General features: G+C 46.1%; 3 protein-coding genes and 1 pseudogene across 4 annotated transcripts in view; all 4 read right to left on the reverse strand.

Annotated features, from left to right (window-relative positions):
- Positions 1-20979: 20979 nt before the first annotated feature.
- LOC308563586 (spermatogenesis-associated protein 31A1-like) lies at positions 20980-22014 on the reverse strand (the record flags this gene model as incomplete). Its single annotated transcript, XM_081150793.1, has 1 exon — positions 20980-22014. The coding sequence occupies one exon, from the start codon at positions 22012-22014 to the stop codon at positions 20980-20982; it is 1035 nt and encodes a 344-aa protein (XP_081006919.1).
- Positions 22015-22414: 400 nt separating this feature from the next.
- Positions 22415-26752, reverse strand: LOC308563587 (spermatogenesis-associated protein 31A1-like; the record flags this gene model as incomplete). The annotated part of the gene is made up of 4 exons (XM_081150794.1): positions 22415-22426; positions 22534-24803; positions 25040-25100; positions 26570-26752. The coding sequence occupies 4 exons, from the start codon at positions 26750-26752 to the stop codon at positions 22415-22417; spliced, it is 2526 nt and encodes an 841-aa protein (XP_081006920.1).
- Positions 26753-51943: 25191 nt separating this feature from the next.
- LOC308563772 (multiple coagulation factor deficiency protein 2 pseudogene) lies at positions 51944-52381 on the reverse strand (annotated as a pseudogene). Its single transcript has one exon. The product of its transcript is annotated as a multiple coagulation factor deficiency protein 2 pseudogene (transcript).
- A 5106-nt stretch (positions 52382-57487) lies between these two features.
- The window catches only part of LOC308563588 (NUT family member 2G-like), a gene marked incomplete at both ends in the record, with an annotated part of 15321 nt that continues 1209 nt past the window's right edge, over positions 57488-71599 (reverse strand). The window contains 6 exons of the mRNA XM_081150795.1: positions 57488-58384; positions 58930-59046; positions 59439-59701; positions 60165-60304; positions 60799-60927; positions 61288-62005. Of these exons, the coding sequence (XP_081006921.1) occupies positions 57488-58384; positions 58930-59046; positions 59439-59701; positions 60165-60304; positions 60799-60927; positions 61288-62005 (2264 nt within the window). The remainder of the gene's footprint in view (positions 58385-58929; positions 59047-59438; positions 59702-60164; positions 60305-60798; positions 60928-61287; positions 62006-71599) is intronic.

The raw sequence follows: 71599 nt of genomic DNA on the forward strand, positions 1-71599 counted from the left end.
TTCCAGAGCAGAGGATGTAAACAGGGAGAAGGCCATCTACAAGCCCGAGAAAGGCCTCAGAAGAAACCAGCATTGTCAACACCTGATCTTTAACTTCTAGCCTCCGGAATTGTGAGAAAATCCATTTCTGCTATTTAAGCCATCCGGTCTGTGGTGCTTTGTCACCGCAGTTCTAGCAAACTAATACAGCTGAAGCAGTTCTTAAAGGGAAAGTTGTATCTTTAAATGAATGCACCAGAAAAGGAGAACATTTTTAATTAAAAAAAATCAGCTCCCACCCAAGTTAGGAAATGAAGATAACAAAAGTTAAATAATAAGATAATAAGTAATAAGCAGGAAAAATCAATGAAATATAAATAAAACTATAAAGATAATTAAGATTGATAATTTGCAAATATTAGAATTGCTAAGCCCCAGGCCTAAAACTATAAAAAGGAAACAGGGAAAACGCTTCATGACAATGTAATTGTCAATAACACCGAAGGCACCAGCAACAAAAGCAAAAGTAGAGAAATGAGACTAAACTTAAAAACTGCGCAGCAAAGGAAACAACACAGTGTAAAGGCAACGTACAGAATGGGACAAAATAGATGCAAACCATATACCAGATAAGGGGTTAACACCCAGAATATTAAAAGAACTACAACTCCTCACCTAAAAATAAATAACCTGACTGAAAAGTGGGCAAAGGACTTGAATTAACATTTCTCCAAAAAAAGAGATACAAATTGTCAATAACACATGAAAAGATGCTAAACATCACAAATGAGCGGGAAAACACAAATCAAAATCACAATGAGATACTATCTTTACCTGTTAGAATGGCCATTATTTAAAAAACGAAACAAAACACAGAAAATAAGTTTTGGAAAGGGTGTGGAGAAAGACCCAATCCACCGCTGCTAAGATTATAAAGTGGTGCAGCCACTATTGAAAATAGTAGGAAAGTTGCTAAAAAAATTAACAATAAAAGTATGATCTATCAACCCCACTTCTGGATATATACCCCAAAAAACTGAAAACAGGATCTTGAAAAGATACTGTATTTACACAGCCATGTTAGCCAAGGTGTGGAAGCAACGTAAATGTCCATCCATAGATGAAGGGTAAAGAAAAAGTGGCAAGAACATAAAGTGGGATATTATTCATTCAGTCTTAGAAAGGAAGGAAATCCTGCCTTTTCCTATAACATGGATGAACCCTGAGGACACTATGCAAAGTGAAATATGTCAGTCACAGAGACAAATGTTGCATTATTCCACTTATGTGAGGTATCTAAACAGAATGGAGAATAGCTGGCAGTTGGTTACCAAGAGTTGGAGGGAAGCGGACACAAGCAGTTGTTCAATGGGTAAGTTTCACTCGTGCAAGATGAAAATGTTCTAGAGATCTGCTGTACAGCAGTGTGGATACAATGAACAGTACTGTACTGTACACATTTGTTAAGAGGGTAAATATATGTTATCACAATAAAAAAAAGAGTCAAATCTCTTACACAAAAAGTGCTAAACCCCTAGGAAGAGTTATTAAATAACAACAAAAGGAAAGTCAATCAATCAATACCAGGATCGAAAGAGGACACATCACAAACCATACAAGCCTTAAAAGGACAGGGAGAGATTCCTATTAAAAAATAAACTGTTGCCCTGGCTCAGTGGTTAGAGTGTCAGCCTGAAGGGTCTCAGGTTCGATCCTGTCAAGGGCACCTACTTGGGTTGCACTGCAGTTCAATTCCCGGCCCCAGCTGGGGGGGGGGGGGTGGGAGGCAACCAATCGATGTGTCTCTCACATCAATGTTTCTCTCTCTCTCTCTCTCTCCCTCCCTCCCTCCTTTCCACTCTCTATAAAAATCAATAGAATAAATATCCTCAGGTAAGGATTAAAAAATAAAGAAAATTAAAAAATAAGAATAAACTGTTGATCCAAAGTTAGATGGAATGGACAGATCCTTTGCAAACAAAACTTATCAAAATTAATATGGATATTTGGAATAGTCTTATATCTGCTCAAGATATTGAAATCATAATTTTAAACTTTATCAGAAAGAGAAGTTCAGGATCATTGATAAATCCTATCAAATATTAAGTAGGAAGAGAAGAGATTACTTCCCAATTCACTTTATGAGGCTGGCATAGCCCAGACACCGAGACCTGAACAAGACATGACAAGAAGGAAAATCACAGACGAATATCTTTCATGTAAAAGTCCTTTAAAACATTCGCAAGCCGAACCTAACAATATAAGGATGATGTATCATGAACATGTGAGATTTTAGGCAAGAAATGCAATGTTAGTTTAACAATTGAAAAAAAAAATCAATTATTTTCATTAATAGAATAAAGTATAAAAATCACCTTGATAGATGCAGAAAAAACATATGACAAGAGTCAATGGTTAAAAACTCTCAGTAAACTAGTAAATATTGAATGAATTTCCCAAAATCAGGAACAAAGAAAAGATGTCTGATCTCACCAGCTCTAAGCAACTTTTGATTAGAAGACATAAATAATGCCAACAGTGAAAAAAAAATAATTAAAAGAAATAAAGATTGGAAAAGAAGTATAAAACAGATCAACTTAATAACAAACTTTGTATCAACTAAAAGGGCTTAAAGACAATACCAGTGTTGGGAAGGGCAGGAGGCAACAGAACCCTCATACAGTGCTTGTGGAAGTGTAAAACTGCACAAGTTTTGGAAACTGTATGGCTGTTTCCTGTAATGACAAACATATACCTATGGTCCAGCCATTCCCAAAGTACCTGGGATTGATGAGAGAGCCAGAAGAAGTTATTGCCAGCAGTCCTCGCTATGAGAAGTGGTTTACTTCTTCAGGCTCATGGGAAATGATGCCAACTGGAGACCTGGATCTTCTGTGATGGTTGAAGATCACCGGAACTGGTAAGTGTGTTCATACAAAGAAAAGTCTACCTCTTTCCTCCCTCCTGATTTCTTAAAGATACACATGGCTTTTTATAGCAAAAACGTTGAAATCACATTGTGATTGATGGCATATGTAGATGCAATACCTACGACAACTACAGCGTAAAGAATGGGGGAGTGAAGGACTGCAAGCTCCCTCATTTTACATGAACTGGTACAATATTAACTCTAAGTAGACTGCAAAGTTACGGATGTATGTGGTCCTATCTAGAGCAACCACTACAAAAAGTAAAAATGCAAAGCAGTAATTGCTAAATGGCAATTAAAACAAGTGGAATTCCAAAAAAAAGAAATTGACCCAAAGAAGGCAGGAGTAATAACAGAGGAACAAAAAACAGAGGGGCAAATAGAAAACAGAGACCTAAATCTAACCATACTGATAATTACATGAAATAAACCCACCAATTAATTAAAAGGAATAGACTGTGAGACTGCATAAAAAAGCAAGGCTCTGCCCTGTCTGGTGTGGCTCAGTTGACTGGAACATTCTCCCACATACCCAAATTGCGGGTTCAATCCCCAGTCGAGGCACCATCAGGGCATGTACAGAGCACAATTGATGTTCTCTCACATTGAGGTGTCTCTCTCTCTCTCTGTTTCTTTCTTTCTCTCTCTCCCTCCCTCCTCCTTCCCCTCTCTCTAAAGTCAGTAAGCATATCCTCTGGTGAGGATTTAAAAAAACACAAGGCCCAATCATATGCTGTCCACAAGAAGCACACTTTAGCCCTGGCCAGGTGGCTCAGCTGGTTGGAGTGATGTCCTGTACACAAAGGTTTCAGGTTCGATCCTGGTCAGGGTGTATGAGGGAGGCAACCAATTGATGTTTTTCTCACATCAATGTTTCTCTCTCTTCCTTCCTCTCTCTAAAAAAGCAATGAAAAACATCTCCTCTAGTGAAGATTTAAAAAACAAAAGCAGCATACTAACTATAGACAGGTCAGCTGAAAGAACAGATGGGAAAAGACACAGCATGCATACAGTCAGCATAGGAAGACGAGTGGTGCTATATCAGACAAAGCATATTTCAAAACAAAGAGTGTTACCAGAGACACAAAGACACGTTTCATCATAATGAAAGAGTCACTTCTTCAGAAAATACACCAAAGGTAAATGTATACACATTTTATAATAGTGCTTCCAAATTCATGAAGCAAAAAAACAAAAACAAATGAACAAAAAAACAGAATTGAGAGAAAAGAAAATTCCACAATCCAATCAAATTGAAGAATTTAATACCCTGTCACAGTAAATGATAAAATGATGAAACTATTGCTCAGTAAATTGATAAAAATAATTAAACAAATCATAAGGATATAAAAGATCTGGATATAACAATCAAGCAACTTGAGCTAACACAGTATTAGAACAACACCCAACAACTGCAGAATACATTTTTTTCAAGGGCCCAGGGCACATTCACCAGGTATATACTGGGTTGGGAAATAACTCACAACTTACAAGGGCTGACATTGTACATACTTTGTCTTTGACCTGAATGGAATTAAATAAGAAACAGTAACAATAAGCTATCTAGAAAAATCCCAAAATGTCTGGAAATTAAATAGACACTGGGTGGAGAAAAACTGCATTTATCAAGCACAAACAATTCTCAGGATGACTTTCATTATAAAGGGGAGCAAAGAAATGAGGTAATAACTGAAGGAAGAAATCATGACCCTCCTCTGGTCAATACCCAGCAGTGGTTCTCACTGGGCACAGAACAAGATCCACACCTATTATCTTGCCACCCACAACCCTCCCCAATAATAGCCCAACACCATTTCCCACTTGAGTTTCCATCACTCCTCCCCCCACAAATGTTGATTTCCAGGCAGAAAGGACAACCCCTCATAGCCTCACATCTGGGTACCAAGCAGTGACTCAGGAGGAGCCAGGAGCTAGACAAGGTGCCTGTCCTTCAGAGAACCATGTCAACACCAGTGGGACAATCTCAGTCGGTATGCACCAGGCGAGCCCCGAAGTCCTCACGTAGAAGTGCTCTAGGAATAACAGCCAGAGAACACTCAAATCTCTGCACTAGAGAAGCATCTCAGCTAGTTGACAGGGTGAATGTGTGTAGCATTAAGGCATGAGGGAGTAAAACTCCCCTCAGTGGAGTAGACTCCCATGTGGCAGTAAGCCAGCTGGAATGAAGGGTGATGGTTCTGGGAAGGCTGTTGAGTGGCCAGGTCAGAATGGAGCATCACCATCACCTCAGCGCACTGTCCCTGAGCCCTCACCACTTCCAAAGATCACCTTTCCACCTCCCAACCCTGACATTGCTATTAGCCCTATTTTACCGATGGGAAAAAGGGAGTGACACCCAGTGAAGGCAAATGCGCAGGGTCACGGAGTCCGTACCAATGGAGCCTGAGTCTGACTTCAGAACCCACAATAAAGAGAGGAGGACCTTTCTGTAGCAGGAAGATGAACTGGAACATGGGGAAAGACAATATGCTGAGCTAACTGAAGGTGAGGAGAAAGGAGAAGAGCAAGAATGGACAAGACTTAACAGCTTATCAGATAGTGGGAAATCTGGAAAACTCAAGGAGGCAAGACCCCTGAGGTCATGCAGTATGTGCCCAGAGGTGGACTCCTGCCATTAACAAGATCAGCAGAGCTGGAATGGGTGAGAAGAGCGAAGGGATTCAGAAGGCAGAAATCCCAATACTGTCCTATACATGCCTCTTACCTGGGCTGTTGACAGCAGGCTTTGAACTGTATAGCAAGGAATTTTGTGACAACTGGGGGAACTGAACACAGCTTGAATATTAAATGACATTAATGAATTGGGGTTAATTTTGTAGGGCGTGTATATATATATATATATATATATATATATATATATATATATATATATGGTATAAAGGTTGTTTTCTTTAAAGTCTGAATTCAAAAGTATTACCTCCTGAAGCATTTACAGGTAAAATGTTATCTGGGGTTTGCTGCAAGTACTTCAGCAGAGAAAACTGAAAGAGCAGAATGCTAACTGCTGAAGCTGAGAGGGACACGCAGGTGCTCTTACAGTATTCTCACTAGTTTTGGCTGTATTGTCAGATTTCAATAATTTTAAATTTAATAAGCCACCTCCCTTCACACACCCCCAAAAGTAGAAAAAAAAACCTTAAGAGGGGATAAACTACAAACACTGGATGGTCTGATTCCTGCCTTCTGTTGGTGCCCTGTCATCAAGGAAAGTTAATGTCATTAGGGGCTAGGACAAAGGATCAGGAGAAAGTGAACAAATGTTTTATCTTTATCACGGATGCACAAGACAAACCTGAAAGAGCACCTCCTTTTAAATTTTCATTGAAACTTTGAAAGTTAAAGAACAGCTGGCTCCAAGGTAAAAGTTACTATACCATTTCCCTCTCTATAAAATGAGAATTCTACATAATGTACAAGGATGGCTGAGGAAATAAACTGTGCAGTGCGCAGAAAGCATGCTGCCAACATGGGACTGCTGCTCTCAAAACACTACTTCTCACCACCTTTGTTCTCCCGGGGCTCAGAGGCCGAGAGAATACAGCTGGGTCAGAGAGGGAGCTCCCTGGAGATGTTGGGAAGCACCTGAGAAACCACCTGCTGCTCAGCCCACAGAGAAATGCTACACACAAGATACCAGGGACCTGCAAAGCAATGACCCTCTACTGTGAGCAAAGGCACCACAGGAACACAAGGACGTGCTGCCCACCCGAGAAGGGGCTGCCAGGCCCCTCCTTCTCCCCACCTAACAGGCAATGCCTCTGGATGTGGGGGGCGCATGGGGTGCACCAGGGCTGACTTGGGCATGAGAGAAGCAGCTCCGGCCATAGGATCCTCTCCCAGCCCAGGGGGCAGGCTGGAAACCCCCAAGCCTGCAGCTGGGGTCCACTTCACTAAAGTAGCAGAACCTGGAAGGTTCTCCGTCCCTACAGAGTCAGGGTGTGGGTTTTAGAGCAAGCCTGCTTTGAGGTCATGCTAACACCCAGCATGACATCATCTTCCTTGAGCCTATGGAGTTCAGTAAAAACACAAAGCACTTAGCATGTGCTGGACACAAGTTTTACCTCTTTCCACACTGAGGGCAGCTTGTGAGAACCCGGATCTGAACTCCCCACCGAGGCAGGGATTGCAGGCCTGGCAGGGGCCCCCGGGTGGAGACAATGCCCACAGAGATGCACACTTGCAGATCTGGGGGAAAGGCCAGGTTCTCGTTAAGTGGTGAATCTGAGGGATGGATCCATGGAGCCTCACGGCTACATCTTGCAATGTTTTCATGATGAAAAGTTGAAAATACAAACTTAAGTGTAGATGTCTTACCCTCCACCCTCCCCGGTAATTCAGAGGGGCAGCAGCAGCCCTGCTGGGCTGGGGAAGTTCCCTGCCCGTGGGCGCCACTCCACTTACTCTACCCCAGGCCCTTGGAAGGGCCCCCACACTGGCGGGAGCCATATGGACACGTGGAAGCCCCACGCAACCCTTCACCCTGACCCCGCCTGGACTCCCAGCTTCCCCGAGGCTCTGAGGCCGCGGACCCCAGTCGCAGGGCCTCAGCCGCCCCACCACCCATCTAAGTCTGCAAGCCAATGCTCCCCCAAACCCGGGTCCTCGGGCACTGCCTGGCCCGGCACCCTCCTGAATACCCAGGACGGAAGCCCGAGCTGCAAGTCCACAGCTGTGAGCACGTTTGCTCTGAGCCGGGGCGCCTGTGTTCCCTAAATCACAGGAACTACTGCAGGTCCCACCAGGACAGGGCGCTGGGCCCCCGCCGCCCACCCGCCCGAAAGTCAAACCTCGAGGAACCCGTGGCCAGCGCGAGCCTGGCCTCGCCGCCATCCTTGGTTTTCGCGACCGTTCCCTCCCCCAACCTACAACCACTGGGCTTCCCCTCCAAAAGCACAAAAGCAGTCTCGCCACACACCAAGCTCTACAGGCCCGCCCTGTGACAGCGCTCCCCACAGCGCCCCAGGGAGGGACTACGCTACCCACAGTGCCCAGGGCGGGACTACGTTCCCCACAGCGCCCCAGGGAGGGACTACGCTACCCACAGTGCCCAGGGCGGGACTACGCTACCCACAGTGCCCAGGGCGGGACTACGCTACCCACAGTGCCCCAGGGCGGGACTACGTTCCCCACAGCGCCCAGGGCGGGACTACGCTCCCCACAGTGCCCCAGGGCGGGACTACACTACCCACAGTGCCCAGGGCTGGACTACGGTCCCCACAGTGCCCCAGGGCGGGACTACGCTACCCACAGTGCCCCAGGGCGGGACCACGCTACCCACAGTGCCCCAGGGCGGGACTACGCTACCCACAGTGCCCCGGGGCGCGGGACTGCGCTACCCACAATGCTCTTAGCGCGCGGAGCTAGGATACCCAGGTTGTCTCCAGATGCCCGAGGCTGAGCACAACGCCCCAAAGGCCCTGGGATTTGTCCCCACACTTTTCAGACCTCCTTGCGCACGGGGAATTGTTCCTTTTACGACAACGCTTTGGTCCTTCCTGGAGTGAGTATATATAGTAAGTGTTCTCTAACTTTCCAGTCTCCCTGAGTCTTTGGAGACTGTAATGTATAATACACCAAGACAGTTCTGGCATTTCAACTTCATTTATTATAGGTCATCTTTTTCTTCCATCTTGCAGCTAACCAACCAAACTGTTAGAGCCCTGTATTTCCATTCAAGCTAAAACACTGAGTCTAGAATGTCTTAGTATTACCAAAAAAAGTAGGCCTGATACAACTTTATGTCCCTTCCCCCATTATCCTGCACCCTTTATGTCACTTTCCAAACATATTACCTGGATTTATGTCTTTCTAAATTAGAAAAATCAGGCAGTTCTTTGGTGTGTAATGCACCACTTCCTGGGACAGACTTTTTATCTCACTCTTCGTGGTCTTCTGAGACTGACGACTAGAAATGAGGTGGGGCTGTAAGGGTGTCTTGAGGAGAATGAACAGAGACTTGCAAGGCAACTTCCTTAGAGGAAGTTATTAGAGTTTATTGAAACAAAGCAAGGTTAAACTTAGGTGGTTTGTGGTATGCCTATTTCTACAAGCTAAAAAGTTTTAGTAAAATTTTGCCCCCAGCTTCATCAGAACCTTTACATATGTTTTTATTTCAGTGTTCAAGAATCCATTCTTCCAAATAAATAAACTCACTTTTAACAGAATTCCCTCTGCAGAATTGGAAATTTACCTCACGTTGTAATTAAAACTGAATCTCTGGGTTTTGCTTTAAAAAATGTCAGCTCTGTGACAGCAGGAGATAAAAGCTTCTTTCAGGGCTTACATAGATTACTTTTTTCAAATTACTTTTTTAAGGAGGGAGAAAGAGAGAAAGAGAACTGTTGTGAGAGAGAGACATCTATTGGTTGCCTCTGCGCACGTGCCCAACAAAGGAATGGAACTGGAAACCTAGGTATGTGCCCTGGCCAGAATCAAAACTGCAACCTTCTGGGGCAGAGATGACACTCCAACCAACTGAGCCACACTGGCCAGGGCAGACAGAGGTAGATTCTTTTCGGTCTTTTATGTATAATTCTAGCTGGGAATTTGAAGACTTAAGGTAATGATTTCATTTCTTTCACTTCATCCATTACAGTTAGGAACAACCATTCAGTCTTGTTTTTGTATTTTTTCTTTTATAGAGAGAGGGGAAGGGAGAGAGAGAAACATTGATTGGTTGCTTCCCCTTAAATGCCATGAATGGGGATCGAACCTGCAACCTAGGTATGTGCCCTGACCAGAATCAAACCCACAACCTTTTGGTGTACAGGATGACATTCTAAACAACTGATCCACCTGGCCAGGGCCAATCTTGTTTTTGTACCTTAGTTTAACAAAAGATTCTGAATTGATTCTGGGATTTCTGGAATTGGTTCTCTAGTCTGATTGGATTCAAAGGCACTAAAGACTATTTGCAGTGGTTTAAAAGGCACTCACAGTCCATGGTGTAATGTGAAGGTATATATATGTGTGTGTGTATATATATATATATACACACACACATATATATATATAATCTCACCACTGAATACTTTCCATCAAATAGATTTAAAAAACACAAAAGTCCTAGGTGACCATGTGTAATACACTTTTGTCAAAGGTTTAAATGTTAAATGTTAGAAACCTGGAACAGAAGAATATGTCCAGAAAAGCAATGCTGTTTGATGTTAATTTAAAATAAAATCATAAAAGCAGTATAGGGTTCTCATCAGGAAAGTTCCTGTCCACCTGTAACAATCATTACATCTTCCCAAATGCAAGCTAGAGTCAAACAGGAGCAACACCAACAGCAAACAGCTACAACAGCAAACCGTGGTAAGAAGAGATAGCCAGAATTTCTACTTTATATTATTCAACATAACAAGTTTTCAATAAAAAGTTATGAGGCATGGAAATAAACAAGAAAGCATGGCCTGTGTGTGGGGAAAAATAATAGATATTGTCTATGAGATAACCCAGCATTACAAAGACTTTAAATCACCCTCTTAAATATTCCCATAGAAGTAAATGAACTAAAGGAAAGAACAAAAAAACTAAAGGAAATCAGGAGAACAGTGTCTCCCAAAGTGAAGAATATTAATAATGTGATGAAGACTACAAAACAAAATCAAATATACTGGAATTGAAAAGCATAGTAACTGAAATGAAAATGTCACTAGATGGGTTCAAAATCAGACTTGAGCACAGAGAATAAAGAATTGGCAAATATGAAGAACTGATTGAGAGTATCCATTGTGGGGGCAGAAAAAGGAAAGTGTGAAGAAAAATGAGCAGAACCTAAGAGACTTATAAGACACCACCAATTAGCTGAAATAGTCTTGTGCTGCTTAATGACAGGGATACATTTTGAGAAATGCATCAGTAGGCGATTTTGAATTGTGTGAACATCATAGAGTGCACTTACACAACATCAATGGTGACATTTACTATTAGAATTGCATAGGCCATATTTCTATACAACTAGCAGTGCAATAGGTTGTATAGAACGTGTGCGTAATGTGTTGCACTAGGACGTTATGATGGTCATGACAGCTATGGCATTATGAGAGCTAGGATATCCTTAGGCTAATAGGAATTTTTCAGCTCATTTATATTGTATATGTGGTTTGTCATTGATGAAAACATTGTTATGTGGCACAAGACTATATACACATAGTAGGGATTCAAGAGGAAGAAGGGAGACAGAAAGGGGAAATATTTTAAGAAATATTGTCTGAAACTTCGCAAATATGATGAAATACATGAATCTCCATATCCAAGCAATTCAATGAACTTCAACAAGACAAACTTGGTATCTACACAAAGAGAGTATACATAGTAAAGTGTCAAAGCTAAAAACAAATAGAGAATTTTGAAAGCATCAAGAGAGAAGGCAAGTGGATTATATATTTAAATGTTGAAAAAACTCTTAACCAAGAATTCTTTATTCAGCAAAACCATCTTTCAAAATTGGAGAAGAGTGACGTGAGATGACAGAGGAGGAAGCTTCAGGCCTGTACCACAGTGAAAGCATCAAGTAAACAATGGACCGAGTAAAAGTATCATTGCTTGCTGGGAGCTCTAGAAACCAGTCAAAAAATCCACATTCAGAATGGTAGGATCTTTCATGACATTTTTGCTCATTCTCATCCTGACCCATTCCTGCCTCAGTAGGGGATAGTAGGGTGAAAACCACCCAATTACTGGTTCTGCTGTGGGAGAAGAGTGAAAAAGAGTGCAACTTGATTGCAGTATTTGGCTTGACAGGAGCTGAGAGACTGATTTCTGTCTCACATGAGTCAGAACTGAGATGGGAATGGTGGGACATTTTGTATATCAGGTAGGTGGCTGTTAAAGCAGGGATAGGTGCCATGGCACATGGAAACTTTACAGCAACTGCAGACTTGTACACACCTGGAGGTCAAAGATTACAGGCAGAGAAATAAAAAAGAACACTGAAGGCTCAAGAAGCCAGTGGTGAGAGTATTAGGAAAGTTAAGACATTTAAAAGCAGCTGTATATGTGGGAGCACTGAGGGGAGAGGGGCCCATGCACAGGCCCAGAGAAGATGCATCATCCTCAGAAAAGATCTCAGAAGACTTAAACTTTTACTCTGGGCTGATTAGTGATGGTAGTCTTCTGTACATATCCAGTCTGCAAGAATAGGTGAGCTGTTTCTCCAAGTGCGAATTTTTTAACACAAGCTCAAAAAGCATAGAAAGAAACAAGAAAACATGGCCCATTCAAAGGAACATCGTAAATCCCCTTCATGGGCCCTAAAGAAACACAGGCCACAGGCTTCCTGGATGAAAGCTATAAAACAGCTGTCTTATATATGCTCATAGAGCAAAAGGACAACACAAATAATGAAAGAAAGAAATCAGGAAGATGATGTAGGAACAAAATGAGCATATCACAAAGATAATTTATTAAGCCCGGCCAGGCGTGGCTCAGCGGTTGAGCATCAACCTAGGATCCAGGCTATCGGGGTTTGATTCCCAGTCAGGGCACATTCCCGGGTTGCGGGCTCCATCCCCAATCGTGGGCTTGCAGGAGGCGGCCGATCAGTGATTCTCTCATCATTGATGTTTCTCTCTCTCTCTCTCCCTCTCCTTTCCTCTCTCTGAAATCAATATATATATTTTTTTAAAAAGATAATTTATTAAAATGAAAACAGCCTGAAATCTGGAGCTGAACAATATAACTAAATTGAAAAATTCACAAGTGGGGTTCAAAAATGCTCAAACAGGCAGAAGAAGGCATCCGCAATCTTGAAGACAAGTCATTTAAAATTAATCGGTTCTCAGAGCAGAAAGGAATCAAAAAATGTAAACAGAGCCTAAGGGAATTATGGGAATCCACCCAACAAAACCAAAATGTATAAATGGAAAAATTCTTAACACAATTTCAGCAAATCAAATCCAACAATATCTAAAAAGACTAGTACATACACAAGTGGTGTTTGTCCTGAGGATGCCAGGTTGGTTTTATCTTCAAAAATCAGTATAATGAGCCTGGCCGGCAAGGCTCAGTGGTGGAGCATCGACCTAGGATACAGGAGATCATAGTTCGATTCCCGGTCAGGGCACATGTGCGGTTTTCAGGCTTGATCTGAAGTAGGGGGCGTGCAGGAGGCAGCCAATCAATGACTCTCTTATCATTGATGTTTCTCTCTCTCTCTCTCTCTCCCTCTCCCTTCCTCTCTCTGAAATCAATAAAGACATATTTTAAAAAATCAATGTAATTAGACAGGAATAGATTAAGAAGAAAGAATAATCTGAATAAATACACAAAAATCATGTCGAAACCCCATATCCCTAATGAAAAACTAGCAAATTATAAAACAGTGAGAACAAGGTCTATATTATTAGGGCTGATATTTAGTTGACACACAGAAGTGAGGCTGTACCAGTTGTGAAGTTGTAGAAAATTACACTTTTATATTGGTTGGTAAAGAGCTTCTTCCCTGAGCCTTGAGTGCTGCTCCCTGCTGCTCTGTTCACTCTCCTCTCACCTGGAACTATCTATAACCTTCCTACTCTCTAGGTAGCTAAATTTCTTTAGAACCTACTCCAGCCCTACATCAATGTCTTTTCTTATTTGTTATTTCTTATTACCTATGGGGGGTTACATTTTTCTTCCCTTTTAGCTTTTTTGATGTTGTTGACAGTATTACAGATGTCTCTCATTTTCTCCCTTTTTGTCTCCCTTCAGCCAACCCTCACCCCACCCCTAGCCTTGCCCACACTATTGCCTGTGTCCATGGGTTATGCATATATGCATATATGTTCTTTGGTTAATCTCTTCCTACCATTTCCCACTAAAATCTGTTATTCTGTTTCATGCATCCATACCTGTGGTCCTGTTTTGTTCATCAGTTTATATTGTTCATTAGATTCCACATTTTAGTGAAATCATATGATACTTATCTTTCTCTGCCTAGCTTATTTCGCTTAGCATAATACTTCCCAGGTCCGTCCATACTGTCTCAAAGGGTACAAGATCCTTCTTTTTTACAGCTGCATAGTATTCCATGGTTTAAATGCCCCACAGCTTTTTATCCCCTCATCTACTGATGGGCATCTGGGCTGTTTCCAGAGCTTAGCTATTGTAAACCGCTATGAACATAGGGGTGCATATATTCTTTCTGATTAGTGTTTCAGGATTCTTAGGATATATTCCCAGAAGTGGGATCACTGGGTCAAAAGGCAGTTCCATTTTTAATTTTTAGAGGAAACTCCATACTGCTTTCCATAGTGGCTGCACCAGTCTGCATTCCCACCAGCAGTGTACCAGGGCTCCCCTTTCCCCACACCCTCGCCAGCACTTGTTTGTTGATTTATTGACAACAAAAGTAACCACAAAAGAAAAAAGATTTAGGAAAGAGAAAATAGAACAAGAATAAGAAGCGTAAAAATATACAAGAAGGAATAAAAGGGGAAGAAAAAATAATATGAAAATGTAGCAGGGAAAGAAATTAAGAATAAAGAATAAGGGAAGGACAATGGTATAAAAACAGGAAGAAAAAAATTATGAAAAAGGAGAAAGAAGAAAGACAAAAAATAAGAAAAGGGAAAAAAAGAAAGCAGGAGAAAGGAAAAATAGAGTAAGAAAAGGAAAGGGGAAAGTCATAGATATGAAAGAAAAAAAGAAAGACAAAAATAACAAAGCAATAAAGATGCTGATGCAAATACAAGCCAGGTGGCCTTGGGCTCCGCGGAGCTTAGTGCTGCGGGCGCTCCCTATGGGCGGCTCCTCTGTTGCCTGAGGCTGGCCCCTTTGCCTGCCTTTGTGGGCCTCCGGGAGGTACTTTGGTGGTGGCCACTGTCAGGAGCTGTGCGTGTTTGGCTCTCAGCAACCAGTTGGAAACTTCAAGTACTCCACAGTCTGTGAATGTCTGCACAGGATTTGGCTGAGGGAGGGGCCACGCTGCTCTTTAAGCCAGTTTGTTAGCGACACAGGGCCCAGGGAAGGGTTATCCAACTTCCCCAGGTTCCCGGGCTCTGCCTCTGCCTGCCTTCGCCTGCTGGCCAGCTGTCAATCCTAATCACTGAAAAGTCAGTTTCTAAAAGGGCTTTAGGTGGAATTGGGAATATAAGACCTTTGTGTCTCCTATGAAAGGAAAGTGCCATTCAGATATCAGGGAAGGTGGTGGGTGTGGTGGTGGGCAAGTTCCCAGAGCCACTCCTCTGAGAGTGTCCCTGAATATTTTCCTGTCCTTTGGTGGGCAGAGATCCTTGTATGCATTCAAGTGGGATCTGCTGGAAACTATCAGCAATCCCATGAGAGGGAAGCACCAGTCAGGTTCCCCGGACACTGGGGTGGATGGCCCCACCTGCAAGCTAGTCACTGATGCTCCCTGAGACTGTTCAAACGTCTAGGCTCAGCCACTACGGCTGCCTTCTCTGCAGGGGTCCAAATGCAGGGTGTGGCAGGCAGGTTTCCTGAGGGTGGGGTGAGCTGTATCTCCTAGCAAGAGGTATTTTCCTTTTCCTGAGCTGTGGCTGCTGTGAGGGGCATGCACCCCTTAGGAAAAATGGCCTTCTCTTTTGGGGGGGTACGACAGGCTGCAGGTCTCCCGGCCACCGCTTTTCCACGTCTCCTCCAGTGCCTCCCACCCCAGCCCTTCCTCCACCAAAGCCTCAGGTGAGCAGCTGCAAACGAAAATTCAGTGCTCTGGGTTTAAAAAAAATACACCAAAAGCAAACAACGAAACAACTGTGGCTTTATCTCTGACTGGCTCCAGTCTCCCCAACAGTGGCCAGAAGCCCCTTTGCCTTTCACAGAGCACCGTAGGCCGCATGTCCTTGGGATCAAACTGCCCTCCCCGAAAAGGGAGAAAGCCACACTGAGACCCTGGGTCCAGTTCTGAGACTCAGGCTGGAGCAAGTCCAGGGGCCTGCAGGGGAAAGCCCAGTCTGGGCTGGCTCCAGGCCTGGCCCCGCCTGGACGTGTAGGACCCCAGCTTGAGGGCCACCGAGACCTTGTGCTTTCCAGTTGTGTAATCACTACCACAATCAAGATATAAACAATTTCTATTACTCAGAAAGTTTCCTCAGGCACCTTGTGATCAATCCCCACCTTCCTACAAAAGCAACCAGTTATTTGCTTCCCGTGACTATAATTTTCCTGTTCTCAAATTTTATATAAATAGAGTCTTACAGTGTGTACTGTGTCCATATCTTTTACCCATGATATTTTGAGATCCAACTATGTTGTTTTAACATTTCATTCCCTTCTATGTAATATGGATATACTAAAATGTATTTATTAATTCGCCTTTTGATGGACCTTTGTTTCCAGTTTGGGACAATGATGAATAAAGTTGTTGCTATGAACTTCTGTATACACATTTTGTGTGGACATGTTTTTATTTTTCTTGTGTAACTTCTTGGGAGTGAGATTTTTGGGTTATATGGTAAATCAGTGCCAAATGTTTTCCAAAGTAGTACATCATTTTACACTTTCACCACCAATGGATGAGTTCTAGTTTTTCCACACTCTTAGCATTTGGTGTGATCAATCTTTTTAATTTTAGTCATTCTAGTGGGTGTGAAGTTATTTTCATTGTGGTTTTAATTTTTTTTGATGACCAATAATGCTGAGCACTTTTTCATGTGCTTATTGACCATTCATGCATCTTCTATGGTGAAGTAACTCATTAAATTTTTGCCCAACATAATTGAACTGTTTGCCCATTAAGTTATAAGAGTTCTTTATTTACCTGTGGTGGCTGAGTAAAAGCCAGAAGGAAAAGCAAATTTGGCTGGGTTGCCTTAAGCAAGGGGGGCAATGGTGAGAAGAGCAACATGGAGAAGGGGAGGTGATCAGGCAGGACTTTGAGGCACAGGTGAGACTTTGGATTTATTACAATTAGGTGGAATGCCACTGGATGGTTTTGAACTATGAATTACTGAAGACCAGCGCATTCAACATGTAGTAATAAATGACTTGTTATGGGCATTTCCCATATTTCCAGACTTTCTGACCACCCTGATGAGCAACTTTAATTCGAACGATGAAAGAACAATCACTTATTTTAACCCCATTAAAAGTCAACTTGAAAAAGATATTTTCCCCTATGAACTGTCCTCAAATTGATCCCATTTTGTTCTGATTAATACACTTACCCAGCATATGTTGTGCTGTAAGAAAGATCCGATGGACTATTAGATGATACCATGACTATACTCGATCACTTTATGACTCAATGACTTAAGGGAGTAGAGTAGAAATATTGACAGTTCCACATTTGTTAATTATGGAGAACAGAAAAAATGATTACTTTTTGTTGAAATAAATAGGCCAAGAGAGCCCTGGTGTCAGCCCCGCTCCTCTTGGAGAAAGGGCTGTGAGGCCATCATGCCGATGGGTAATCTGACTTAACCAGCGATACCTGCTTGACAACTGTCATTAGAGATTTCACCAAGGCAAGGACAACAGGCTTCCTATGAGCAGTGAGAAATATGTAGCCTCATCAAAGTGCACCCTTTGGGAAGTGCTGGATATCCAACAGGTGAGGCCTTTTGTTATTCATTATTATAATGCAAAGGTTGAGTGTCCACTGCCTTCCATTCTGGTGTGAAAGCAGCCCCTCCTCTGTGCCTCCATTAGGCTGTCGTTCTCAGCATGGACTGATGCATTTTGTAATATTTCAAAATTAGTTTAGGCCACGTGTCCTTTTTTCAGCTCTGTAATTAACAATGGATGCTGGCTGTCTTAGAAAATACACATTTCATAGAATTTTTAAAAAATGAAACCCTAATAGCTCACATTTTAAGTATGTCAGCTGAACCTTACGGCTGTGTTACAGCCTGGAATATGTGCAATCATATCAGAAGGCATTGCTACATTTTAAGGAGTAAAATATTTAAAAAGTATAATTTTGCCAGATGATATAAGAATATTGCCAGTGAAAGCCCTCATAACTGTTAGCTTGTTAAAAATAAAACCACCACCACCAATCTGATGTGAGCTGTGGATGTGCACGGTGTTGTGATAGCAGCTGGCCCTGGGGAGGTGGCTGTGAAGTCCAGAGGCTCTTTCCTGGCCTATTTCATTCCTAGCGCCCATTTATTATACACCGCTATGTCCCAAAGTGAACAAGCAAGGCATGTCAAGTTCAGGTCTTGTCCCCAACAAAATAGAAATGTGACAGTGACAGCATTTGACTGGACAATAACAAACTGGACGAAGGATATTTTCTCTCATTGGAGACTGACAGTGTTTTAGTTGTGTTTAAAATTTGTGATTCTCCAACTAATGAAAACTTGTGGAACAATTAATTTTACAAATCTATACAGGGAATTTGTGATTTTGTGTTCAGAGGCGGTGATACTACAAAAGAACAAAAATTCCCAAGCACTTCCCCAAGCAGACGCCCCCATTCAGTGTAACACTGACAGCGTTTAGTGTCTGGAAGGTTTCAAAGGGGCACAGCTGATGCCTCTTCGGTGCTGCCAGTCACTAAGGGGTTTCATGTTCCGGGGGAAGGACTTGGCGATGGGTGATGCTCAGGATCCTGAAGAATGGATGTGAGGTCTCTGTGCCAAGTCTGTGTGGGCTGTGGGAAGTCTCTGTGTCCTGTCTCTAGATGAAGCCTCTCCGTGAGGTTCCCATGTGAGATCCCTGTGAGGCCATATGTGGTCTCTGTGTATCATCTCTGGGTGAGGTCTGTGTTGGAGGTATCTTTGAGAAGTCTCTGAAATTTGTGTGGGGTCTTAGTATGAGGTCTCCAGAAAGTGACTGTGAGACATGTCTGTTGGGAGATATCTGTGAGGTCTCTGAGTTGTGTGTCTGTGGAGTGTGGGTCATCTCAGTGGGGGACGTCTCTGTTGGGAGGTGTCTCCGTGAGGTCTCTGTGAGTTGTGTGTGTGGAGTGTGGGTCATCTCAGTGGGGGACGTCTCTGTTGGGAGGTGTCTCCGTGAGGTCTCTGAGTTGTGTGTGTGGAGTGTGGGTCATCTCAGTGGGGGACGTCTCTGTTGGGAGGTGTCTCCGTGAGGTCTCTGAGTTGTGTGTGTGGAGTGTGGGTCATCTCAGTGGGGGACGTCTCTGTTGGGAGGTGTCTCCGTGAGGTCTGTGTGTTGCCTTTGCTGGGAGTGTCTGTGAGGTCTATGTTGTGTCTGTTGGGAGTGTCTCTGAGGAGTCTCTCTGTGAAGTCTCTGTGTGTGTCTGAGAGGTCGTTGTTGGGAAGTGTCTCTGATGTCTCTGTGTGTCTCCCTGTTGGGGGGGTGTCTGTGAGAGAGGTCCCTGTGTGGGCCTCTCTGTAGTTGGCATCCTGCACCTTATGGAAGGCTGAGCAGCATCCGATGGGCAGTGAGACTTGCTCCTCCGTGTTTGTTTCGTCAGCATCCCAGTCAGTCTGTGGCACTTCTTCTGACAGGAACGTGGGATCCACATCGAGATCCCCCCACGCCAAGAACTCACTTCTCTGTGCCCGAGAACATCCAGTGACAGCCAGGCTCGAGGTCCTGAGCTCCTGAGGGCCCAAAGCACTCTCTTTCCTGGTCTTCCCCTTCCCACAGGTCCTGAGCGAGCTGTCACTGCTGCACCCACCCTCACAGTCACTAGAGAAATTGCTGTCTTCCTGCTTCCTGTGCGATTGGGGGTGGGGAGGAGGCAAGCTGCACTAGGAGTAGAGCACAAAGGGACCGCTCCTGGGCTGCACCCCCCATTCTGGGCGGATCACTTCCACCTTCCCGTGTGGCAAACCCTGTCCGATGGCCTCTCCTTCCTGGCTCTGGGGTAAGCAAGACTGGAGCCAGGTAATACTACGTGATGGCAGCTAGTCTCTCAGACTTTTGAGTCCCCACATCCCCCATGGAGCAGTCCTTGGGCCACGTGTTTCTGCAAAGGTTACCATACTGGGAGGCCCCAGCAACCTCCACTCCCCTACCTGTCTGGCTTCCGCACCTATCAGGTCATCCTTTCTAGAATTCAGGAGGTGAGCATGTTCAAGCTTATTAACTATTGTGAGGACATTAACCCTCCCTGACTTGCTTCACTTTCACAAGTTTGGCCCTAGAGGTGGCTTCTTTAGGTCTGTCGTCTTGGAGCTGGAGCAGGTGAAGACCTGGGGTGCAGCCCCCCAGGCCAGTAGATGGCAGTGGGACATCAGAGCTCCTTGGTCACTGCACATTTATGAACACTTGATGCCATTTTGCCTTAGATCCAAAGTATTCAATTCTTCACCCACTTTCCTCCCAAGGTTCAGAGCGTCTGTCAGTTACCACATTCAGTCACACTCCTTTTCATTCAGTCAGAACCGCTTCTCTAGGATTAACATAGGGGAAGGCAGGTGACCCACGGCCATGGCCATTCATTCATTTGGTGCAGAGGTGAACACAGCCCTCATCAGACTCCCTGACACCCACCTATACACACACAGAGCAAGAAGTACCATCCTCACTGGGCTCTAAGTGTGGGAAAGGCAGGAGTGGGGGGGGGGAGCTGTACATTTTATCCAGGAGAAGCTAAGAGGGTTCACAGGGCCATCTCCACCCCAGCCTTCATCAGGGAGAGAAGGGGCCTTAAGGGCAGATGCTATCTATTTCCCACCGATATATCCAGGGGCAAGAGTTCTCTTGCTTCTGAACTCAGGGCCCAGCAACCTCCACTCCCTTACCCCACAAACATTCATCCACTTTGCTCTGACACTTCCTGGAGACTGAGTGGGAATGTCCAGCCCTGTGATGTCCCTATAAACCTGTCCCCTAGAGTTGCATAAAGTTCAAAGTAGAGTGGAAGCAGGAGAAAGGTGGGTTGAACCCGGTCCTGGGGTGGGGTCTTCATGGTTTTTTCTCATTTTGTTTTAGAGTAGTTTTTGTTTTTTGTCATTACAGAATTGTGAAAACGGAAAGTGCAATGAAGGGACTTTAGATAAGGAGTGAGCTGGCAATGCCACGGTCAGTCTTCCTCGATGCCCCTCCCTTGTAGAAGCCAAAGGGCATACCGAGCACACCACAGACAAAAGCCACCACACCAACGCCTTATGAGGAAAAAAACAGAGGAAAATTAAATTTTTTGAACGTGTTAATGAGAAAGTGGGCTGATTTTTTTGTTGGAGACATGTTTACGGTTGACCAGGCAAGACACCTCCCTGAGAAAAACACTGCTTCGGGCAGTGCTGATGGTGGCCTAGGGCACCTGGCATATTTGGCCCATACTGGCAGGGACTGACTGGAGACAAAGTCTTCTTGAGGGTCCGGGATGGGAGGTGACTCAGACCCAATGGCTCATCATTGGCTCTGACACTTTTCAAGGACTCTTTCTGTCTGACTTGCCCTTCCCTGATGGAGCAACTCTGGTCCTTGGAGTTGGCCTGGTGACTGCAGCCTGTATGACTCATCATTCTCCCTTTCTGGGGGTAGAAGGGAGGCCTGTGGTGGGAAAAACACCCACACCCTGGGGTTTGGGGTTCCTGTTTTTGCTCATTTAACTTTGTGGTATGAAGTCCATGATGAATGGCCACTTTCTCCTCTAGCATCTGTCCCACAACTCTTAAGAGTGTCTGAGCCTCAGGGATCGTGTTGTCCGTAACTGATCTGCTTTGGACTGGTCCTTGGCTCTGGGCAGTGATTGATTTGGGCTTGTATTTTTGCAGAGCATCCTGACCTTTGAGTGTTTTATTGGGGAAAATCCCCTGTAAAAAGAGCTTCATTCTTTGTCTGAAGAAACTTTCTGGAGGACCCTGTTTCTTCTCTGGCCGCAGCTGGAAGTATTTCCTGTCAACAGAGTCTACTGTTCCTGTAGCCCTGGCAGAGGGCCTCATTCTACTGATTTGAGAGGTCCCCAAATTTTCAGGCACTTCCACATGCTCTCCTGGGTCAGGCCTCCTGCAGTCCTCTCTCTTGTAGGTAGGGGCAATCATTTGTCTCTGATTCTTCCAAGTGTCCTGGACATTAGAGATCTTGGGCTCCTGCTTCCCTAGGCTGCTCCTTAGGGCTGTCTTAAGGCAACATAACACATGGGAAGCTAGCCTTTCTCCAGTGGGCATCCTCTGGGTGTGGCAGTGGCGCATCTGAGAAGCCAAGTTGTCTGCAGCAAGGGTCATGTCCGTGGGACAGTCTTGAGGTTGGTTCTTTGACTGTACCTTCACTATGGACATAACTTCATTAACGACCTCTTTGTTAAGGCATGGCTCTTCTGGATCTTGGAGAACAGACACTATAGGGAATAGGGAGCTTTGACTGGTCCTTGCAGCTCCTAAACTCCTCAAATGTGCATTTATGTTTTGGGACTTTGTCAGTACATTGGTTCCCAACTCTGGTTGAAGAGCAGGGGACACATTTGCCTCCATTGTCTCCCTGGCCCTCAAAGATTGGGATCCTAAGTTCACCTCCAGCATTGTTACCCTATTGTAGGGGTCTTGTGAGTCCCCACCCCTAGTCTTCCCTCTTGGCTCATTGCAGACCATTGCTGAAGTTGGACTGAGATCGAGTCTGCCCCTCTCAGCCCACTCCACAGTCCCACTCTGCCAGGTTAGCGTGAGAGACTGAGAAGGTGGCCTACCCTTCTCTCTAGTCAGAGAGGCCTTTGAAGGCCCATGGTCGTCACCAAATGGAGTCCCCCCCAGAACACTCTGGATTTCCTCACACACAGGTGAGGCGCCAGGGCGAGGTCTCACCAGTGTGGGAACTGACTCTTCTGTTTTCACTCTCCCTCCCAGACAGGCCTCAGGAGGATTTCCCAGGAACTCAGCAAACTTGACTATCGGGTAGGCCCCAGATACAGAGGCGGATGAGGAGGGAAGGGTGAACTGCTGAGTGTGTGAGGCTTTAGCCTTTTTCAACTTAATGAGATTCGTGGGCTTGAGCACCTTGAGGGGCAGGCCCCACCTGTGCTTCACCCGAAACTTTGTGATATGTGCTTCTAGCACCTTTTGAATGTCTGTATCAAGAAAGAAAACCCTGTGGGAGGTGTTCACACAGGGTTCCCAACCCTTTAAGATTCCTAGATTTTTGGTTTCCACATGAGTGTCAGCTGTGGCAGAAGAGTGGTTGACAGCAAGCCAGGATCCATGCACACTCATAGGGATCAAAATATTGTTCATCTGCCCCAACTCACTGCTCAAATGGCCTTTTAGGGTGTTTTCTGGATTTTTGTCTAAGTTTCTCAGTAAATCACTTCTGGAGTCCCTCCTCAAAAGCATCAGGTCTCTTTCTGACTCCTCAGAGTCTACCATCTGAATCGTTACTAGGGAGCTTTCTGAGTCCTTGGAGAGATCTTTTTGGACCTTCCCTGTATTGTGGCTTAGCTGGATCCCCATCTTCTGTGCATCCTTGCTGCTTTCACCTGTGAATGAAGAGGGCTGGGAGGGCCCATGCTTGCCCCTTGCCTGACATGTCCCTGGTAATTCGCCCTGATGTTGCCTTAGTTCCAGAGGTTCTTGGATCTTGGGGGACAACTCCCAGCTGTGTTGTATATGCCAGTTTTGGAGGTGTTGCTCCAGTTGCTTCTGGAGCTCAGACCTGACTGGAAAATTCTCAGGAAGGAGTCTGTCCTTGGGGTGGTTGGAAGTGAAGACCCTGAAGACTTCCTGAGATCTTTTGACTACAGAGGATAAATGCCACCTACTTTCTAGTTGCGTCTCCAACAAGGGCCTTTCTGGGTGTTGAATCTCAATTGGAATTAAAGATTGTGGCTTATTCTGGGCTGTGGGGCAAGATACTCCACAAGCCCTAATCTGAGGTGGAGAAGGCAGCGGTAGGCTTGGTACAGAGGGTTGGAGATGGCTCCAGGTCTGGAGCTGAGCCAGAGGTGGGGGCTGGAATTGAAGCACGGTTGGAAACAAGGGTTGAGGTGGGAACTCCAAGTGAGACATGGGCTGGGAATGGGAAAGCAGTGGAGATACTGTAGGCTGCAGTTGAACTGGGCAGGCATTCGAGATGCCATTGAATAAGAAAGGTGGAGACTGTAGTGTGGAAGAGCCCTCAGAGGTCCAGGCAGTAGCCTCCAGGGATTCGCTGTGCAGAGAAGGGAGCCCCCAAAACAGCTGGTTATAGAGCTGCTTAGGACTAGCCAGTTGCTCTTGTTTGTCATTCATGCTCCAGAAGGGTTGGGGGGTTGTGGTGTCCTGCTCAGCAACTGGTGATTTCCACGTATTTCCCAAAGAATTCAGGTGGTAGTTTGGGTTCATTTGTTTCTGATATAATGCATCTTTTTCATTTTCTTTCAAAACCTTGACACTGATTTTCTTTGTGACATGTATCTCCAGGAGATTCTGCTCATCAGAGGTGAGGAAAGGGAGGCTACTGGCCTCTACCTGTCTGTCTGTGGAGTCTTCCTGGAACGAAGTCTCTGGTGGGTGGTGGGACAGGTGCCACTGGGACAGGGCCAAAATGGGACAGCTTGAGTTCCCAAGGCCTGAGATGGCTGGGGTTGGAGCAGTCGACTGAGGGGCGTGTGGAGACGAACCCTGTGGGATGGTGCCCAGTGGCCGTGCCACTGAGCCACCCTGGGGAACAGTGAGAGCGGAGTCTGGTGTTGGGGGTGCAGAGGAGGCTGTGGGAGGTGGAGGGAGGGCCTCTGAATCAGGGGCACATGAGGGGGGCTGGGAAAGTGCATGTGGCTGGGGTGAAAGGCCATCCAAGGGGAGGAAAGGCTCTGGAGGCTGAGAGGCACTCAGGGATGAGTGTGACTGAATGGAAACTGATGGGGTTGTTGGACCTGGTGACGGGGTGGAGGCCAGAGGTGGTGAGCACCCAGTCACAGGAGCTGGGGAATTGGATGTGGACATGGCAGGAGCGGCATCTTCCACAGGCTCCCCGCAGGGCCAGGCGGCTCCCTCAGGCGCTGCTTTGCACACCTCACCAGGGGGGTCTTGACATGAGAGGTGATGAAAGCCGCCCCGTTCAGGGGGCCTCCCCACGTGTCTGCAGGAGATGGAGGCACAGGCTGCAGCCAGGAGCAGGCGGGCAGGTCAGATGGGGGTGGGCACCTGGGGCCCAGGGTGCTCCGTGGCCCCAACACTGACTTCCCAGTGCTCCTGCTGTCCCTCACCCTAGGGCCGCAGCCACAACCTGTCCCCATGGCCCCCCTCCCAGGTCAGTGCACGGTGGCCTGTAGCTCTCAGGTGACATCATAGGTTTGGGAGGAAAGAAGACCCAGGAGAGTAGGGGCAGATTCTTTACCTTCCAAGAAGAGAAATGAGGCCCCGAGCCTTTTCCAGTTCTTGCAGGCACTCTCTGCAGGCTGGAAATCAGGAGGCTGGGTCACATGGTGGAGCAGGGCCTGGGGATCTTACAGGAGGCTGAGTGCCATGGGCCTTTAGGGGACACGCCTGGGAGAGTGGACTCAGGAGTCCAAGCCTCGGGGCCAAGGCCACATAAGCCCTAACAGCGATGGGAGGCTCCTGACAGTGGCGCTCTGTCATTTACAAAGTGCTTCCACATCCAGTACCCCCTTGGCCTCCCCACTGCCCTGCGGGGAGAAAGGGCAGGACCACCTCAGAGACACTTGAATGAAGGTAAACACGCCCACGGTTGGACCTGGAGGTCCCCCCTCCCCGTCAGACACTGTTGGTCCACGCAGCCCAAATGTCCCTGCTGGGACACCCCTGCTAGGGAAACACCCATTTCTAGGCCCTGGAGGCTTCGTTCCCAGCACAGAATCTGGGAAGAATCCGGGTTCTGACCTCCTCCGAGCAGCCTCCCGGAGGCTCTGCCACTGGCATCCTCAGGGACCTCACCCTGGGCCCTCAGGGACAGGACAGATGGAGGCAAAGTCTCGGAGGGCAGGGCTGGGGGCAGAAGCTCACCCTTCAAAGCTCCTCTTTTCTTCCTGCACCTACTCCTCCGCCTTGGCTCCACCGACCGCTGAGAGACAAGAAGAAACGAGGGGCCGGGACCCCAGTCTCACCCTCTCTAGATGAGCGGCAGACACTCAGGGTCGTGAACACGACTCTACACTTACCTTCTGGGGCTCCCTGGTTCTTCCATTTACTTGTTATTACTGATGTTCAGTATCAGAGTTTCTTTGATGCTAAAATAGGCTGTGGATTCTCAGCTTTATTTTTTCTTCTCCAAAGTACTCAGAAATGCATGGTACACTGAGTATTTTATGATAGAAATAAGGCCATGTTGATTTAAAAGATGGCTTTTACTTATTTTTAAAGTGGGTAAAATATTTTGTTTTCTTTTGAAAAATGCAAAAAAGAATTTTCTATGTGAGACCCACCATCGATTCCCTCCATCACTGCTCCTCTGCTCCAGACACACACACATTCTCAGACCGCCAGGCGGCCTGAGCTCCCTCAGGTAGGCCTCTGCTTCCTGACCGCAGCCCCCCCAGCCTCTGCTCAGAGGCTCTCAGGGCCTCCCTCCAATCCCTGCCCGCGGGTCAGCCCCAACAGACGAGAGGTGGCTGGTCAACCAGGGCTCTGGGCCTGTCCCCACAGCGATCCAGCTCTTAGAACCCAGGCCTTGGCCACTGGTCACTGCATTTGGGGCTGTGCCTAGAGCCCTCCACCACACCTGGACTCCTGGTCAGAGATCTCTGCGTAGAAATCCTCCTGCCTGCTCTAACCCCAGCCCCACCAGGCTTGTTCCTAGAAGGATGAAATTCTATCTTTCCCAACTCAGGAGTCTCTCTAGGTGGTTCAGAAACGTGGAAATAATAGAAAAACAATCATCTCTGTGAGGTCTGGGCCCAGGGCTCCTTACCTTCCCGGTGGTTCTGCGTTTCCTAGGTGGTGGTGAGGGAGGCTCGCTCTCTAAGAAGTGCACTAGCACCAGGAAGAGCAGCGCTCCACACAGGATGCCGAGGACGGTCTCAGTCACCAAGGAGGGACTGGAGCGCAGCCAGGCAGCAATGACGCTTTTCAGAGAAAAGAGAGGGTTCTCCATCATCTGAAGTGCTCGGCTGCCCTCAGGAACTGAGCACTGGCAGCTCCCTTGGGGCAGAAACCGGCCCGCATCACAGAGCTGTGGCCTTGTCACAAAGGTTCCTGAAGGCGGGGGAGGGACAATAAGAAGCGGAGGCTGCCCAAGCCCCACCATCCAGCCCCACCATCTAGCTCCACCTGTCCCTGTACCCTTCTGGGCTTTCTAGCTCTCTCCTTCCAGCTCCTCTCATCCTGTCAGACCTTAGCCAATTTTCTATTAATTTCATCTGGAACCCAGATGTCACCCGGTTCCCTTTGTCCCTTAGAGATCTTGACTTGAGGCCCATCAGCTTCATACCTCTTCAAAATCTGAAGTTGACCCTGAAATTTGGGCTATTTCCCGGGGATTTTCACTCTATTTCCTCTGTCCTCAACTCCAGCTTCCCCACAATGGTCTTGGGTTGTATAAATCCAGGCACAGAACTTTTACACTTACTTAGTTTTGTGAATTTGGGGTAGTGTTTGTCACATTTTCCATAAGAGCGACCTATACACAAAAAGTTAAAATAACTTATTTTTCAACATTTATAAATCTAAGTACAAAAGAATTATATGAAGTTAAGCCTTTAAATAATAATTTTATAAATTTATAGCATTTATAATTCGAATTAGGAAATCTTTAAACTGCACAAAGATTTTGAAACGTGTACACACACACACACATCCTTTCAAAAACCAATTCAATATTTTCAAATCCAAGAATCCGTAATTTTCTACTTAAAATATTTTTTCAAATGTTCTCTTGACTCAGCCTTTACTCTCCACATAAGTTTTGAAACATGTTGTCTTAGTCCATTAGGGCTGCTAGAAAAAAATTCCACAAACTGGGTAGATTAAAAACAATAGAAATTTACTTCTCCCAGTTCTAGAGGCTGGGAAGTCCAAGGTCAAGGCACGAGGTCACCTTCTGGTGAGGGCCCCCTTCCTGGTGCAGGCCTGGGGTCTCTCTGGAGCCTCTGCTATAAGACACCGATCCCATTAATAAGGGATTATAAGTACCACTCAATGGCCCCACCACTGGTCACCTTTAGGAGTTAGGATTTCAACATATAAATCTGGGGAGAGCCCACAAACCTTCAGACATGCGCACATGTGCTACACCCAGAAACCAGGAGTGGGCTAGGGTGAGCTAAGGTACGACCCTTAAGGTTTGTAGGGTGGAAGGTGAGACAAGGGGTCAAAGCCTGGGGCTGGTTCAGGTCTTAAGCAGCCTCTCCAGATATCACTAGTGTGTCCTGTACATGTTCTCTGTTCCGAGCGTGCCTTGGCCTTGCGCGCCCTCCCCTCCGGACCCTCCGGTCCAGCCAAACCGTCTGGAGAGAGCTGTGAGCACCACACAAGCCTCCCTTGTGGCGCCCTCTGCATCCCCTCAGCAGTGGTCAGGACCCACCGAGGGATTCCCATGGGAAGTGTCTTAACACCCAGGTACACCTAGAAAGAATGCGTGTCCTGCTTGCTGGTCGTAATAGTTTACACAGCTCTCCGGGAACAAGGGCATTTGCGTTTGTCTGGCTGCGCTGTCAGGAACGAGCACGTTCCTGCGTCACTGTCACTTCTGTGGGCCGCAGGCTTCTCCTCCTTCATGCCACTCTCACCTGGAGTTCAAGCTTTTATCAGGATTTGGGCTTAGGTCGTCCTGTATTCATATTTTCCCTCTGTATTTTTTCAATTATTTTCAATGTTTTGTTTATTTTTTTTACATTTAAAACTCTTATCTGACTATCTTTACCTTGATTCTTTTATTGTTCTATTATGATTTATTTTGCCATCTTAGTTTATTCTTTATTTTCCATACTTTTTTTCCCCCCTCCTCTTGCATCTTCCACTTTATAGATCAAATGTTCTTTTTGTTTACATGTAATTTGGAAATTTTTTACATTGTAATGGTTTATGCCATTAATTATGGTAATTTCCTCTTCAGTGTCTTGTGTGTGTCAATATTGGTATCATCTCAGCAAACCGAGCAAGCGCTCTTGCCTCCTCTCACCTCCTCTGATTTTGCTTTCTGCGTCATGACAGCCCTTATTGCAAGGGGATATTGTCTGGAGCTTTAATTCTGGGTTATTTGAATGTGCTACACTTTCATGTACATTTTAGGATACAATAAAGGCCATTAACATCAATCATTTTTTCCACAAAGTAATAGCATGTTCATAGATTTATTTTTCTTCCTACTGGAGTATTTCTTCTAGAAATATTTCCAAAGGGATTTATGTGAAATACAACTTTTGAAGCCTTGTTTTCTGATAACATCTTTTCCTGTGTCTTCCTGTTTAAAAGACCTTAACTGCATATAATCCAAGGCTTAAAATTTGTTTCTTTTCAATTCTTTAACATATTCCTCCCCTGTAGTCTTGTCTCCAGCATTGCTGTTGAAAAGGCTGATGTCAATGAAAGCCAATGCTTCTTTAAAGGATGGTCTTACTTTCTATCATCTCGACGGGATGTTACAAAACAAAGGGTGTAAATCACTTAACTAAAATGTTAATGCAAAATGAAAGAAATGAAAACCTTCCTGAGACACTCAAGTACACAGGAAAATTAACTATCACACACTCATTCAGGGAAAAATATGAGAAAGAAACTTGATGAAAGAAACAGTCATTAGATCCAAGAACAGCTGAATGTACTTGAAATGAACATCCAAGAAACTGATGCTGAGAGCTGGCAGCAGGCCTAGCAACCTCTCTGTCCAAAATCAATCATTTATCAAAGAGAATGATAAAAATTAGGTTATCTTGGTGATGTGCTGCAAGAGATGTTATGTTTCTTTTTAGTCATTCAAAATAAAGGTAAGTCAAACTCCTGGAAAATAAAAAATAATGTACCATAAATGTACAACAGTTGAGTAAAACTGCCATATTTTTAGGTATCTAAAATGATATCAGTTGTAGATTGAGTCTCTTTTCAGAAATGTATTTTACAGTTGATGGCATATAATTTAAAAAGTGACATTTCAACCTGGCTCTGTGCGGCTTAGTGGTTGAGTGTTGACCCAAACTGAGAGGTCACCATTTTGATTCCCAGTCAGTGCACGTGTCCCAGTTGTAGGCTCGATCCCCAGTAGGGGGGTGTGGGAGGCAGCTGTCGATGTTTCCCTTGTTGATGTTTCTATCTCTCTATCCCTCTTCCTTCCTCTCTCTCTAAAATCAATAAAAACATTTTAAAGAAATGACATTTCAAACAATTAATTAAGAAAAAAAAGCCCAGCTGGCATCGCTTAGTGGTTGAGCATTGACCTAGGATCCAGGAGATTGCTATTTGAGTCTGGGTCAGGGCACATGCCCGGGTTGAGGGCTCTGTCCCCAGTAGGGGGCATGCAGGAAGCAGCCGATCAATGACTCTCTCATTGTTGATGTTTCTATCTCTCTTTCTCCCTCTCCCTTCCTCTCTCTGAAATCAATAAAGATACATGTTTTAAAAAGGAGAAAAGAGCCTGGCCGGGCATGGCTCAGCGGTTGAGCATGGACCTAGGATTCAGGCGATCAGGGTTCGATTCCCGGTCAGGGCACATGGCTGGGTTGCGGGCTTGATCCCCAGTTGGGGTTGTGAGGGAGGCAGCCGATCAGTGACTCTCTCATCATTGATGTTTCTTTCTTTCTCTCCCTCTCCCTTCCTCTTTCTGAAATCAATAAAGATATTTAAAAAAAAGAGAGAGAGAGAGAGAGAGAGAGAGAAAAGATAGTTCATCTTCTTGATTTTTGGAGACTGGAGTTTTTTGGAGGCTTAGGTGTTCACATATGATTTCATTTCCTTCATACAAATCAATTCATGCTACCTGCACTTGTGTTTAAAAAACAACAACCCATAATCATGGTACTGTTATTTTATTTGAGATTCCATGATCAAAATCAACCTATGGACACAGTATGGAACAGTTTAATATAATTACAAAAAAGAATGTAAATTACATAAGATGTGACCATATAAACATTGACTTATATTTGCTAAAACCTGAAAGCCATGGTGGGGAATGTTGTAGGGGAGGAAAAGTTGGGCACTAATCTCTGCATCTTACTGAGCCAGCCAATGTTGGTCACAGTGGAAAGACACTATATTATTTAAGCATAATAATAAGTATAGTAAGTATATTATTTAGAGAAAGTAAACGATTTAAAAACCTTAAATTTTTAGGTTAAAGAACAAATGGAAAATGTGCTTTTAGGAGAAGAAAGTGGAAAAAATAAGCTATATTCTCTATCATTCATAAAAGTCAGTAGATTTTACTTAAAATTGATTAAACAAATTAAATTATTCTATAGCATTATTTAGAGTTCAAGGAAATAGTACATAGTGAAAAAAGAAAATGATAAAAATTGCTTATCTCTGAAGAACAGGATCTGAGCCTGTGGAAGAAACATTGTTTTCATTTTTTTTACTTGATCATCAAAGTGTTTGAATGATTTTGCATGCACGTTTTGCTTACATTTTAAAAATGTCTTGCTAGGAGATCTCTTTGGATTTCAGGATATTGAACCAACCTTGCCTCCCAGGAATAAATCCCACTTTATCATGGTGTATGATGTTTTTTACATATTGCTTAATTTGGTTTGCTCATATTTTGTTGAGGATTTTTGCATCCATGTTCATCAGGAATATGGGCCTATAATTTTCTTTCTTTGTAATGTCTTTATCTGGTTTTGAATCAGAATAATGTTGGCTTCATAAAATGAGCTCCAGAGTCCAAGACTTTTTTATTATTATTATTAGTGCTTCAGTTTCATTGGTTGTAATCAGTCGGTTTAGATTTTCTCCTTCTTCTTGTTTTAGTCTTGGAAGACTTTATGTTTCTAGGAATTTATCCATTTTTCCACATTGTCCAATGGGTTGTTATATAATTATTCATAGTATTCTTATAATCTTTTGTATTTCTTTGGTGTCAATCATTACTTCACCTCTTTTATTTTTGGTTTTATTAATTTAGGTTCTTTCTCTTTTTTCTTGATGAGTCTGGTTAAAGGTTTATCAACCTTGTTTATCTTTACAAAGAACCAGCTTTTTGGTTTACTGATCTTTTGTATTTTTTTAGACAGTTTTTTGTTTATTTCCACTCTGATCTTTATTATTTCTTTCCTCTATTCAATTTGTTTGTTTTTTTGTTGTTATTTTTCTAATTCTTTTAAGTGTAAGGTTAGATTATTTATTTGATATTTTTCTTGCTTCTTGAGGTAGGCCTGTATTGCATTGAATTACCCTCTCAGGACAGTTTCTGCTGTGTCCCACAGATTTGGATTGTTGTGAAGAGAGAAAACAAAGGATTGAAAACCTATTTGAAGGAACAATGACTGAAAATTTTCCTAACCTGATGAAAGAAAAAGAAACACAAGTCCAGGAAGTACAGAGTCCCAAACAAGATGGACCGAAAGAGGCTCACACCAAAAGCAATAAGATAAATACATTTAGTTACTGCAAGGAAGCTCCCATAAGACTGCTTTAAGAAGAAGAAGAAGAAGAAAAGAAATTGAGAGGGAAACAGAGGTATAAATAATAAAATAACAATAAATAAGTACCTATCAATAATAACTTTAAATGTAAATGGAATAAAGGCTCCAATCAAAAGACATAGGGTAGTTGTACGGATAAGAATACATGTCCCATATATGCTGTCTACAAGAGACCCACCTCCAAATAAGAGATACACACAGGCTGAAAGTGAATGGATGGAAAAATATCCCATGCAAGTATAAACAAACAAACAAAAAAGCTGTGGTAACAATACTTATATCGGACAAAATAGACTTTAAAACAATGGCCATAACAAAAGACAAAGAAGGACATTACATAATACTAAAGGGATCAATCCAACAAGAAGATATATCCCATGTAAACATACATGTACCCAAATAGGCGCCTAAATAAATAAAGAAAATCTTGGTAGACATTAAGGGAGAGGTTGACAGCAGCATAGTTATTGTTGGGGATTTTTTGTTATTGTTGTTAGTCGTCACTGAGGATTTTTTTCCCATTACTTTGCAGAGAGAGAGAGTGAAAGGGAGGGAGAGAAGGAGGGAAGGAAGAGAGAGAGAGAAACATGGATGTGAGAGAAACACATTGGTTGCCTCTCTCATGTGTGCTGACCAAGGACAGGGAGTGAACCCGCAACCCAGGTATGAGCCCTTGCCTGGGAATTGAACCCACAACCCTTTGATGAGAGGGCCAATGCTCTACTCACTGAGTAACACCAGCCAGGGCTTGTTGGGGATTTTAGCACCCCATTGGCATCAATGGATAGATCTTCCAGACAAAAAAAATCAACAAGGCAGTAGCACGTTTAAATGACACACTGGCCTGGATGTATGTAATTGATATTTACAGAACATTTCTTCCCAAAGCAGCAGAATATACATTCTTTTCAAGTGCACGTGGAACATTCTATAAAATAGACCACATGTTAGGACATAAGATAAGTTTTAATAAATTCAAGAAGGTTGAAATCATGTCAAACATCTTCTTTGACCACAATGATATGAAACTAGAAATCAATTACAATAAAAAACTAAAAACAATGGAGACTAAATAACATATTATTAAACAATGAATGGGTTAACTATGAGATGAAGGAAGAAATCAAAAGTTACCTGTAGACAAATGAACAAAAACCCAAAATTTATGAGATACAATGAAAAGGGAAATTCATAGTAATACAGGCCTACACCAAGAAGTAAGAAAAATCTTAAATAAGCAATGTAACCCTACTCTTAAAATAACAAAAAAGGGACAACAAACAAAGGCCAGAGTAGGTAGAGAGAAGGAAATAATAAAAATTAGTGAAAAGAAATGACGAAAGACTAAAAAAACTTTACAAAAATCGATGAAAATAAGAGCTGATTCTTTGAAAAGATAAAAAATATTGACAAACCTTTAACCAGATTCATCAAGAAAAAAAGATAGAGGACTCAAATAAATAAAATCAAAAATGAAAGAAGATATAACTTACACCACAGAAACACAAAGCATTACAAGAAAATATTGTGAACAACTATATGCCAACAAAAGGGACAACCTGGACTAAGTAGATAAATTCCTACAAACATACAATCTTCCAAAACTGAATTTGGAAGCACCATAAAATCTTAATAAACCATTTAAAATAATGAAATCAAGGCGCAATAAAAAATCTTCATCAAAGAAATGTTTTGGACCATATGGTTTTACAGGTGAATTTTACCAAACATTCAGAGAACTAACTCCTATATTTCTTAAACTATTCCAAAAAATTCCAGAGGAGGGAAGACTTCTAGCTCATTTCATAAGGTCAGCATTATCCTAATTCCACAACCAGATAGAGACACAAAAGAAAGAAAATTATACAGCCGGACGTGGCTCAGCAGTTGAGCGTTGACCTAGGATCCAGGCGATCAGGGTTTGATTCCCAGTCAGGGCACATGCCCGGGTTGAGGGCTTACAGCCGATCAATGACTCTCTCATCATTGATGTTTCTATCTCTCTCTCCCTCTCCTTTCCTCTCTCTGAAATCAATAAAGATATATTTTTAAAAAAAAGAAAATTATAGGCCAATATCCCCAATGAACATAGATGCTAAATCCTCAACAAAATACTAGCAAACCAGGTCTAGCAATACATTTAAAAGATCATACACCATGATCAAGTGGGATTTATTCCAGGGATGCAAGGTTGATACAATATTTGCAAATTAATAAACATGATATATCACATAAACAAGATGAAGGATAAAAATCACGTGGTCATATCAATAGATGCAGAAAAAGCATTCAACAAAATCCAGCACCTATTTATGATAAAAACTTTCAACAAAGTAAGAATTATGGGGTCATACCTCAATATAATAAAGGCCATATATGGCAAACCCACTGCTAAACATCATACTCAATGGGCAAAAACTAAAAGTGTTTCCCTTAAGATCAGGAACAAAACAAGGATGTCCACTTTCACCACTCTTATTCAACATAGCACTGGAAGTTTTAGCCACAGCATTCATATAAAAAGAAGCAATAAAAATCATCTAAATTAGAAAGAAGAAAGTAAAAACTGTCATCATTTGCAGATGACATGATACTATATAAAGAAAACCCTAAAAACTCAACCAAAAAACTAGAACTGAAAAGAATTTGTTAAAGTAGCAGGATACAAAATAATATTCAGAAGTCAGTGGCATTTTTATACCCCAATAATGAAGTATCAGAATAAGAAATTAAGAAAGCAATCTCATTTACTATTGCAACAAAAAATAATATATCTAGGAATAAATTTAACCAAAATGGTAAAAACCTGTGCTCAGAAAACTATAGGATACTGAAGAAAGAAATTGAGGAAGATACCAAGTGGAAGTATATACCATGTTCACGGATAGGAAAATTAACATCATTAAAATGTCCATACTATCTTTATTATATAGTCCATACTATCCAATGCCATTCTTATTAAAATACCAATGACATATCTCAGACATTTAGAACAAATATTCCAAAAATGTATATGGAACCACAAAAGACCCTGAATATCCTCAGCAATCTTGAATAAAAAGAACAAAGTTTGAGGCGTCACACTATCTGATATTAAACTATACAACAAGGCTACAGTAATCACCAGAGGATGGTACTGGTATAAGATCAGGCATACAGATCAAAAGAAGAGGAAAGAAACCCATTCCTTCATGGTTGATCAGTGCTTGACAGAGGAGGCCAGAGCATACTATGGGGTAAAGACAGTCACTTCAATAAATGGTGCTGGGAAAATTGGACAGACACATGCAAAAGAAAAAAAGTAGGCCACCAACTTACACCATATACAAGAATAAACTCAAAATGCAGTAAAGACTTAAATGTACATTGCGAAACCATAAGAACCCTAGGGAAAAAAATAGGCAGTAAAATCTAAGACATCTCTCGTACCAGTGCTTTTGCTGATATATCTCCTTGGGCAAGGGAAACAAAAGAAAATTAAGCAAATGAGACTACATCAAACTAAAAAGTTTTTGCACAGCAAAAGAAACCATCAAAAATATAAAAAGGCAACACAGTGAATGAAAGAACACATTCACCAATGATACATCTGATAAAGGGTTAACTTCCAAAATATATTAAAAACTTATACAACTCATCATTGTAAAAACAAACAATCTAATTTAAGGATCTGAATAGACGTTTTACCAAAGAGGACATACTGATGGCCAATAGACATGAAAAGATGCTCACTGTCACTAATCATCAGAGAGATGCAAATTAAAACCATAATGAGATATCACCTCATGCATGTCGGAATGGATATCATCAATAAATCAACAAACAACAAGTGCTGACAAGAATGTGAAGAAAAGGGAGCCCTCGTGCCTGCTGGTGAGAATGCAGACTGGTACAGCCACTGTGAAAAACAGTATGGAATTTTCTCAATTAAAAATGGAACTTCCTTTTGACCCAGCAATTCCACTTCTGGTACTTTAGCTGATGAAACCGGAAACACTAATTCCAATGAATTCATGCACCCCTATGTTCATTGCAGTGATTATTAACAATAGCCAAGATTTCCAAACAGCCCAAGTGCCCATCAGAAGATGAGTGGGTAAAAAAGCTGTGGTACCTTTACACAATGGAATACTACTCAGCTCTAAAAAAGGAAAATATTACCTTTGGTGACAGCTTGGATGGACCTGGAGAGTATTATGCTAAGTGAAATCAGTCAGAAAAAGACAAATACTATATGATCTTACTAGTATGTGGAATCTAATGAACAAAATAATTCAACCAACAAAATAGAAGCATAGATACAGAGAACAGACTGACAGTTGTCAGAGGGGAAAGATTTGGGGGCTAGGTGAAAAAATGTGAGAGGGCCTAGTCAGGCATGGCTCAGTGATTGAGCATCGACCAAGGATCCTGGAGATCATGACACATGCCTGGGTTGTGAGCTCGATCCCCAGTTGGGGCCGTGCAGGAGGCAGCCGATCAATGACTCTCTCATCATTGATGTTTCAACTCTCTTTCTCCCTCTCCCTTCCTCTCTCTGAAATCAATACAAATATATATATTTTTAAATGTGGAGGGATTTAGCCAAAAATATATACATATATGTAACACATAGACATGGAAAACAGTATGATGATAGCCAGAGGGAAAGGGGTGTGTGTGTAGGTGGTAGAGGGCACAGGGAGGAAAAATGGGGACAAAAAGAGACTTTACTTTGGGCAGTGGGCACTAGATACACTATGCAGATGATATTTTGTTGAGTTGTATGCTTGAAACCTGTATGGTTTTGTTAACCATTGTCACCCCATTAAGTTCAATAAAAAAGTGCACTAAAGTCCTCTACCCTCCTCCATTTTATCAAACTTGCTGCTGTGAGCTTCACTAATGACTAATTCCAATGGCCACTTGACATTGCTCCTCGTTATCTAGTGTAAAATGTTTATATCATAAAATATAACAATTTCAAATTATTAATCGATCTATTTTTAAAAAGTTAACCATCTAATAGTTGAAAAATTAACAGCAGAAATAAATGTGTCATCAGTGTTGTCTTTCTATGGGATTTAAAGACAAACAAACAAACAAACAATGAAAGGAACAAACAAAAAGTATCACCAGCAAAATCGTGAAATGTAGTTACTGGCAACAATGAAGCAAACCAACCTCAGTTCTGAATTGGATGAGGAATTCTTTCTAGTAGGTTTCTGCCACCTAACACTTCCACCAAAACATACTCTGGCTCCCACTTCGTGAAAGTGCTGCTCATTTTACCCTAAGTTTGCTTGAGTCATTCCTAAAACTCCTGCACATCCTACTAGCTCTCTTATGTCAACCATGATGCAGTCTGGGATCTATACTACCCAAAGCAATCTATATTCAATGCAATATCTATTAACATACCAATTGCACAGAACTATAAAAAATAATCTTAAAATTTATATGGGACCACAATAGACCTTAAGTAGCCAAAGCAATCTTGAGAAAGAAGAACAAAGTTGGAGGCATCATGTTACTTGACATCAAACTACAAGGCTATAGTAATCAAACAGCATGGTGCTGGCATAAAAACAGAAGAAAGATCTCAGAAATCAACCCATGCTTAATATGGTCAATTAATATATGACAAAGGAGGCAAGAATATACAATAAGATAAAGACAGTCTAGTCAATAAATGGTGTTTGGAATACTTGACAGATATACATAACAATAAACTCAGAATGGATTAAATGTCTTATATGTAAGACTGATAACCATAAAAGTTCTAGAAAAAAACCCAGAAAGTTCTAGTTCATAAACTCTCTGAATTACTCTTAGTAATATTATTTTGGATATATGTATTTGAGTAAGGGAAACAAAAGAAAAAATAAACAAATGAGACTACATTAAACTAAAAGGTTTTTGCACAGAAAAGAAAGCTATCAACAAAATGAAAATACAACCTCCTGAATGGGAGAAGATATTTGCCAATGATACATCTGATAAGGGGTTAATATCCAAAATATATAAGGAAGTCATTCAACTTAACACAAAGGAGACAACCCAATTAAAAAATGGCATTGACCAGAATAGGTATTTCTCCAGAGGACATTAAGATGGCCAATAGACATATAAAAAGATGCTCAAAGTCACTCACCATTACAGAAATGCAAATGAAAACCACAATGAGATTTCACTTTACACCTGTCAGAATGACTAAATTAACAAATAACCAGTGTTGGCAAGGATGTGCAGAAATGGGAGCCATCTTGCCTTGTTAGTGGGATTGCAAATTGGTGTATTCACCATGGAAAACACAATGGAAGTTCCTCAAAAAATTAAAAATAGAACCACCATATTACCCAGCAATCCCACTTCTGGTCACTTATCCAAAAAATCCAAAACAATAATTCTAAAAGATATATGTATTCCTATGTTCATTGCAGCATTATTTACAATAGTCAGCATAAGGAAACAAGCTAAGTGTCCTTCAGTATGTGATTGGATAAAGATGTGGTACATATGGACAATGAAATATTGCTTAGCCATAAAAGAATGAAATCATACCATTTGCAAAATCAAGGATGGACCTGAGTAACAATTTTCAATCTTTTTCATCTCATGGGACACAAACTAATCACTAAAATTTTGTCCCACAAATATAATATATAGGTAAAAAATTGTATATCTGACAAAAATTGGTATAATTTTGATTCATGCACACTGGATGGCTAGTGTGTGTCTTTTGTTCTGAGGTGGGACTCTTGTAGGCAGCATATATTTGGGTCTTGTTTTCTTATCCATTCAGCTGCCCTATGTCTTTTGATCGGATCCTTTAATCCACTTACATTTAAGGTTATTATTGATAGGTACTTATCTATTGCCATTTTATTTCTTTGTGGCTATGTTTCACTTTCTATATCAACTTCTTATTACAGCAGTCCCTTTAACATTTCTTGCAATTCTGGTTTGGTGGTGATAAACTCCTTTAGCACTTCTTTTGCCTGGAAAGCTCTTCATTTTACCATCTATTTTGAATGATGGCCTTGTTGGATAGAGTAGCCTTGGTTTCAGATCCTTGCTTTTCATTACCTTGAATACTTCATGCCATTCCTTTCTGGCCTGTAGAGTTTCTGATGAGAAATGAGCTGAAAGCCTTATGGGAGCTGCTTTGTAGGTAATAGATTGCTTTTCTCCTGCTGCCTTTACAATTCTCTCCTTGTCTTGAATTTTTGGCATTTTAATTATGATGTGTCTGGGTGTGAGTCTCTTTGGGATCTTCTTGCTTGGGACTTTCTGTGCCTCCTGAATGTGTGTGACTTTTTCCTTCACCAGGTTAGGGAAGTTTTTTGCCATTATGTCTCCAAACAGGTTCTCTATCCCTTGATCACTTTCTTCCTCTTAGGGCATTCCTATGATGTGAATATTGTAACGTTTTATGCTGTCCCACAGCACCCTTAAGCTGTCCTCCTGTTTTTTAATTGTTTTTCCTTTTTGGTTCTCTGATTGAGTGATTTTTTTCAACCCTGTCTTCTAATTTGCTGATCCAATCCTCAACTTCCCCTAATCTGCTATTTATTACTTCCAATGTTGTATTTTTTGTTTATACTATGTCATTCTTAATTTCCATCATGGTTTCCATATCTATCCTCATGCTGTTGAGCATCCTTGTGATCAGTATTCTGAACTCTATATCTGATAGATTTCTTATCTCCATTTCACTCAGCTCTTCTTCTGGAGAATTATTTTGTTCTTATACTTGGGACTTGTTTTTTTATCTCCCCATTTTGGTTGCCTGTTTGGATTTGTTTCTATGTATTAGGTAGATCTGCTAGGACCCCCAGTCTTATGGATGGTCTCTGGTGCAGGCCAATGTCAGATGCTGTTTGTGATTGGCCTTGAGTACCTTGTTTCAAGCTTTCCTCACTCCATAGCTTGTGGCTTCCTCTGCAGGGGCTGGGTGTGTTTGGAAAGGACAGAGATGTGCACCAAGTTCTGCTTTTCCAAGCCTGAGGTCCAGAGCATATCAAGCAAAGACTCAAAGCACCCAGAGGCTGAAAGTTATTCAGTCTCTTAATGAACCTAGGGCAGTAGGAATGCCATGGGGGTGGTGGTGAGAGGTTTTCCCATGGGGTGGGGCAGTTGCTTCCCCCGCCTCCAGGCAAAAGCTGCTTGGATGTTAAATATCTGCCTTAGAAATATGTTCTCTGCAGTATGGGGGACTGTCTCAGAACAAGAATCCAGATGGCTGCCCTCTGAGTTCTACTCCCTCGAAACCAGTAATCCCAGACTCTTCTCACACAGCTCTAGTCCACTCTGCCCTCCCACCACTGGAGCCCAAGGTGAGTGGCTGCACACAAAACTTTGTGCATTGGCCCTTTAAGAAGGTGCCTGCATTTCTTGCTGTCTCTCCCTGGTAGAAAGACACCCCCCCCCCCCGCTGCTTTTCACAACCAGATGTTATATGGGCACCTTCTTTAGTTCTGGAGCTCTGGGTTGGGAAGCCTAGCTTGAGGTTTAGGCTCACCCACAGCTGAGATCTCCCTCCAGACCTTCAGCTGCTCCCTGTGGGATCCCAACCAGGCCTCTCGTGCCTCCACACTTCCTACCAGTCTCTACATGGTCTCCACTTTTTGTCCTTGGCTTATGAAGGTTCTCTCCAGCTAGTCTTCAGTTTATTATTCAGGATGGTTTTTCTATATTTTAGTTGTAATTTCAGTTTGGTCCTGGGAGGATGTCAGTGTAGTTTCCACTCAATCCACCACCATTTTGGAATCTAAAATTATTACTCTTGATAATCACTTTGTAAATTATGTAAATGTCTAATCATTGTGCTGTACATTTGAAACTAATATAATATTGAATGTCAACTTTAATTCTAAAAATTTTTAAATGATAAAACCATAGCACTTCCTGCACCATGACAGTGCCTACTTTCTAATCCTTGTGGAACAGAAAACATTCTCCGCATCTCTTGTTGAGTTTCTTTTAACAAAATAAGAGGAACTTGTAGTTTTCTAGTTTAGTCTCTAGAATTGCATCAGCACTAAGTCAGGAAAAACATGTAAGTGATCCAACTGTGCATGTGGGAAAGACAGGGCCAAGAGAAGGTAATTATCAAATGGCCCAAGGGGAGGCAGACTTTCCATCCTCAGGCACCCTGTAGGGGCTCCATGTTCACTCTTTACCTGGATGTGAATGCTCCTGGGATATTGGTCCATGACGTCCCAATTCCTTTTCCTGCATGTTTCTTATCCGGGGAAATGATTTGTGATGAAACTGTTTAGGGTGACAGCTGGGTCTTGTTCCACAAACATGTATATTACCTGTGAACTGGGATAGTCAGCCTCCTTGCCCTTCCTGGTACAATTATCTTCAAGTCAGAAACTCCCTAGAGGCCCCAAGGTACATTGTGGCCACGCCTCCTTGCTGGGGACCTGATAGATCAGGGACTGGTTCTCATTTGACAGGATGTGTCCATATCTTTGGCCAAGGAAACCCCCTTGCTGATGAAGGTAAATTCTGAAGGAGGTGTTTCTGAAGTTCATGCTCTCAGATAATCACCAGTTTACACATTCACTCATGTTGTTACTGACATGTCTAATCTGGTAGCTGGCCTGAGCCCACAGAGCTTGTAGACCTGCTGTGGCTGTGCTGTTTTCCACAGTCATGTGCTGTGGTCATGGCATGGGGGCTGTGACTTTCCTGTTAGCAGCTTTGATACATGAAATGTGAGAGGGGCAGTGCAGGAATGTCTCTTAGTGGGATGTCATCAAACTGATGATGCAGGGGCATGGACACAGCCTTACCTGTTATAACACTGAAATGCTCCCAGCCTTGGTAGAAATGAACACTGCTCTGAGCTCGCTCTGAGGACCCACTCCATGATCAGGAGCTAACCGGTTACCACCTGGCCTTTTGAACATTACTCCCCCGGACACACCCTGTAAAAGCAAGGCCAGATGAGTGGCTTGGCAGTGTTGAGTTATCCCCTCTAACTGCAAGCTGCAAGTGTCACCGAGACACAACAGGCTGGCCTCTGCCAGGTGCAGCCAGGAGCTGAGTGTGACCCTGATTTCTGACATCCCAGGCTTTTCCTGGCATGGTGCAGCCTTCTGGGGTTGTGATTTGCTAGAGGAAAGACAGGTAAGACAATATCTCCAAAGAGAAAGAGACATGTCTGCTCTGGTCATTGTATCAAATCCAACTCAACCACAGTATAGGGTGGTGGAGGGCCTCAGAGGTCATGCAAGGTTTTCTCTTGTCCTCCCACCTGAGAAGGGTGGTGCTGGCCCCACTGTGTCTAGACAGGTTCCAACACAGCCCTGACACGCGAGGGCACTCAGTAGACAAGTGTAGATTTATACAGGGTGCAATGACCTGCCACCCCCAGGTACACCTTCCTAAGGGCAGACGGGGCCCTCCCGGGACTGGCGGGATCCTTTGTCCCATCTGAGTGGCCAGCAGTACACAGTCAGGACTGAGGCAGGACAGCCCTTGGCTCCCTACCGTCCAGGCAGGCGAATGCGCTCCTTCAGCTCAGGCCAGCCTGGACCCCGTCGACCTCCATGGCCAATAACTGAGCTGACCGTGCTTCTGGGCGATTGAACTGCTGCCTGAGCAGAGTCAGCAGCCCGTTGGGATTTTTCAATTTTCAACATCCATGTGGATGAGACAAGCACCACCTCGCTCAGAGCCTCTTAGCCTCCCAAGAGCGGTATTAGCCCCTCACACAGCCACCATCCAGCAGACTGGACCTGCAGTCCTTTGACCCTTTCCCGTTGTAACAAACCTTCGCCATTTTCACTCATTGAGAATCAAAGGTTGGGAGCAACTGCATCTCCCAACAGGCTGTTTCACGTGGAGGCTGCGTGGACTCAGAGAGCCACATGTGTCCATGGTCCAGCCCCTTGGGTCTTCAGTAAGTGGACCAGTTGTAGGTTCCTAGGTATGGAAAAATCACTGAGCCTCACACTACTTCACTGGCAAGAATTTTCTTACCACCCTCACATTTGGTCTCTGCTCTTTGTAAAGAAGAGAAAGAAACTGAAAAATGAGCCACTTTGTTCTTTGGAGATGGCTGGTTAATGTGGCCAGGGGCCAGATAGGACTCTTGGGTCCCACCTTCCAGGGACACTGATGAGGTTTGGGTGCCACCTAAGGGCACATGAGCTATTCTGGGCCAGCCTCTTTGATGCAAGGACCCAATGCCCAAGGCAGGAGACGGTTTACCACCAACAGCAACGCTGTGTTTTTAGCAAGTGGAATTGCTTCTTGCCACTGTGTGAGGACAGCAAGGGAGCTGGATGGTTGGCTGCAGCCCCTCATCTGAAGTAAAATCCTTCCTTCCTGGGCTTCAGATCTGCAGCTGTGCAGTGGGCCATTAGTGCTGTGAAATCTGCTGGTTTCCCTGTTCTGATGCTCAAGTCCTGCACCTCAGCTTTCCTTTGGGAACTACATCTCATCTGCTTCCAGACCAAACAGTTGCAGAGGGCTGGTCCCACATGTAGCCAATCCTCCTGTTTCATCTTCCGGGGGCTGGGGGTGGTGGTGTTCCAGGGTGAAGACGTGACCCAAGCCCAGCCACAGGCATTTAAAGCTGTGACTTTTGAGAGAACCCTCAGGAAGGTGAAGCCCTTCCCAGTAGAATGGATGGTGAGTGGTGTCAATCTGGAATTGCTGGAGGCCCCAAACGCAGTGAGAGAGACTGTGCCCCTGAGTGGAGCTCCCCAAAGGCACTTAGCAGGATGGGGAGTGGGAAAGGGACCAGGTCCCACTTTGAGAGTATGAGCCCCTGGATCTGCCAGGTACAAACCAGGTTTAAGCTTTCCTCTTGCAAGTATTCATTTATTTCTACCACTTAAAAATGATTAACGTATTTTACCTCAGTAAGTGTGTCCAGTCCCTTGCAATCAAAAACTCCTGGCCGCCCAGCCAGGTGTGGCTCAGCCGTTGAGCATCAACCTAGGATCCAGGAGATCAAGGTTTGATTCCTGGGCAGGGGACATGCCCGGGTTGCAGGCTTGATCCCCAGTCAGGGCCGTGCAGGAGGCAACTGATCTATGGCCGGCTCTCATCATTGATGTTTCTATCTCTCTCCCTCTCTTTTTCTCTCTCTGAAATCAATAAAGATATATTTAAAAACAAAACAACAACAAAAAACTCCCGGCCAACAAACACATCAGAATCAATATCCCTGAGAGCCCCCCTGCAGAGTGCCCGCACAGGATGGGCATGCCTGGGGGAGATGAAGACACTGGATGGGGTCAGGTACCAGGGGAGATGCCCAACAGCTCTGTCCCTGTTCTTTCCCTGCTCAGTGACAGGAAAACCCCAGAAGAGTGAGAGGAGACCCAGCAGGGAAAGAGGTCCCTGGATGGCTAATTAGTCTGTTTGAATTTTCCTTATCTTAGGATTCATTTTATTAATGTTTATTTTTAGTAGGGAATCACCCATTTCCTCTAGGTTTCCAGTTTGATGCAATAGATTTATATTAATTGACTTTTAATTTCCCCTCTCTTAGTGCTCTTCACTGAGGAAGAACAGATTTTAAAAGGCTGGGGACAGGCAGGGTGCAGAAGTGCAGGAGTTACTCTTCCAGGTCTCTGCTGCTGGCTGTACTCCTGTGAAGGGCTAGGCTCCCTCCTCCCTCCCCCACCCCCACCCCCAGCAGCCTACCTAAGTCCTACCCCCTAGAAGAGCTTGGGTGAGTGCATGGCAAGCTGAACATAAGGTAATGTGTAGATTTTATTCAAATAGAATGACCAAAATTCAACCCAAAGCTGCCAGGACTATTTGCATGACTACTTGTCCAGAATACTGCGTGTGCATGTCCTTCTGGCCCATCCCGGTCCATTTAGGCCTCAGTACAGGACTCAGAAGTGTGTTAGAATCAGTCATCAGTTTAAATACCTGTTTTACAATAATAATAATTAGAGATAACAATTGTTCCTGCCTCACTGGCTAAAGGGAACAGTAAATGAGATAAGAACATATGAAGGGCCTAAAACTGGATGTATCTCAGAGTGAGCTCAGTACTGGGTCTGGATTCTCATTAAATTTTAATTCAGTGTGGGCAGAGCTGTGAAGGCAGAGACACCCTCCTGCCTGCTGTCAACTAGCGCATCTTGGGAATAACACCTAAGTGGAGGTCACCAGGAAACACTTCTGCTATGTAGTGTGCGCTCTCCAGAAAAACTTGAGAGGTTACCAAAAATGTTTTTCTCTGCTGCCATCTAGTGAGCATCCTGGGAATAACGCCTAAATAGCACCACCAGAAAAAACTGTCACGTGGCTTCTGAACCGATAAAGAATGAGTGTGCCCCGGATGTGGTCTTCTGTGCCCTGGAAGCTGCCCACTGAAATGTGGAGTTCTCAAGGTGAATTCTGGTGCATGGTTTTGCAGGCTCTGAAACAGCTGCCTTCCCACCTGGCTCTTATTTATGCATGCTTCATGCCACCCTCCTCTTTTGCCTGCCTACCTTCCTCAGGGCAGTTTTGAAGTAACAATATGCTTAGAGAGCCTCTGTAAGTGACCACACCTGGGTGCGGTGGGGTGCAAACCAAAGATTTGTTTTGCATGTAGAAAAGGTAGCTCAGAAGACCAGACGAAAAGGAACCCAGGTCTGACAGCAAAGATCTTGGGTACGGAAAAACCACACAAAGGCCTCAGGAGTCAGATTGCAGTGGCAGGGAGAGCTTTGGAGTCAGGCTGTGGAGGGATCCTGGGCTCTGGCTTGGGGGTTGGGGCTGGAGACACCTTGGGGACTTAACTCCAGATGCTGCATTGGCAGGAGGAGCTGAACACCAGGCTTCTTGGGAAGCTTTACTGGAACCACCACACCCCTACAATCTGTAGTAGCAAGACCTGCCCTGAGGGTTAGTGTAGAGTCTCTCAGCCCTGCCCTTGGGCCATACTCAGGTTCAGGAGGCTGACCTGGTGTGGGAACTTCAGGATCTGGGGTCCTAAAGGCACCTATAGAAGAAATGGGGATCAGTGAAGATTCAGTGAAGGCTCCCCCAAGAAACCCCAAACCCTTAGGCCTTGTATGCAGTCAGCAACAGGGGCAGGTGGCAGATCAACACCCTACATCCTGTAGGCAGGAAACAGCCAGACAACAGCCACACCTGTGGTCTAGCAGAGCTCGGCAGAAACACTGGCTACATGTGTGAAAGGCAGTTAACGGCCACCTACCACCTGTAAATCCCAGCCATACACTGGCGAGGGCTTGTGGAGGTCCCACATTAGAGGCCGAGTACAGGGTTTCTTGAGAAGAGGGAAGCAAGCTGTGCTGCCAGGTGAGGGCCCCTTCAGGAAAGCCCTGGTTATTGATACCTGGGGCGGGTGTTGCACGAATCAGAAAAAGGAAGAAAAGCGTAAAAAGGCAATAATGTTAACAGTTTCCTCAGCTCCTGGGGTGCATGAAATTTGGGAAACAATGGTTTTGGGGCAAAGTCATTTCCTCAGAAGGAGCCAGGAACAGTTCTGGAAGTGGGGGAGAGGTGAATACTGAATCCTGTCTGTTGTCCTTGCCCCTTACTCATTTAGCTCCAGCTACAGTGCCTTGATGAGCGGGTATCAGCCCTGGTGACCAAAGGAGCCAGCGAAGTTGTCCATGTCCAGCAACCAGACCCTGACCCCACCAAGGCTGCTGTCAGATAGTTGGTCTATGTGAGCAGTGAGATGGGGGTAGAGGAGCCCAGGGAAGAGTGGCCAGACCAGCTCCAGAGCCCAGATTCCTCATGGAGACAGGGCCCTTTTCTCTCCAGCATCCTCTGCCCAGTGAGTGGTTGAGGCTTCCGGACATGGCCCTGGGCTGGGGGTCTCGATGGCTGAGTCCTGATCCCTTCTAGGTGTGAGTCATTGTAGAATCTCCCTGTTCTGACAGAAGCATGGCGTGGGGTGTGGGTGTGGGTGGAGACATGAGTAGTAAATGATATGGGACCTCCTTAGGTTGGAAGCCTAACACCTCGACCTTTTCTGCACTGAGCTACTGCATTTGCAAGTACCGTCTGCTGGTCCTGATGAGTTCATTTACCAAAAGGAAGACTAAGCTTTCCCAGAGATACGCACCAGTTCTGTGTCTTCATGACTCTGGCCTCCTGAGGCCTCTCTCCTTCACCAGATCCCTGGGACTTCCTTAGGGCATGGCTGTGTGTTCCCCCAGAGTGTTTCCCTGTCTCCTAACAGGGGACATGGCTCACTCCTGCACTAAGGCCGGGAGTTAGAGGGTAGGGCTGGTATGGGAACCTTGCTGGCCCCAATTTCCCTCTCCAGATCCTCTCCTCCCGCACCAGTCCTTCCTCAGGGTCCCAGATGTGTGGATCTGCCTCTTGTCCTCCAAGTCCGTTCCCCCCTTTCCTCTCCACCCTGCCGTGTCTGCCCCTGCAGGACTCTCCTCAGAGTGCCCAGTTTCTCTGCTTTAAGAGTTTCTCAAAGACCCTTTCACCATGACCCCTTCTCTCATCTCCCCAGCCAGGATCACACTCCTTCCTCAATTTCCCAGAGCACTTTGTCTGCATCTCTAGAAGAACCTACCACTGTCTGCCCTACATGGTATCTGACGTGAGATATACGGGTGCACAAGTGCAGGTCACTGCAGGAGTTAACAATCTCTTGGGGGACAGAGGCATAAAAACACTAGAGTTTAGAGCCAGCAATATTGGGAGGAGCTGACCGGCATGTCATGTAAGTTAATCAAAAGGTTTATGATTTGATCATTCAGCAAATATTGTCAGTGGACTGAGTAAAATGATATGCCTCATTGTGGCTATTTCTTTTCTTCATATGACTGTAGGATTTGTATTTATTAAATATCACTTCTTTCAAGAGTGCTCTCACTATAGAACAATTATTTGTCATTATCTTTTCTTAATCAATAGGTGTAAAGGTACAAAATTCTGTCACGTGGAGATCTGTGAAATGTTGGGATATTTCAAAGGAGATTCCTCCTTGAAGAGGTTCTAAATGCTGTTATTTGGTGTTACTGACAGACCTTGGCCCACCCAGGACCGCCCCTCCAGCAACACTGGCCTCACCTTGGCTTTGAAGCTTTCCACATCATTAACACCCACCCTCTGGTCACCCTGGGAAGCACAGGGCACATTCTGGTCCTTGATTCTGGGTTCAGCAGCCCCCTTCCAGGAGCAGATCTGTAGGAGCAGGGGGCAGAGCTGGGGAGGAGGCATGAGGCACCACAGGCATCTGTCTCTCCCTTTCAAAAGCAGAGCAGAGAATGGAAAATTCCTGTCTGAGGAAACCTGGAGAACATAGAAAGTTCTAGATTGAGTGACCTAGAACCCTGGATTCAATGAGACACCTGGGGTAAAGTATAAATCTGCAATCACAGGCATGGAATAGATTCCGGGTGGCCATAATTCGCTGTGCCTGGCTTCCTCACTCAGAAACTGTAGGAGAAAGAGCCCCCACTTTCTGCAGTGCTCAGTGTCACTGTGGGTTTTCTTACCTCAGAGTAAGACAGGAGCCCTGCCTATTTGGTGAAGGGGACAGGGGTTCCAGCTCTGTGACTTGGATCCTCATTTTGGTATCTGATGAGAAGGCCAGGGTGAGGGTCACCCATGGGTGGGCATGCCAGGAGTCAGTTTGTTGGTGGAGGTGTCCTTGTGTAGCAACTGTTGATCGCAGAGGCCTGGTGGTAGAGAAGGAGAACCAGGGTTAGTTTTCTTTGCCTTCAGTCTGGTTGTGGTGGCCCAAGGCTGGGGGCACCAGAGAAGCTTCATGGGTCTTTATTAGTGTTACAACCCTGCCCCATCTTCTTTAGATCTCGTCTCAGTGAGAGAAGCTGCATGGCACCATAGCTAAGAGCATGGGCTTTGGAGTTAGACCACCAACCATTCACCAAGCAAATATTTATCGGTGACCTGCCACGTGCCAGACACTGTCCTAGATGCTTGGGATGCCTCAGTGAACAACGGAGCCAGAGATCTCTGTCTTCCTCAGCAACTTACTTAATCTTGCTGATCCTCAGGATGCCTATTTATAAATGAAACAATAAAATCTCTCACTCTAAGGACATTGTGAGAATTAAAGATATAGTGCATGTCTAAGGTGTAACACAGTGCTAGAAAGGGTAGCTGTGGTCATTGTCATTATCATTAGTGTTGTTTCACTATTTTCCAAAAGCAGGAAATTGGGCCTGGGTTTGCCTTATTTATCGCTGTAGCCCCAGTGCCTGGAACAATGCTTGACTTTAAATACTCAAAAAAATGAGTACAGGGTTCTTCATCCACCTCTGGATAAGACCTTCCTGCATCATGTATTATTTCACATGCTACCCCATGCCTATGACATGAGGAGGTACCCAATGTAAGTATGTGGAATAAATGAATAATGACATTTCCTCAAGGCAGGATAATAGGATCAATTCTCCCAAGAAGCTGCCCTCTTTGCACCTAGACCCTCTAGTTAATCTGCATCCTCTTAGCACTTAGGTAAAGAACCACCTTCACTATATTTTTATAGCTATTTCTTTTGGTTGGTGTACATAATTTATATATTTTTTCTTTAATCTTTTTATTTATTTATTTTTGAATTTATCTTTATTGTTAAAAGTAATACCGATGTCCCCTTTTTACCCCCGTTGATCCCCTCCTACTTGCCCCCCCCCAGGTTTTCATCACACTATTGTCTGTGTCCATGGGTTATGCATATATGCATATAAATTCTTAGTTAATCTCTGCCTCCCCATCCCCCACCCCCTACCTTCCTGCTGAGATTTGTCAGTCTGTTCCATGCTTCTATGTCTCTGGATCTATTTGGTTTATCAGTTTATTGTGTTCATTAGATTCCACATATGAGTGAGATCATATGATACTTGTCTTCCTCTGACTGGCTTATTTCACTTAGCTTAATACTCTCCAGGTCCCACCATGCTGTTTCAAAGGGTAAGGGGTCCTTCATTTTACAGCTGCATAGTATTCCATGGTGTAAATGTCTGAGAAGATGCTTGATATGATTTCAATCTTCTTGAACTCGTAGAGACTTGTTCTGTGTCCTAACATGTGGTCTGTCTTTGAGGATGTTCCATGTGCACTTGAGGAGAATGCATGTTCTGCAGCCTTGGGGTGAAATGTTCTGTAAATGTCAATTAAATCCATCTGATCTAGTGTATCATTTACAGTCACTGATTCCTTGTTGATTTTTTGTCTGGAAGATCTATGCAGTAAAGTCAGTGGGGTGTTGAAGTCCCCTACTGTGACTGTATTGCTGTCCATCTCTCCTTTAAAGGCCTCCAGAAGTTTTTAAATTTTTTCCAGCCTGTGTGAGTCTTGTTCTGAGGTGGGTCTCTTGTAGACAGAGTATATTTGGGTCTTGTTTTCTTATCCATTCAGCTAGTCTATGTCTTTTTTGTTTGGTTTGGTTTTGTTTCATCAGTTTTATTGATCATATATCCAGAATTCATTATATAAATCTTTCAAAATAACTAGATTTTATAAGAATAGTTTATAATTCAGCTCTGACTGCACAAATACTTGACACAGGAAACCATTTTTACAAATACATACGTTTTCTTATAAGAATACTTTAATAAAGAAAATAAGTCTCTGTACATCATATAGCAAATTTTATACAGTTTTCCTCCCATTCAATCATTTTATGATTTTTTATCACAATATGTCCATCACATCCAATAAACCAAATTAGAATTTACCACTGCTTCTCACTTTCAACTGTTTACTGAGACTCACACTGCTAAGAGTTTTTAGGCTTCTTTTTCTAATCTTTCCTGATCTGAAAGAACTCACAAATGTAGGCTAGAAGAGGCCATTTAAACAACACTCCTTCTAAATACAACTTGTATCAGGTTAATCACTGTGCTTGGTGAACGATCTTTTCACTTTGCACTTAGGCTAGGCGGCAAGTGGTTTTACCCCCACTGTATCAAGAAGAGATAAATCCTTGCATTCCTATGTTTCTAAACTGCAAAAATGAAACCCTAGAAACAAGAGTTAAATACAAATGTTAAGAAAGCCAAAACATGTGCTATTGATTAGAGAACACTTTTAAATTCAAGGCCTCTCCCAGGTTGAAGAAGACATAAAAAAATAACGTATAAGGATAGGGCAGTAGTTTTATAAAATATTGAAAAACTGAAAAAAGGTTAATCACTTAGGTCAGTGCTGTATCATATCCAACTGCCAGAAGATCCAGACTCCGGCTGAGCTCAATATCTGACATTCATGTTATGCTGTGGCTTTGAAATAGCTTAATCAGTACTCACTTGCCCATAGCAAGTAATCATTTAAGCCAGGGAACGTCACAGAATACTGACCACGTTTACCTGAAGACACAGGACCCAAAAGGGGAACATTTGGCATGGATTCCACTCCTTCATAGTTACTGAAACGTCTGCCTACTTGGCAAAGCTCATTTTACTTTTCAAGTTGCATGAATTGAAACCAAGAGACTAGCAGTATTCTACAGCCATGTTCCTGAGTACTCAGCTCCAATTATCCAATATTCTTAAAAAGATTCTTTAATCAAGCCCTTGTCCAACAGGAGACTTACAGTACTTGGGGACTACAACATGTCCCTTTTCCCTGCTCTTCCATTTCTCTTGGCTTCTCTTTCTCACACCAGTGTAATACTTGCTATGGATTTTTACCAGAATACTTCAGCAGTAGTTGGAAATGAATTCTACATTACTGAAAGTCTTCAATCACATTGTAATGGGTCATATTTGCATAATAACTAGAAGATGGTCAAATAATGTCTACTGTAGTGATTTTGCAAATTCAGCATAGTCTATATATCCATCGTTCTTGTCATCGTGTCTTAAAACACCATCTATTAAGTTAATCAGTTCCTCTTCCCTCATCGGTGGTGCCTGATCATTCCCTCCCTCCTTATGGACATGAGTGATGGCTGTGGAGAGTTCTAGGCCGTCAAGCAGACTGTTGCCGTTATAATCATGCATTTTGAAATAATGGAGCTGCAGTTCTTGTGGCGACACCTCTGCCTCTGGTTTGTTGATGATGCCTTCTAGATGTTCCATGATATGCTCTTGGTCATGCATTGTGTGCTTATCCAGGCCCACGCTGCCAGGATGGGAAGAGCCGGCCCCAGGCTGCTTAGCCCTAGTACCTGAGGCACAAAACTCCCAGAGCATGCCACACAGGAAGGGAGTTCTGAGCAGCTGCAGAGATCTCATGGTTGCTGATATCCTCACTGCCCGCTGCTGCTCAAGATTCCCAGACGAAAGGTTACAGCATGAGCCCCACTAACCCCAATTCTCTATCCTATGTCTTTTGATTGGAGCATTTCATCCACTTACATTTAAGGTTATTATTGATAGGTACTTATCTATTGCCATTTTATTTCTTTGTGGCTATGTTTCTCTTTCTCTCTATTTCAACTTCTTGTTACAGCAGTCCCTTTAACATTTCTTGGAATGCTGGTTTGGTGGTGATAAACTCCTTTAGCCTTTTTTAAATCTGGGAAGCTCTTTATTTCACCATCTATTTTGAATGATAGCCTTGCTGGATAGAGTAGTTCTGGTTTCAGATCCTTGTTTTGCATTACCTTGAATACTTCATGCCATTCCTTTCTGGCCTGTAGAGCTTCTGATGAGAAGTCAGCTGAAAGCCTTATGGGAGCTGCTTTGTAGGTAATAGATTGCTTTTCTCCTGCTGCCTTTACGATTCTCTCCTTGTCTTGAATTTTTGGCATTTTAATTATGTGTCTGGGTGTGAGCCTCTTTGGGATCTTCTTGCTTAGTACACTTTGTGCCTCCTGAATATGTGTGACTTTTTCCTTCACCAGGTTAAGGAAGTTTTCTGCCATTATTTCTCCAAATAGGTTCTCTATCCCTTGATCACTTTCTTCCTCTTAGGGCATTCCTATGATGTGAATATTGTAACGTTTCATGTTGTCCCACAGCACCCTTAAGCTGTCCTCCTGTTTTTTAATTGTTTTTCCTTTTTGGTTCTCTGATTGAGTGATTTTTTTTCAACCCTGTCTTCTAATTTGCTGATCCAATCCTCAACTTCCCCTAATCTGCTATTTATTACTTCCAATGTTGTATTTTTTGTTTATACTATGTCATTCTTAATTTCCATCATGGTTTCCATATCTATCCTCATGCTGTTGAGCATCCTTGTGATCAGTATTCTGAACTCTATATCTGATAGATTTCTTATCTCCATTTCACTCAGCTCTTCTTCTGGAGAATTATTTTGTTCTTATACTTGGGGCTTGTTTTTTTAATCTCCCCGTTTTGGCTGCCTGTTTGGATTTGTTTCTATGTATTAGGTAGATCTGCTAGGACTCCCAGTCTTATGGATGGTCTCTGGTGCAAGCCAATGTCAGATGCTGTTTGTGATTGGTCTTGAGTACTCTGTTAGAAGCTTTCCTCACTCCACAGCTCATGGTTCCCTCTGCAGGGGCTGGGTGTGTTTGGAAAGGACAGAGATGTGCACCAAGGTCTGCTTTTCCAAGCCCTGGGGCCAGAAGCAAATCAGGCAAAGACTCAAAGCACCCAGAGGCTGAATGTTATTCAGTCTCTTAATGAGCCTCAGGCTTGCGAAGCTCCACAGGATGGGGTGAGTGGTTTTCAATGGGTGGGGCAATTGCTTCCCCCTCAGGCAAAGGCTGCTTGGATGGTAAATGTCTGCCTTAGAAAGACATTTTCCGCAGTATGGGGGAATGACTCAGCACAGGAATCCAGATCACTGACCCCTGAGCTCTATCCCCAAGCCAGCACCTGTGCATTGTCATCAAAAAGCTCTAGTCCACTCTGCCCTCCCACCACTGGGTGAGTGACTGTACAGGAACCTTTGTACTTTGACCCTTTAAGAGGGTGCCTGCATTTCCAGCCACCTTCCCTCACAGACAGAAACCCCACTGCTTTTCACAGCCAGATGTTATGTGGGCACCTTTCTCAGTTCTGGTGCTCTGGGCTGGGAAGCCAGCATGGGGTTTAGGCCCCAGTGTTCTCAGTGGGAACCCCCCACAGCTGAGATATCCCTCTGGACCTTCAGCTGCTACCTGTGAGAGCCCAGCCAGCCCTCTCCTGCTTTCTCACCTCCTACCAGTCTCTATGTGGTCTCCATTTTTTGTCCTTGGTTATGAGGGTTCTCTCCAGCTAGTTTTCAGTTGATTTTTCAGGATGTTTTTTCTATATTTTAGTTGTAATTCCAGTTTGGTCCTGGGAGAGTGTCAGTGTAGCTCGCATGCAATCTGCCACCATCTTGGAATCTACATAATTTATCTTTGATCAGACAGAAGCTTTCTGAGGGCAGAGGGCAGAGGGTAGAGGCCATGGTAAGTTCTATGGCACTTTTGTGTAATTTGGGAAAAGTCAACTCTCTGGCCAGCAGCAATCCCAGGAACATAGTATGGCCATTAGAAGACCTCTGTGTAGGAAGAGAAAGGCCTTTCCAACTCTGCATCCAGAGCACATGGTGGTAGGACTTCAACCCCTTCTCCTCTAAAGTGAGTGTGTTTGTATGTCTTCCCACTGGGCTCGGCTAGCTCCCCCAAGACCCACACCATTCCCACATGGGGGTGGAGGGCCCAGGCTCAGTGGGTAATAAGAGTTTCTGACTCAAGTGCTCAGAGAGCTGCAGTTTATTTGTGGAAGAGCCACAGACATCAAAGATGTTCTACTCCTGCTGATGCATAGAGATGTGGGCTCCCCCAAATTAAAAGTCATGTACTCTAGGGATTTTTGTTGTCCTTAACTTTTAAAATATAGATTGGGCTTATAAAAAGCATTGAGCCTGCTCAGTAAGAAAGAATTGAACAGGAAATGCCAACCTGCCCTAGTCTATAACTGAACCTACTTTTTCCCAAGGCTGGGGTGGGAGTGTCAGGTAAGGTAGAATTGTTCTGTCATGAGAGATACTCCCTCAGATGTCTTCAACTTGGGAAAGCTCCCATGTCTGAAAGCACTTTCCAGGGGTCAATCAGCAAATGGAAACCAAAGTTCACCCATTGTCTTAAAGGAAATGTGTGTGTGTGTGTGTGTGTATGTGTAGGAAACAAGTGCCATTTTGGCTGGAAACTCAAGCTCAAAGGGGACCCTCCAATGAGTTACTGATTTGTTTGATGTCATTACAGTTTTTCTATGTCTCTATCAGCAAAGATGCTATACAGAACATGAAGTCCAACCTTATCTCTCCTTTATGTCACTTCTCATGAATGCAGCTCATGATAAACTTATTGCTTATAGGTCATCAGAACAGCCACGAATATACCTTAAGTTGATGAAACTTGAGTGCAAATGTGCATGATGTTTAGGATCACTTAAAGTTGTTATTACTAGTACTATTATTGGTGGTAGTGGGGTGTCCCTTTCCCCACTGAGTGTTGAGGGTGTTGTCCTTATGATATCTCAAGAAAAAGAATTTTCCAAGACTTGCGTGGAAGGATAAGTGATTTTTATTTTCATGGCATTACATCCTTGAGTTTCCAAAGTCCCATTTCCCTTAATCCAGTCCTGGAAGAAGTACAGCTAAGCTAGAAGCAAAGCCAGCATCCAGAGTTTCCATTCCATGTTGGAATTGGGTCCAGTAGAGCTTTAGGCTAGTCACAGTCCATTAGTCCATTGTGTGTGGGGTCCACATGGCTGTGGGCATTCAGGGGAGCCAAGAGAGCACATCCCCTGTGACAAGAGCCCTAAGAGAAACAAGAGCAACCAAGCAGGCCAGGGGCCAAGAAACCAAGAGAGCAAACTCCTTTCTTTAGGGGATTATATATTCCAAAGCTCCCTAAGCTTTCCTTTGGCCAATGACCTGTTCCCAAGTGTGACTGACAGACAAGTACCTTTCCTATATCACACAGACTTTGCTGGGCATGCGTTTATCTCCCCCCCCCCCCCCATCTCCTTCCTTCCCCCAGCGACCTGCAGGGAACAGACCAATGGCTTCCTGGGGAGTGTTCACTTGCAGCATCCTGGCAAGCTGCACTAATGAATGACATGCCTATAATATTTGGCCTTCCCTCTACTCCTTTCCTGTCATTAATAACTAGGTTAATGAAAATGGTATCAGTACTAGAAGCAGTATTTATTATATATTAGTCAAATTGCTGAGAAATACTCCTCTTTTTTAAAAAATTATTTTTCATTTTATTTTTTTCCATCACTATTTTTCCCCTCTTTGCCTTCTTCCACTGCCACCCCTCCCTGCCCAGGGAAAGAATCAGAACTTAAACATGGGGGAGCGGCATTGGCCTGGAGGAAAGGGGGTGAGGGTTAGGGAGTGGCCATGTCGGAGCAGAGCTGGGACAAGGCAGTTCTGCAGAAAGGGGTCTCCTTCCTGGCTCAGCTCCTGTCCCTCACTGTTTGCTCAACTCACTATTATATTCGGGGATCCAGTCCCCTGCTTTTACTGTGGGGTCTGTACCGGTGCCCACAGCAGGGTGACCGGAGACCCCTCCCTCAGCTTGGATCTTCAGCTCCCACCTGCCTTAGGGACACACACACTTGGGCCCCTACTGCCCCTGCTGGTTGTGTTGGTGAAACTGGGCCACAGTGTGTTAGGAGCTGTTTCCAAAGCGATGTCAATCTGCGCAGCATCTATTCCTTCAAGAGTCCAGCCATGTGTGGGAGGGAAGATACAGTAGTTGTGGGGTGTCCTTGAAGACCCGTGGTCCCTGAGCCCAGTCCCCCAGCCACAGCAGATGGGTCTCCTTCCCTTAGTTGGACAAGAGTCCCCCCCACAGAAATCCCACAAGGGACTTGGTATCCTCCCCACTGTCCTTTCCCGTGTATCCACCTTTAACAGGCTTGTCACCCCCTGGTTCCAGCCTCACCCCTCCACCCCCTCCACTTCCATCATCCCACTGAGACTAGAGAATGCTTCTCCTGCCAGGAGGCCCCAAGGCAGAGAGCCTGTCCCCTGAGGCCAAGCCTTTTCCTCTGGGCTCAAGCCACAGTCTGGCCTTGGGAGCAAAATTGATGGGAGGGGTCTTTGGGTATTAGAGAGCTGTGTGCTCCCAGGAGCAGTCTGAAGGAGTCCCTGTCAATCTGCAAGGAGGGACTGAAGGGTATCCTGTGGATCCATAGCACCCATGACCTCCCACATCCTCCTTCCTTCCTCTCAGGTGCCCTTTCTATGGAGCAGTGCAGATCTGAGTAAGGAGAAAGCGGCCCCCAGAGCATTTTCACACAAAACCATCTTTATTCATAATAGACACACAATGTCCCAAAGGTGTTGCTCCTACCCCCACACCTAGGCCCACCCACACCCTAACGGTCCTGCCCTCCCCCCCCTCCCCCGCCTCCCACCCTCCCTTGTCAGTAGAACAGCCAGGATCAGCCCTGGGATGAGAAGGAGCCCTTGACTCCTCTGGGGGACAGCCAGGTCACATCTAGTCTGGGATCCTCCACGGGCTGGCAGAGGGAGGGACTCCCCACTGCTCCATACTGGCTGCAGTGCCGCTTCCTCCAACTCCCTGTGACAGACTCATCACACTTTCTCTTTTGAGGTTGTGAGGGGCCGACCAGCCCCAAAGCCAATGTTGGCCTCCCACAGGCCCTGAGGTCAGCCCCTGGCAGGGGGGTCTTCTCAGCACGGGCTGGGCCTCCAGCCAGAGTGCGCTCCCGAGACTTGGAAGCTGGAGATGAAGCTTGGCTGAGGCCAAGTCTCTGAAAGAACTGGGACTGGGCAGCTCCCCGGGGCCCCCGACCTCCAGGGCACACAGGGCCTGAGGCAGGGACAGGACTCAGAGAGAGCTGACAGGGCAGCAGGCTCCTAGGAGAGGCCCAGAGGAAGGCCAGGCTGGGGAGGTCCTCCTCATCCGCACTGGACCTGCCCTCTGGCCCCAGAGTCTCGGTAACAAGCGAGGTCTCTCTGGGAATGGAGGCATCCCTGGGTCCCAGTCCAGAGTAAGCCTGCCGGTGACCCTGGGGAGGAGAGGGGACCCCTTGACCCATGAGTGGTGGGTACTCCTGACGTCCTGAAGAGACAGAAAGCTCCTTGGTCCTGGACACCTTGGCATCTCCTCGAATGTGCCTTTGACGGTCCTTGAAGTCAGTCTCTTGTGGGCAGGCTTTGTCATTCACCCCCAACTGGGGGCCGTGGTCACGCCTCTGGGCATCTTGGCCCACCGCAGACTCAGAAGGACTTGGGTCCAACAGGGGAGCGCCGTGACTCGGGGGTGCCTGCCCACCCTCCTGCTCCTCCGAGGCCAGGAGTCCCTTCTCTACCAGCTGGGGGAAGAGAGGGACAGTGACTGGCTCTGCACACAGGTGTGCCAGGAGGAGGAGCGTGGGTGATGGGACAGTGGGATTGGGGGGAAGGGGACAGGAGAAGACAATGTAACTCAAATCCAAAACAGACATGTGGCTCTCCTGCCATCCTCCTGGGCCATATTCCCAGCTGTGTGTCCTTTCCTCCCCTTCCCTCCCATCCTCTCTTTCCTGTCACCCTCTTCTCTCCATAGTCCCCTCCTCTTGTGGTTTTGCACTGCACCCACCCCAGGGCTGGCCCCTTGGCAAGCCGTGCCTACAGAAAGGGGTTGGCTGGACAGAGCCATGTGTGCCCCTCTTCTGGGTTGCTCCCTGCCCTGGTTTCCCTGGGTGCTCCCTCCCATGGCTCACCTGGGGTCCCCCCACCCCTGACCCACCTGGAGTCTCTCCCTCCCTGACTCATCTAGGGCCTGTCCTTTCCTCCAACTCACCTGGGGTCCCGCCATCCCCTGGCTCACCTGGAGTCCCCTCCCATCTTCCTAAGGTCCTGCCCTCCCCTGGCTCACCTGGGCAGGAGTGAGTCCTTCCTCCTGCTCCAACTCCTCAGCTAGAGCCAGGGGATCCTGCCGCGTGTCCGGGGAAAGCAATTGTTTTAAAAATCCGAGGTGAATGACCTCATCCACCTGAGACAGAAGGAAGAGGCAGTGAGCACCCTTGGCAGGGAGTAACCTGTGAGTCAGCAGGACCTGGAGGACAAGTGAGAAAGCAAAGACCCACCCCATCCTCCTGCACACAGTGGGTGTTTTAGTCCGTCACAGTCATCAACCACACACAGACACACATAGAGACACACAGGCAGACACACACACCCGCTTACATGCAAAGACAAGGGCACAACCACATACATACAGATAGCACACACCACACAGAGCACACACACAACACACACACATGCGCACACAGACACACACACACTCAGGCACCAAGCTCAGGGACAAAGAAGAGACCTCAGGCCCTGGGTGCTGGAGTCCACCCTCTGGAATCTTATAGACCCCAGAGCTCAGAGCCAGCCCACCTCGGTGACAAAGTCTTGCTGGCAGCACAGCTGGTCCAGGTAGCTCAGGAGACCCTTGTCCGGCAGCAGGTCCTTTCCTCCATCCTCCCATTCTCCACCTGGCTCCCCTGCGGCTGAGTGGCCCAGCCCCAGCAGCTCGTCCGTGAGGTCCATGTACTCCTGCACGGCCGCGGGGGGGATCCCATTGGGTGACTCCGTCTCCTGGGGCCATTGGGGTGTGTGGGCTCGCTGGGCCGTGGGTGCAGCCTTCCTGGGAGTGGGAGCTGGGCAGAGAGGGAAGAGGAGGGGGGTGAGGGGATAAGGCTTCCACCTCCTGAGCACTCGATGGTGAGGGCAGTGTTTGGGGGCATTAACATGAGTGTGGCTGGGTCAGGACCACCTGAAGCTGTGTGACCGTGTCAGGGGAGAGGGCCGAGGGGAGCATCCAAGAGAGTCCTGTGTGAGGACATGTGGAGCCACCGATTCTCCAAGGGGCCCCCCACCCAGCCCGCTTCTCAGCAGACTTTCTGTTGGGTCCTCTGACAGGGGGGTGGGAGAGGGGTTAAGAAAGTTGACCAGGTCCAGACCCCATGGTGACAAAGGGCAGCTGAGGTCCCGGCTCTCAGGGCTGTTTCAGTTGAAAGACCAGAGCCCCCTTGAAGGAAAAGGACCGATGTGGTGGGACAAGGGCCTGCCCTGGGCCCTGTTGCCTTTGGCCAGGGGTCCTGGGGGATCCTGCTGGCGTACCTGGCTGTGGGCCCACCACTGGGGCTCGGGGCCCCCGAGGATCAGGTCTCAGTGGGGCTGGAGGAGGCTGTCCCTGTGCCCCCTTCTTTAACTGCAACTTCTGAAACCGCATTTCCTCCTGCGCCTCGAACTCCATGAACCTGGGGGGTGAGGGGCACGGGCTGAGCTGAGACGGAGGCCGCCGGGGCCCATCACAGGCAATAGCTGATGGAGGGAGGGGAGAGCCAGGGCCTTGGGGCTGTCAGGGCCAGGCCACCGAGGACGCAGGAGGCGGGCTGGCGGGGCACATGCCCTGCACAGCCCCTCTGGGTAGAGTCTGACCCCACTGGGCTGGGCACTTTCGCCCCAGCCTGTCTTGGGCCTTCATGTCCAGCCAAAGAAGGGTCAAGGTCAGAGGAGGGTGGAGCTCGCGGGGGAGGTAAGACAGAAGCACCCACGCTCTGAAGGTGAGGGAGAGCCTTCCAGAGGAGAAGGGCCTCTGGGCTGGGAGGACCGTGTGCTGGCCGCCAGCCCTCCGCCCAGCACCCTCTCTGAGGAGCATCATCACAGCTGGACCCTGCCCTGCAGTGGGCCCACCACCCACTGCAGTCAGCTCCCCTGCCCACAGCTGTTGGGAACAAGGCCCCTGACTCACTTGTCTGCCATCTCGTGATAGATCCTCCTGTCAAAGTTGCTTTTGCCCTGCCACGCGTGCACGGCCCGCCACATTCCCTCCTCCAGCGCCATGGTGGGCTTCAGGCGGGACAGGGACCGGAGCTCTGGGCTGTGTGTAATGCCTCAGGGTCAGTCCGGGGCTACAGCCTGCCCTCCACCCGCCTGACCACCCCAGCTCTGAGGAGCACATGTCCCCAGCCCTCCCAGCATGACTGAGCGCTGGCCGGGGAGGGGGAGGCGTCTGTGTGTGAAAGACAACCCGTCCCAGCTACTGTGGTTCCTGCCTCACATTCGCGCCAGCCATGAACCTGGACTCGAGGCTGACCGTCCACTCCCACCCTATAGCTGGGACACCACCCACAGACCTTCCTGCCAGTATCCCGGGGTCAGCCAGCCTGCACGTCCCTCCCACGTTCCTCGTTGAGGTGAGAGCTCCAGGTGAGCCCTGCGCCCTGCCCAGGGCACTCACATGAGAAAGCAGGAAAGAGCTTCCACATCAGGACTCTGGGGAAGGTGCTCCCGGGCCAGGGCCTTGAAGCACTGCCAACGTCGGAAGTTCACGTACACACTCTTGGGGTTGCAGGAGTCATCTGGCGAGGCCTTGGACTGGGAGGTGGCCTGGCCACCTTCCCTGGAAGCCCCATGTGGCCCTGCCCCAGGGTTCACCGAGGGCACGATGGGGGCCAGCTGGGCAGCTGGTGGTGGAGCTTGAGCTGGAAGGCCGGGATGCCAGCCTCCTTCGCTTGCCTGGGTGCCCCCAAAAGCCGAGGTGGGTATAATCATCTCCACCGCAGAGGCTTCCAAGAAGAGGGGTGCAGGACATGCAGCACCTCCACAGAGGGCCTCTGAAGCACTCCTGTTGAGGGTGGCCTGAGTCAGAACAGTGGTCTGAGTCTGGGAGGTCTGTGGTTGCCCCTTTTCTGACCTGACCTGGCCCACAATGTTGAAAATCCCAGTCCCACCAAGGTCTTGACCAGCATCTCCTGCCACCAGAGGTGACCTGGGCAAAGCTGGCAGCACCAGGGGGTGACCAGGAAGGAATGATGGGGTTGTAAGGGGTAGAAGGTGCTGCTCCCAAGGCAGCCTTTGTGCGGGGCCAGTAGTGGTTGGAGGAAAGGACTTGGTCATGAAAGGAGTGGTGGAGGCGCCAGGGTTCAGGGGCACATCCGCTCCCCGCACTGCAGATGCTGTTGAGACAAAGGAGATGGGTGAATGGAGCAGGAGAGCCAGCCAACGGGACTGAGGGGCTCTGGATCCCCTTTAGCCACCGGGAATCAGAGCAGTGAGTCTCAACACGAGGGCCATTTGGATGGGGCAAACTGTGGAGTTTGCAAGTGTCCTCAAGTCACTGTCATGCTCTGACCTCCAGGTGAGAATTGTGCCCCTGGAGAGCCTGCTCCCTGGCCACTGTCTGTGAGAAGGATCAGTGCTGGCTCTGAGAGCCTCCCTAAGGACTCCCGGGCACCCGACAATGCCAGCCTCAGAGACTGTCTCCCAAGACATTGTACTGGGTAGAAATCCGACCTGTGGGAAATGACCCTACACTGGTGGTAGCGACCTTGTCCAAGGTAAGTTCGAGGCCCCCAAAGGGCTTTTGAGGACAGGCAGTGTCTGGAATATTCGGGCCCCACCTCCCCAGTCTTCCCTTTCCTCGATGTACATCACTCTCTTCCCCCCTGGTCTTGCACAACAGCACAGAAACTCCTGAATAATAGCTGTGTCTGCACAAGAAGGCCCCAGGCACCCTGACCTAAGCCTTGAACACCCCAGCCCAGCAGGCACCTGAGTGTCAGAGCCAAGAGCAGAGACCACTTAACACGGGCCAGGTTCTGCCGCTCCGGCCCCAGCGCTCAGACTCAGGGCCGCCCTCAGGAGCCCTGTTCCCAGGTGAGGGCTCTGTGAAGTAAGTGCTGTGTCCCTGAGATTCTGTTATTTCACACCCAGCAATACCTGCAGAGAGTTAGGGAAAGGCTAGGGAATGGAGAGCAGGGGGGCTGTTGGTAGAGATTTCCAGAAACTTCCATAGCTGCTGTCACATTAGAGTGTTTGTGGGATTGCAGACTGTCTGTGGTCCTTCCCCTCCCAGCTCCCAAGAATGGAAAGTGAAGGCGCAGTAAGAACCAGGTGTGAGCCCGGTGACAGTGGGACAACGTTGCCTGGACACATCCCGGCTCAGAGGAACTCAAGCAGACCCATGTCCAGGGGAACAAGCTACATACCACGTGCCCCTAATTGCTCAGGAAAGGTGTCCTTGGATGTTCACTAAGGACACAGGGGAGCACCTTCCTGCCTCTGTGCTACTCCCCTCGCCCCCTTTCAAAAGGGACCCGCCTTCACTGACCTTCCACGGGGAACCAACTCTGCTCCACATCTGTTTTCTGTCCCTGAAGCAGGACCTGGACTATGGGCAGAGCCCTTGTCTCAAAGGTAAAAGGCAGGGCAGGGGGTGCGCCCTGAGATACACGACAAGGGGAAGTGGGCCTGAAGAACTGAGCTGCCACAGAGGGGGAACAATCAGGGACAACCAAGCCCCATGTTGGTGGAAGTTACCCGCTGCCCTGCCCCTGCGGAATCCGAGACAAGCAGCAGCTCCCTGGGCTGAGAAGTGAGCTCTGGGCTGGAGGCAGTGGAGGAGCCCTGGGCTGCAGCCGGTGGAGGGCCTTCCAGCCCAGCCCTCGGGGAGGTCATTTCATTGTAGACTTGGCCACGGACCGCCCCACTGGACAACTTTCTGGCTAAGACCCCTCTTCTCACTGCCCCCATTGGCTCTAGCACACTCAGCTCGCATCCCTTAGAGAGAGATGGTGGGGCAAGCTCCAGGAGCCTGAAGAACAGCACAGAGGACTAGGCTTTCCTGTGACCCTCCTGTGCCACCACCACGACATAGCCCACCACTCCCTCCACACACACATGTCCAAGTGGCTTGTCTCCCCTCTAGAAAGAATCCATGTGCCTGCTGCCGCCCCTTCTCCACACCCAGGAATTTCCCCGGAGTCACCCCTATCCACCTCTGAGGAGCCCTCCTGTCCAGGGCTGTCACAGGTTTCCACAGGCTCTCAGCCTCCCTGGGTGACAGGTCCTTGGAGGTCCAGTGGTGTCTCCTTGCCCTACTTCAGTCCAAACTGTGTTCCCCCAGCAAAACTGTCACATTTTAAAACCAAGTTTTGAGGGACAGTTCAGTGTCTAAAACACCCCCCCCTCAATCTATAGGCTTACCTCCTACTGAAGCCATCCCCACAGGCTCAGGCGCTGGCCACCGCTGCCTAGTAGCCTCCACAAAGAGAAAACGCTAGCACAGGACCCAGAGAGTGACCTGCTCCAACAGATGCTCAGCATCCAGTGGAGGGAAGGGTTTGGATTTAAACAGCAGAATGTAGGACCCCAGACATTCTACAGCGGGGGAGGGGCAGGGGCAGGTGGGCCTGGGTGGGGGAGGGAGGGGAGACATTCCATGGAGGGTCTGGGAGGTAGGCAAGAACCAGCAGTTCCTTTCAGATTTTATGTGGCAACACGATTGCTGTGTGTCTCTTTAGGCAATTTACACAGTGGTGCTTTTAGATTCGCAGCACAAAGGCTTTAGTCTATGTGCCCTTATTTCAGTTCTTGATCCATCCACCTAGATTTGGGCCCCTCCACCTGCTTCCTATGTGGCTCTCGGCTCACTTCAGCACAGGCTCCGCTTTCTGAACAAAATTCAGAATAGACACCTGAGGAAATAATGGCCGCAGGGGGCCCAGTGTTTGAAATTAGGGTCCATTCCGCATACCCAGCACATTCAGCTGCTATGTGCGCTTCATTCTTTAGGAAGCAGGTCTGTGCCCCAGGTGCCCTGCAGCCGGCCCAGCCTCACCAACGATGCCCTTTCCTCCAGCCCATCAGGGCAGCGCCAGTAGCCTGCACGGCAAGACCAGATTCACTCCTTTCTGTTTCTCAGTATTATGCTGTTCAGTGTTTAATTTTCTGCCTTTTGAATGATTTTAATGGAATAGTTGTTGTTTTTAATATCTTTATTGTTTTCAGAGAGAGGAAGGGAGAGGAAGAAAGATAGAAACATCAGTGATGAGAAGGTCGTCACTGATCGGCTGCCTCCTGCACGCCCCTGACTGGGGATCGAGCCACAACCGAGGCATGTGCCCTGACTGGGAATCAAACCCGGATCTCCTGTATCCTAGGTCAATGCTCAACCGCTGAGCCACAGCCGGGTGGGCTTTATGTAATGTTTTAAACAATGCCTTTGCATAGTACACAAATTGTGCAAAGTGAAAAATGAAGTGATGAGTCTTTCTCCTGCTTCTTTCCCCTGTTGCAAACAACCAGAAAGAGGTCAGATCATTCAGTTTCTTTGGAAAGTGTGACAAACCGAGGTCAGCAAGTTGATTCTGCTTCTCTCTCTCTCTCTCTCTCTTTCTCTCTCTACATGTATATATATGTGTGTGTGTGTATACATATGCTTTATTGCCATCTGAAATTCTGCAATATAATACAAAAAAGGAGGGAGGGGAGGGTAAAAATGTTCCCGTGCTACCTGCTGTGTCACTGGAAACTGGCCAGACTGTCAAGGCTGGATCAGTGTCATAACCACAGCTCTGCAATGGGAACACCTGTGAATCAGCATTCACTGAAAAGCCTCCCGTCCTAAATAAATGCACCCAGGCAAACACTCCGCACAGCGAGTGCGTCTGGAAAACCTCCAGGGACGGAGTGAGGCGCAGTCTCTCTCGAGCGTTTCCCGGGTCTAAAGTTCTTGGCCAGAACTGTGGGGTGGAACCCCCAGACTCGCCGGGAGGAAGGCCCCCTCCTTAGACACCAGGGACAGGCAGCGCGGAGGGCCCGGGGCGCTCGCCCGGCGCAGGGCATGGGCTCTGGGCGCGCCCCTCCCAGACCCAGGAGGGCGGCAGCTGAGCGCGCGGGTTGCACGTTTGCAATTTTGAAATCGCGGGAGCTCGTTGCACGCTCGCTGGTTTGCAGGACGGAGAGTCAGGGAGGCTCCCGAGGGCCAGGACCTGCCCTCGAAGCTTCCCAGGCGCCCCCGCCCCGCACCTCTCTCCTCCCCTGCAGGGGCGCCTGGGCCTTCCCAGGGCGCCTCGCGCCAGGACGCAGGGGCACGCCCCCTGGGGGCGGGGCTCCGTCCTGCAACGGCTCCCAGCGTCCGTTGCGGCGGTTGGCTGTGGTAGGTGCGCATGCGCTGGTCGGCAGACAGGGTCCCCAACGGCTGTCCTGGCCCCGCGGGCCCGGGCCTGGCATGGCGGCCTGCAGAGTCCGTTAGGTGACCATGGAGGTGAGGGCCCTGGCCGGTAGTGCAATCGGTTAGAGCCATTTCTTGCTGTCTGTGTGTCTGTCTCTCTCGCTCCCTTCCTCTCTCTGAAAATCAATAAAAATTAAATTTAAACAAGGGGCGCGTGGGGACTCTTCTCCCTCAGGCAGCGCCGCTCTCCCCGTGTTCCCCGGGGTGGGGGTGGGGGTGGGCGCGGGGCTGTTCGCACCGGGGTCTGGGCCGCGTCCTGCTCCCGTCCCGACAGCGCGCAGGTCACACGGGGACCTGGCAGCGCTGGGAGCCGCCCCGTGGACGCTCAGGGGCCGGTCTAGTACCGCGTGGGAGCTGTCCCGCCCCGAGGCCCGCGTCCCCCGCCGTCTGCAGGACACAGAGCCGGGGCAGCTCCTCCGAGGGTGAAGCCGCCCTGCACTCAGCAGGCAGCAGCTCAGGCGTCGGACGCGAGAGGAAACGGGCGCGTCCCCGCAGCTGCCCGACGCCGCCTCCGGGGACACAGCCGGCAGGTGCCTTCGGGCTGCGGCTCGTCACCCACAGAGCGACCCGCTGACCCGGGGCCGGGCCGCTGTCCCACAGGGAGCTGCGAGCGCGGGGCGGGGCCCGTTCCCGGTCGGTGGGCGTCCGAGATGTGCCCTCAGACGCGGGGGCTCGTCTGTCGGCGGGTCTGTGGTTCGGGGTCGCGCCCGTGTTCCCGGGGTGCGGGGCGAGGCTGAGCTGGGGCGCGTCGAGGGGGCGCCTGTGTCCTGCGGCTGGCGGGCGGTGTTTGTATTGGTGTTGGGAGGGGTGGGGGCACATCCACCTGTGTCCCCTCCTGTGAATCCGGGGATTTCTCTAGTGGCCGATTCGGAAGGATTCTCTGCATATGCCGAGGGCAGTGTTAGGAAACGTGCTTGTTCATTAGCTCGGGCCTGTGACCTTTTGTTTTGTATTTAGGGAATGTAGAAGGATCATTGTGTATGCAGGGCATGTTGTACGGTTATGTGTATTTCTTTTTGTGATTTTCAGCAGCTGTCAGTGCCTGTTTCTTTTTGCAGAGGACAAGCCGGTGACTATTTACAGGACTGGGTAGTGGTGTACATTGCTGGTGTCAGGTAGTGTTCGGATGATTTGATGTGTGTGTGACCGTGTATTCTGCAAGATGGAAGAGTTAATTCTGTGTGAGAATTTAGGAGCGTGGAATTGTGTATGTGCAGGTAGTGTGGGACATGTGTATTTGGGACATTGGGTATAGTGTGATATGCTTGCATATTTGTAGTGTACTGGGTATTTGTGGGTGTATGAGGGGCCTGTGGGGAGTTGTGAGTGTGTTGAGTTTGCCTGTGTATTTGAGGGCCATGACAGTTTGGAGGAATATTTGCTGGAGCTATGTGTTTGTATTTTTTAATAAGGGCCTCTAAGGCTCACATATTTTGGGAAGTGAGTATGTGTGTATCTGATGGAGAGGTGGGTTTCTGTGTTTATACAGGGGAGTGGGAGAATTGTATCTATATGTATGGGAAAGGGTGTGATGTGGTTATTTGTTAGCATTTGTGGATGTGAGCGCTGACTCATTAGCTAGGGGTAATCTGGTATTTGGAAGTTGTTTCATAGGTGGTTTGCTGGGGATATTTCTATGTGTTTTGTGCATGTATACTGGTTTGTGTGTATATCCATCACCAGGTGCATGAAAGAAGTTTATCAGGTATATGTGGCTGTTAGGCATGTTTAAAGTATATTTCTTTGGAGATTACTAGAATATTTCTAGTTTGGTTAGTAGGTAGTAAGCAGTGGTCTGTCTATATATTCAGGGAGAGGCTAGAGAAGAATTTTATGTAGTGTGCTTCTGTTATATACTGAGGGGAGAGGAGAGGAGGTTGTATTCTGGAAGGTGGCACAATGTATAGTGTTTGAGGGATCCCTATATTCAGGGATTGGGAATATTTGCATGCGTGTGTGTTTGCATGTGTGTGTGAGAATTGTGTATGCCTGTTCGTGAGAGTTAAGGGATTGACAGTGTTTTTGTGTTTTGCGTGTATCTATCTGAGCATGTGGGGTGTATGTTCATGAATGGTTTGTGTGTGTGTGTGTGTGTGTATTTGGGATTTGTGAGTGTAACAGGAGGCTTTGGGTCCTCTTTGTGTCTGTTCCAGAATGTAGTGCTTGCAGAATTAGGTGGTGTTGCTTGTATGTGTCTTCTCAGTGTGTATGAGGTGGATGTACATGTATGTGATAAGTATAGGCTGTTTGTGACTGTGTATGTATCTGAGTTACCAGAGCTTATGATGGGCTGTGTATTCTAGGGAATGTGAGAGTTCACTTTGTGTGTTTGGAAATGAAGAAACTGTGTAGGTTGTGTGTGCGTGTGTGTCAGGAAATGTGGAATATACTAGTTTTTTAGGACAGTGGGATTGCATGTGGATTTTTTTTTTGGGTGGCACATGAGACAGTTGTGTACTTGGTTTTAGAGAGTCTGTGTGTGTGGGTATCAGTGTATACATCAGTATGTACATCTGGGAGGTATGTTGGTGGCCCATGTTGATATTCAGGCCCATGTTGTGCATGTATATATAGTATAGAAGTAGAATGTGAATGTTCAGGATGATTAGGGTTTTGTCTGTAACAATCTAGGTGGTAAGAGGTGGTCTATCTGTATATTCAGTGAGGGTAGAAATGTATGTGTGTTCACATATGTAAATTAATTTTTGTTTATATGTCTAGGGTGGGACTTGAGTGTCCTACTCAGGGTGTAAGTGCATTGTATGCACATAATCACTTGAAAGGGGATGGGGTGCTCTGGCCCTGGCCCATACTAGCCTGGGATAGTTGATAGTGCATGTCTCTTCTGGGCTCTGTGTTCATCAGGTGGGTAGTTTGAAATTAGTCATGCTGGGAATATTTATATCAGGCAAACACCACACATGAAGTATTTCCTGCACCCCCGAGAGAGTTATTTAGCATTCACCAGCACACAACTAGAGTGTGTGTCTGGATGTATGTGTGTGTGAAGCAAGAATATTCAGGCATCGGCGGGCGTCTGTTTGGGAGGCTCTACATGAATTGTGAGTGAGGGATCTGGGGCTGTGGGCCCTTGTATGTGTGCATGGACCCTGGTCATTTTCAATCATTACATTGCTCTTAATCATGTTGGCCCATTCTTTAGGGCCAAAGAATACCCATAAATGTTGGTGATTTCTGGCCCCTCATCATGCAGATGGGTTGAGGCATGTCTGTACCATAGGCAGGTGGACACTTCTTTATCATTTGTATGGTCCTGGCATCAGCTCCCTAGATGGGTGGGCCTGGTAGACAGATAGCCCTGCAGAGCAGAATCTTCACAGGTGTACTGTTGACCTGACAGGCAGCCAGAAAGACGTGGGGCTTCCTGGACAGGAGATCAGATGGCCAAGTGTTTCCCTAGGCAACCTTTTAAGAATTAGCTGGGCAGGTACTGGTGCTACTGACTTTTCTGGGGTAAGGTGGGTGGGCAAGGACACCCTTCACACGAGGTCCAGGTGGTGAAAGTCTACAGAGCCTTGTGTCCCTGAGATTGTTTGCTCCAGGGTAGTGGGTTGTGTTGGTTATCAGGCTGGTCAGAGGTATCACTAGTTCTTAACCCACCTATCTCCATGGGAACCTCGATCCTTAGGTATAGGAAGGAGTTTAGGGGTCAGTGAAGTGACAGCGACAGAGGTGGGGAGGCTTGTCCCTGAGGTGTCTGGGGGCTGAGACCTGGAGAGACATGGGGGTGTTATTCTGAGGAGATATATGTTTCTGACACTCCCAAGCCCTTTAGACATGCTCTCCTTTGTTTTATGAAGGCTTGGGATGCTTCTAGCAGTGAGATGAAGCTCATGTCAGCTTCATGTTTCACTGAGAGCATGACCTGACCCTCTTTTCTCTATTCCATGTTTAGCTGCAAATCTACCAGAGGGAACCACATGATCATTGTAGCCACTAGCTGACCCCATAACTACCTCCTGGCTCCCTTAGTTCAACTTGAGAATTTCTGGGCCTTCCTTCCTTATGGCAAGTCTCCTTCTTGCCTTTTCTCACTCATGGTCAGTCCTTCTGCCAACAGAATGTGCCAACCTCACCTGCTTGAGTGCCCTAATAACTGTTTGTCTCAGTACAAGTGGATTCCTAGTGGCTCTCACTGCCCCCTTCATAACCTGTGCCAAATAAAATTACCGTGTCTTGTACTGATTGTACTGTGTGTTGTTGGCAGGATGGATCTGTGCCTGGTTTTATATTTTAGAATGTTACATATTTTCAGTAAACATGCAGTATAATGTATACAAAGTAGATGTTCTTGGGTTTGTTTGTTGAATTCTCTTTGGTTTGGTTCTGAAATGGGAAACCATGGATGCTGAGTTTTATGGGCGAGGAGCACTGTCTTGAATCAGCACTGAAAACCCCCCACCAGGTGCAATTATTGGAAAATGCTGGAATGGCTGTTGTTCAACACACTTGGTTTTTCTGGAGCCGATATTTTTTTGGAGTGTATGTCATTCCCCCATCTCTCTATGGACAGAAGGAATCTTCTGCTTTTTCTTTAATCCTCCCCCGAGGATATTTTTTCCATTGCTTTTCAAAGAGAGTGGAAGGGATAGAGAGAGAGAGGGAGGGAGGGAAAAAGATTGATGTGAGAGAGACACATCAATTGGTTGCCTCCGGCACATGCCCCCACCTGGGTTGGGGATTGAGCCTGCAACCAAGGAACATGTCCTTGGCCAGAATCAAACCCAGGACCCTTCAGTCCTTGGACCAACAGTCCGACCATTGAGCCAAACCAGCGAGGGCTCCTCTGCTTTTTTAGAAAAAAATTAAATTTTTTAAATTACAGTTACCATAAATAGTATATTTTTTTCAGGTATGCAACATGGTGATGAGACATTTATGTAACTTACAGATTGATTACCTTTATAAGTCTAGTACCCATTTGACACCATATGTAGTTATTAAAATATTATTGACCTTATGCCATACTTGACATCCCCATGACTGTTTTTATAACTGGCAATTTGTCAATCTTAATCCCTTTCACTTTTTTACCCATCTCCCCAACCTCCCTCCCATCTGGCAACCATCAAAATGTTCTCTTCACCTATGAACTTGTTTCCGTTTTGTTCATTTGTGTATTTTTTGCTATAGATTCCACATGGAAGTGAAATCATGTGGTACTTGTCTTTCTCCATTTGACTTATTTCACTTAGCAAAATGCCCTCTAGTTCTATCCATGTTGTTGCAAATGGCAAGATTTCATTCTTTCTTTTGATTGAGTAATATTCCATTATTTGCAGTACCACCCCTTCTTTATCCATTCATCTATCGATGGACACTTTGGTTTCTTCCATATCTTGGCTATTGTAAATAATGATGCAGTGAACATAGGGATGCATATATCTTTTTGAATTAATGTTTTGTGTTTCTTTGGATAAATACCCAGATGTGGAATGGTTGGGTCCTTCTTGTTTCTTGTTATAGCCTTTGATTTAAAGTCTATTTTGTCTGATATAAGTATTGCTCTCCCAGT

Source organism: Miniopterus schreibersii (assembly GCF_964146895.1).
Source record: "Miniopterus schreibersii genome assembly, chromosome: 11".
In the NCBI taxonomy this organism is placed as follows: domain Eukaryota; kingdom Metazoa; phylum Chordata; class Mammalia; order Chiroptera; family Miniopteridae; genus Miniopterus; species Miniopterus schreibersii.